Raw genomic sequence first — 72089 nt, forward strand, 5'->3', positions numbered from 1 at the left:
TAACCGTTCTTTTAATTTTAAAATACTGCTGGTATAAATAAAATTTAAAGAAAAATGTGTTTTTCTAAACTTATTTGGAAAATAATGCCTGAAAATTAGTGTGGGACTTGATCGACTAAGTTGACCACAGTTTCTAGGGTTTCATGATTTTCAAATTCACACTCTTCATAATCTCACCCCAATTCCTTCTTTTCTTCTTGTTTTGTCGGTTGGTTTTCTTCCGTTTTTAGGTTCTATATGGGCATTTTGATCGTTTTTCTTGGGTTTCGAACAACATTGAGGCCTCTTTCATATGATGGGGTCAGTTCCCGTAAAACTCCAAATCCAATTCCATGACAGGATACATGGTGGAAGTCGAAATGAGTGTCAGCAATGATGAAGGAAACGACATCGTTGGGGAATAGAAGAAGGGAAAGGGAGAATCCTCTGACCACACTAGGCTACCGATGAGAGGAAGGAAGTGGTTGAGAGAGAGAGAGCGCGCTTCAGAAACTGTCTGGGATAGTCGGTCTCTTGAAATCCTACCCTAATTTTCAGGCATTATTTTTCAAATAAGTTTCGAAAACCACATTTTTCTTTAAATTTTATTTATATCAACATTATTTTAAAAATACGTTTAAAAAGAAAACATTATTTTAAAAAAATCCCAAAGTTTTCTGATATATAATATATTTTATTTCTAAAAATTAGGGGGCAAACTAGATGAAAAGTACAGCTATTTTATATATGTATACAGATGCATATCATAATAAAATAAAGAAATAAATACATTTCTAATTTATAAAGTTCCATAAATTTCAAAATCTCACAATTTAAACCTTGAAGTCTTTGAAATAATTCAAAATATACAATTAATAGCCAACAAACAACAGTGACTATTTATTTTAAACCATTCGAGAAACTTCTGAATTTGAGCTCCAATAAGATGAGATATTTATCACTAAAGTGAAACCATCAGTACTCCAATACATAATTTGATTTACTTTTCTTCAGCCATACTCACACCTATTGAATAAGATTAATTTTCTTCACAAATATTCTACAATAATTTTCTAAGATAAACTGTGTTTGCTGTCTACATCTGACCTGATTCAGATTGCTTGCTCAAGTCCCTCAGCAGCTTTTCGGCATCCATGCGCTCGATAATACGGCGAGCTTCTTCTTCTGTTGCTGGAACGACGTTGCGAAGTCTGAACCCATTTCGGTTTGCTTTTGCCTCAGGGCGCACGGTAAAAGTGAAGTAGAATGTGTTTGAAACCTGCATTTGGCAAGTAAATCACAGATTCACAACCAATTAGCAAGTTAACAAGTTGCTAGAGATTGATTGCCAATGATTAACATAAACTACTAACATTAGAAACACATTTGACTTCATTTTTTATCGTAAATTTCCATTTTTGACAAAAGCAATTGTGAGGGTGGGGGAATTTTAAAACCTCCGTCGAATCGAATACTTTACGCTCTCTAGTTCTTTCCAGTTTGAATAATAGGCTATGAACATAATTGGATTTAAAAGTTTAAATAATATTTCATCGGAGACTTTTATACTTATTCAAATGTAGTCTTTATATTACTAAACCCAGTCTGATAACCATTTTGTTTTTTATTTTTTGCAACTGAAAATTTAAGTATGTGTTTTTGCTGTGTTATCTACTCTTTTTAAAAGATTTTTAAAATCTAAACAAAATTTTAAGAACTACAAATAGTAGTATAAATAAATAAATAAAAAAAAACTCTAAAGCCCTAAACCCATAGATTTATAGTATAGCCATACGCATACACGGGAACTTTACCTCGCTAGACCTAATCTCAGGCCTCGTAACATGGGCAACAACTTCAACATTGATCAATGGCTGATCTGGATTTTCGACTTCCGTGTAAAGAACGCATGATTTGAAGCGTAGAAAGTCTCCAACGTCCACCTGCACATTGGAACAGCCTACATTTATGCAATTGGAATATCTATTTCCTTTCCAATGGAAAAGGCAAAGATTACACCAAGGAAGTAACCATATTCCTATGTTAGAGTAGAAAAGAGAAGTGCACTCACAGGTTTTAAGAAATCAACATGATCAACTTCTAGAAAGTAAGGCACCATTCCAGCAAATACATAAGCTGTTGAGAAAGCCAATTCGAATGCCCGTTGCATCAGAAACCCCCCGAAAATCCGACCATGTATATTTCTTTGTTGTGGTTGACAAATCAATGAGTTCTCAAGGCCAGTATCCCTGAGAAGAATGCTGTCTCTGTCTGCCAAGGCTGGCATGTCACAGAAGATTCTTCCCTCTGCTAACAAGGCATCAAGTCTATTTATGTCCCCATTTTCTAACTCCCACATATCACCTCTGTTCTTCCTTTTCCTTAATTTACTTCTGGCTTCCGCTCCCTCGTAAAGTAATTTTTCTTCCTCAGTTTCTGGCAAAAGCCTGTTAACCAAAGCAGCTTTCCCAGTCTGGGAGTCACGAGCCACAAATATGAAGTTCGCTGTCAGAGCCACTGCATCTGAGGTGTTTGAGCATTCTGCAAAAAGAACAAAAAGTTTGATTTATGATAAGAAACACCATTACTCAACAATTTAGCAGTCAATAGCTAGGTGATTGGACCCAGAAACCAGGCAAAAGGATGTCCAACGCAAAATCTGCGTGAATTCTTGTCAAAACATAAAAAATTTCCTTAATCCATTTAACGTTCTGCACAAGTTTCATTTTAGCAGAAAAAAGAGATTCTCAAAATCTACCATGGTGATAAAATAACCTTTTGTTGCTCTTTGGAAGAAGGTTTTTTTACAATTTTCTTGTTTAAGAGTAGTTAAGAGTCTCCAGTTTCGCTTGGTTTTAGAAGCGGTTGCGGACATTCAAGATTGTTTGACAATAGTAGTCAGTAGTCAGTAGTATAGACATCTTTCAGAAAGATCAAGTCATAGATGTGGGAACCTGAAGAAAATGAAAATGCTTTATTATGGTAGATTATGGAAAAGTCTACAATAAAGTCGGTTGCCTTATCCCTTTGTCTGCTAGGCTGTCTTCACCCAGTTGGCTTTCTGAATGAAACTTCTGATCTGTTTCTCATAAAATAATAAAATAATAAAATAAATATCATGAAATAACAATGGAAATACAGGTCCGAATGGAGTTGGATTTTTGGATGCATTCTTCTATACATAGATATGCTGGAGTGTGATGGAGAAATGAACCTGATTCAGGCTGGTAATGTAATAGAGACAGAATAAGATTTTAGGAGTCGTACTCAAGGGAAAAAAAAAAGATTTTAGGAAGACAGATGGCTCGACTGCTGCCTTTTATGTCAGTTATTCTCCTTGCATCAGTAGGGGCAACGGAAAGACTCTTCAAGAATGCAGGGATGGAGTTTGAATGTCTGATAGAGAGCAGTCACAACAACAGAACTCCCCATGAGGCTAGAAGGTTTCAAATTTTAATCAAAATTCCAATCGTAAGTATTGGAGTTGAATCATGTAAATCAGCAGCACTCCAACTAATGCCACTATTAGCAAGCTGGAAGGACATCAAATTAAGTTGATTTGGACAGGAAAAGTCCCAACAGAATTGTATCTTACCAAAGTGAAAACACCCAAGATGCTGGGTGGGCAACTCTAGACCATTTGTTTAGTCATTGCAATTTTGTTAGAAGAAGCTGCAATTCTCTTTCACAAGTTTGGTTTAGCTTGGTGCTGTCTAATAGATACAAATCTTCTGCTTCCTGAAGTTTTATCAAGTTGGTGACTCTATGGAAAAGCTAGAGTTGTATGGAGAAATGTCCCAATAACCCTTCTTTGGTCTCTTTGAATTGAGAATTTGAGAGCATCATTAAAATTTTTAAGGATAATACAAGGAGTTCTTTAACTTTTTGGACAACACCAACACTAACCCATCGCACTAAACCATCACTAACCCATAGCACCAGGATCAAGTTCTAACGAATAAATTCAAGAAAAACTTTTCTCAACTCTCTTGACCTTTCTACCAAAATACCTCCATACAAACTCAAAGAGTCTTCTTCTATAAGCCTCTCTTACTCTCTCTGTTGCTCCCTTACTCTCTCTCATCTGAATTCTTCTGCTTCCATGCTTATAAACCTAGGATTTTTGTTCCCATCTTTCTTTCCATGTGGTTATTGTATTTTTTTGTCTATAGGAAACAAAGTTCAATAATCATAATGAGTTGGTCTAGAGGTAAGAAGATAAGTTGTAAATCTCAATGTCTATTATACATAGATCCAAGTCTTTGTGGTCATCTTCTCCGGATATTAGTATCCTACAAATGATATTGACACCCAAAATTATTAATAGGAAAATAAAGAAATAGAGTTCAATAAGTTTGTCGATGGGGAGAGGTATTTAATTCTAATATAATTGATCTAGGTTCTATTGTCCTGAAATATAAAAAATTGCAGTAATCATCGTTACATTAACGATAAAATACGTTTAAGAAAAAAGTAAGTTCCATAATTTTAATTTAAAATTTTGGAAGACAGTGGATGTCAAAAGCATACTTCATATTTAAAACTTTTGATGTCAAAAGATGAATGAAAAACACAGAAGAAACCCCAAATATACTAAGATCCAAGTGTTACAATTTCCGAAGATTTGTTCACTTTGCCATTCTTTTAGCGTTTTTATTTTTTATAAGAGACAGAAATATCAACAAAATGGCCATTCTTTTAGTGTTTCAATCATACTCTCAAAGTTTACAGTACATTATTGTTAGACAGAGGCCAAATTGAGGCAGAGAATTTTCATAATGGAATTCGCCCAAGAACCCAGTGAAAATTTGAAGTTCATTTCTAAAAAAAAATCAGAGAGAGAGAGAAAGAAGAGATTTTGGAACTTCAATTTTATAACAGATAGAATGGTCGTCGCATTGATTCACCACTTCATTAAACTATATTCCTAACTCCTAAGGGCCATACCTTCTGTAGACTGGATCATGTCTAACTGAACCTCAATTGATGATCGTCCAACCCATATGACTGAACCAACTATTTTCAGATCAGCATCAACACTAATTGACTTCTTCAAAACAATCCTGTCGACAGATGCAGTTACCACCAAAAGTGGCCGTGTAGTGCTATCAACATCAGAACAGTGCTGTCAAAGAGGAAACAAAACAAAATCTTAAGAAGGAAGAGAATCTGATAAATTCATAAGATGCAGAAACCCTTTACCAATTCATATTCAGCTAACTTTGAACTTAAACTCTTCGAAGTTAAAAACTAAAAAAGAAATGCAAAATTCAAACTAAAGAAGAAACGCTTAAGCTACTTTTATTCTTTAATTTCTATTAAATGTGAGAAATCATAACGGAAGAGAGCTTGAGAGATTATAAAGAAGTTCAAATCCTCTTCAAATCGTCGCGGAAATAAAGATTACAAAATGGGAAAAACAGCAGAATTAGCGCTAGTAAAGAGCTAGGGTTAGGAAATTGCATTTAAAAAGCCGCTATCAATTTGAAAAGGATGAAACGAAGGGGAGGCGGCATACTCTGACGGAGATGGTGCCAGCCAAGGCATCAAGATCTTCAAGCAGCTTTCCGATTCTGACCTCGTTCCATGGATCTCGATACTGCTCCCTGAGAATGAAATCAGAAGAGAATTTGTAGATAACGATGGTCCGACTCTGGGAGGGCGTCTTGGTGAGCAGTTCGCTCTGCGGCGGCGCGTCTTTGGGGGGATCGAGCAGCCTTTCGAAGATGCTGGACCTGGCTTCCCAAAGAGCGGTCGTCACCGGCGAATGGTGCATACCCGGCCAGAGGCTGATGGGTTTCCGCGACGAAGCGGGATTGCCGGAGCCATCGACGGCGTCGGCGGCCGGCGGCGGCAGAGGAATGGTGGAGAAAACGGAAATGGTCTTGGAAGGAGAAGAACTGAAATCCATGGCTGATTTCTTGTGGGCTACAACAACAGCTGCTCCAACATTCGAGGGCAACGCAGAGTTCAGAGATCGAAGAATTTGGACTTTCCTTCCCCACAGGAACAGGCTGCCAGGTCCCATCTGTAAACTAATTTATGAAGTTCTTTAGATCTTTTGGAATCTACCTTTTACCTCAAATAATTGAGGTATTATTGTTACTAATTATTATTTTTTAGTTAAACTTGCAGTAAATCGAATCATCCATCTTTGGTATGATAATGTCATTGTTGGAGGTAAAAAACAATTTTTCTACGTGTAGAATGGAGGAAGGTCGGAAGGTAAGATCCTAACTGTGAGAACCATCTCTAGAGAAGTCAACCTTCCATACTTAATCACAAATAATTTAAAGATATTCTCCTGCATTGAAGATATGATCCAAGACAGACCATAGGCATTCGACAAACTCGATCTTTGGCACGACACCAATAACCGCTTGTCAGATCCATATTCTATAAATATGGGGTCTCATTTCTACATCACGTATCACATTCTATCTCGGATCCCATATTAAGGTCGAGTTTAAACTGACTTGAACCTCTCAGAGTGTTTATCTCTCTTGTGCAAGTATTTCTTTGTCAAAGACACTCAAGCTCTCCAATTGTCATATATTGACCAAGTTTGACCTTAATGGCGTGTTTGAAAAAATAATTGGATTATTAACTTGTAGATACAAATCTTTGAGTATAGCTCAAACATCATCGCAAAGATTTTCGTTCAATCTCTCACTCTATCATTGTAAAAAACAAAACAAAAGTATACATAAAACCAACATAGTTCGATCATCGAAATTGAACGTTCCATCATCACTTATAGTTGTTGAAATAAAAACTATAGACGAAAGAATGGGTGAAACTGAATTTTGAATCTTAAAAGAGTTTTAGTATCCCATTTATGGCTTGGTACAAATCATGTGCTATCGAGAAAATCATAGTGGTTTGTGTTTGGTATTTGGTTTTCTTGAGCCTCTTTAATTCGGTTGTGACTCGCTTATGTTAATGTAACTTTTTTAAGCTCATTCGATTGTGTTATAAGACGATTTGTCTAGCAGCTTTCTAATCTTACCTAGATTAATTAAGCAATGATTTATTTGAGTTAGGTACTTCTCGTCCCATCTAAATCAGGTTACCAAGTAGTTACGACCATGTACGCTTCACACTAAATATTTTTATAGCTCCTCGATAGAAAATATTTAGATTAGATTGTGAGCTATCTGAATAGTTTGAAGTAACAATCCACGTCAATAATTACTTTTCTATTTTTAAAAAATCTCGCTCATACCATACCATTACGAATGTAGTTTTTTTTTGGTCAACTAACATCTTTAATAATCTAATATTTCATTGCTACAATACCAGTGAAACAAAAACATATTTAAATAATATGAATTTTGAATTGATATAAAATTATTTGAAGCAGTTGAATAATTTCAATTACTTCTTGTGTGTACTAAAATTTCCATTTTACCCGTTAACCGAATTTGATCATTTCCACTTTAGATCTAGATCGACGATTTTGCCCATCAATTATTTAATAATTTGATGTCACATTTTCTAATTTTCCAGCTTGGGTTGAGATTCCAACTTTGGCCATTTGTTTGGAGGATATATATATATATTTTTTGATCATTTGAATTATACATGTTTATGCAAAAATGTGCACAACGGTGTGTTCTTGATTGTAGCTCAAACTCGGCTTCCAGGCCGTCCTGGACACTTGGGCGGACCTGCACGAAAAGGTGAGCACTCCGACGATCAAGTCAGTAGAGGTCGGAGTCCAAGTTTAGTTCGAAGCCAGAGATCCCCGTACCTGATCGTGGAGTGAAGTCCTCTACTTATGGGTGGTAGTCCCGCTAATCTCGCGACGGTTACGTTCGGTAATCTCGGGACCGTCGGTTACACCCGGTAATCCCGGGACCGACGGTTACGCCCGATAATCACGCCGTAGACAGCCGCTCACATCGGCCCCTACCAAGCTCCCCGGTAGGTCGGACCTGGGCCAGGTTCACCTCGGCCCTCATACTTAGCATTTGTCGGCGTTGGTGGCGGCCATCTCGGCCATCCGAGCTGGAGATGACTCATGAGCCATCTTGGAGCACCAATAGGGGTCCTCCACGTGTCCAGGGTATTCCCTTCCCCAAACATTGGCCCCCTCTCTGTCTGGTCCGATCTCGACCTGGCAGAGAAGTTCATTCGACTTGCTTGGGACACGTGGCGACTTCCTATCCGTGGGAAAATACAACCGTCGCGGAAGATTTATCGTCGAAATATTCAAATATTCCGACGCTTCGGGTCTTCAGAGAGGATCCTAGCCGCTCGTTGATTACACGTGTACGGTGGGGAAATTCTTCCGACGGGCTATAAATGCCCCCAATCCTTCAGATCATACCTTACGTTCCTTGAATTCTTGGAGTTCGATCTGAAGGCAGCTCGAACCCTTGGTAGGTCGGTCTCTTCCCTCTCTCTTTCGAACATAACTGCCATGTCGTCCTCTATTAGCAGCAACCTAGGATCCGATTTAGCTCGTAGGTTAGAGTCCGAGCTCGAGGAGATAGAAAACTTTAGAATCTCCGATGACGGGGAGGATAGTGACGCCTCCACTTCAGGTCAGGGTTTGGAATACCCTTCTAGGATACCTGAGCACTACCTCAGATCCCTTCGTAGGGGGTTCGCTATCCCTGAGAACATCCTCCTCAGGCTTCCGGAGGAGGGGGAGAGAGCTGACAATCCTCCAGAGGGATGGGTCACTCTCTACTTCAAAATGTTTGAGTACAGCCTCAGACTTCCCATTCACCCTTTTGTCCAAGAATTTCTCTTCCGGACTGGGTTAGCTCCGGCTCAAGTGGCCCCCAATGGGTGGGGTGTCATTTTCGCTTTGGCCATCCTCTTTTGGCTACGAGCTCGGGATAGTGAGGAGGCCGAGCTGTTGGACGTAGATCAGCTCCTCGCGTGCTTCGAGGCGAAAATGATAGCTAAGAAGCCTGGTCGGTTCTATATGTGCGCAAGGAAAGGCGCAGGCGGTATAGTTAAGGGGCCGACCTCCATCAAGGGATGGGTGAGGAAGTGGTTCTACGCTTCCAGGGAATGGCTCGCGAAGGACGAGTCAGGTCGTTCCTTCTTTGACGTCCCCACTAGGTTTGGGAACCTAGGTACGGAGTAGTTCTTACTTTTCGTAATTTTCTTCTGTCATTCAGGTCTAACTCGGATTTTGTCTTCGTGCAGTTTCAATCCGACCAGTCCCCGAGCTTACGCAAGCCTCCTTCGATACGCTGAAATACTACAAGGAGCGCTTTCCGAGGGGTAGGAAGGTCGGAACCCTGGTGACTGACGAACTGCTGCTTGAGTCCGGGCTGCTAGATTACAACCCTGCAGTTCGTCTCATTGAATCCTCAAGGCCGAACTCTGAACTTGGTATGCCGAGCTTGCTTCCCCCTTTTTTCCTCTAACCTTGCGCTGACCCTTGTTTTTATTTCGCAGCCATGGTTTGCGGATTTGCAAGCGGCGTGAAGCGCAAGTCTAAGGGCCGAGCCCATGCTCTTGAGCCCGCCCAGAGTTCGAAACCTGCCACCCCTGCCGTGGCAGGGCCTGCCTCGGAAGATCCAGCCCCGGTGATCGAGCTGGAGTCTTCTGGGGGTCCCTCGAGGGAGAAGCGCCCCAGGGATCAGACCGAGGCGGTGGACGCCCCGCCTTTGGGCGAGGAGGCGAGGGAGGAAGCCCCTCTGAAGCGAAGAAGGAAGAAAAAGAAGGCGATCTCCCCCTCGGAGGTCGGGGCTTGCAGGGTCTTGCCTGCAAGTTTCGCAGATCGGGTGGACGATCCTGCGGCCAGGATGGGCGGGACGTCCGACGTGACGGCACGGTTCAGAATTGAGCCGTCAAGTTCCGGGGTGAGGGACCAGGTGTCCCGCATCTCAGCTGCAAGTTTGGACCGCTGCCTAAGGAGGGCGTCCAAATTTGTGAGCGACCCTGGGTCCGTTATGCAGAGGACCATCGACTACGCCGCCGAGGTAAAACTAGTACCCCATTTTTGCTTGATTTCGCCCAACTGGTAGTCCGATCTAACTTTTTCCTTGTACCATTTCTTAGGCGTTCGTGGCTTCCATTCAATCGGCTCTGGCTGTCAAGGCCGAGCTGGATGGAAGGGAAGTTCTGGCAGCAAGGGAGAAAGAGGAGTTCTCCGCTGCCTTGGAGGCTGCTTCCTCCACCATGAAGGATGAGCTGCTGAAGGCTCACTCTGAGGTGGAGGCTTTGAAGGCCGAGGTGGAGTCCCAGGCCGAGCTGCTGAAGAAGGAAGAGGACAGGCGCAAGACCCAACTCTGAGCTGCCCACGCTATTACCAGGGGCTTGGAGAGGGAGAAGTTCCAGCTCCTGAAGGAGAAAGACGACATGCTCCAGGCGCTTGAAGCGAAGGATAAGGAGCTGGAGCATGCGACTGCCGAGCTGGAGACGGCGAAAGAGCGCCTCAGCAATGGAGTCCTACTGGAGGAATCGTTTAGGCAACATCCTGACTTCGATGGATTTGCCAAAGATTTTTCCGACGCGGGCTTCAAGTTCCTCATGAAGGGCATTGCTTCCGACATGCCCGACCTTCAGATCGATCTCAGCGGTCTGAAAAGGAGGTATGCCGAGAAGTGGGCGTCTGGTCCTGGCGGCACCCCTGGCCCCCAAGCGTTGGTGGATCAGTATGTCAGAGATCTGGACTCCGACTACTCCGATCCCGAAAAGGACCAGGTCGGCCCCACTCAAGAGGGCGCTCCTCAAGCGGGCTCTTAGGCGACCACCCTTCACGAGGCTTTTCGCTAATCTTCCTCCCTTTTCTTTGGTCTTGTAAGCGTCAGGGCAGAGCTGCAAGGTCTATAAGCCTTGGCTCTGCTCTTCATTCAATAAAGAGACTCCCTTTTGCTTCTACTTTGTTGTTGGCAACCTCTTTTCTTTGCTTTTCCTTTGAACTGCAGCTAATGTCACCTCGCACCTCTTACTTTTGAGGTCGCGCCTTTAATTAAAATAATTTGAAAGTTTGAATTTGAATCTCTGTCTAGCATTCAATGCATTGCACCAACTCTGGATTTTTAACATTTCACACCTTAACTTAAAAAAGGTAAAGGCTAAAATCCTAAGTCCGTAGCTACTCTTCAGTCCGTAGCTATTCTTCATATCATTCCCCGTACCCCCAAGTTCGGAGGCTTGATCATTTTGAACTTTTCACATCGCCCCTTTGCCTTGAAGGTTTGAATTTTAAGTTCGTCAGTGGCTTTGGCATCGCACCTCGTACCCTTAGGCTTCGAGGGTTGAATTTGAACCAACTGCTGGAATGCGATCGCGTGGGAGTCCGTGGCCCCCATTTAATTTCTGGTCGAACTCGGAAGCATGAAATTAAATCATCACATTTATTCCGATCATAATTCTTTGGAACAGTCTTTACAGATGCATTGAAAATCCTTTTGTCATTTCAAGGATAATAACGCTTCAGGTGCTCCGCGTTCCACGGGTGCGCGAGGACGTCTCCTTTCAGATCGGCCAATATGTACGTCCCAGGTCGGACTATGCCCTTGATCTCAAACGGGCCCTCCCAGGCCGGATCAAGGGCACCCACATGCGTTTGGACCCTCCTTAAGACCAGATGTCCGACCTGAAAGGCCCGAGGTCGAACGCGGGCATTGTAATGTCTGGCCATTCTGCCCTGATTATCCGCCAGGCGTAGCTGGGCCATTGCTCTTCTTTCTTCCAACAAGTCGAGGTTGAGGAGCAACCCATCCTCATTCGTCGTAGGCTCGTAATGCTCTACTCTGTCAGATGGCATGCCGATCTCAACTGGGACTACAGCTTCGGAGCCGAAGGCCAGGGAGAACGGGGTCTCACCCGTCGACTCTCGTTGGGTGGTCCGGTACGACCATAGAACCTCTGGTAGCTCCTCGGCCCACTTGCCTTTCTTGGAGTCCAGTCTAAGTTTGATGTCGCGCTTGATGATCTTGTTGACTGCCTCCACCTGCCCATTTGCTTACGGATGTGCGGGGGACGAGCTGAGATGACTTATGCCAAGTTTGCTGCAAAAGTCTTTGAACTTGGCATTGTCAAACTGCTTCTCATTGTCTGTCACTATGGCCTGCGGTATACCAAAGCGACATATGATATTCGTCCATACGAAGGACGTGACCCTGGATTCCGTTATGTGGGAGAGCGCCTCGGCCTCGGCCCACTTGGTGAAGTAATCCACAGCAACCACAGCGAACTTGGTCTGGCCCTTGCCCAAAGGGAAAGGACCAATGATATTTACCCCCCACCGCGCGAATGGCCATGGGGCCGAGATGGGGGTGAGCAGCTCGGGAGGTTGGTGGATTATGGTTCCGTAGCGTTGGCAATTGTCGCAAGTTCTAACGAACTTCTTGGCGTCCTGGCTGAGGGTCGGCCAATAGTATCCTTGCCGGATCACTTTGGCTGACAGCGACCGGGCGCCTGAGTGATTGCCGCACACTTCTTCGTGGATCTCTCTGAGGACGTACAGGCCCTCTTCAGGGGTTAGGCATTTCAATAGAGGCAGGGAAAAGCCACGTCGGTACAATGCCCCATCTCGGACCACGAACCGAGCTGCCCGCCTTGCCAACTTTTTGCGCTCCTTGGGATCTTGTGGTGAATTGCCCCTAATGAAGTCTGTGATCGGGTCCATCCATGAGGATTCTGGAGCGCCGATCTCCATCAGATCTGGCTCTAAGATCGAGGGATTATCTAGGATCTCGACGGGGACGACCTGGCGAGGTCGGTCTCGTACGCCGATGCTAACTTGGCCAAGGCGTCAGCATTAGAATTTCTGCTCGCGGAATCCTGCTTACCTCGTAAGTTCGAAACTGGGCGAGGTATGATCTGACCTTGCCCAAATACTTCTCCATTCGGGTGTCTTTGGCTTGGTATTCGTCCTTGATCTGGCTCACAACCAGCTGGGAGTCACTGAAGACCTTAACACAAGAGGCCCCCAATGCTCGAGCGATTCGCAGGCCGGCAATAAATGCTTCATACTCAGCCTCGTTGTTAGAAGTCCGGAAGCTGAACCGCAAGGCATACTCAAATCGCTCACCCCTGGTCCGAGCAAGAGGACCCCGGCTCCGCACCCCTTCTCATTGGAGGATCCGTCGACATAGACTGTCCAAGGTAGGTCGGACTCGCTCAGCTCGGAAGGTGGTGTGAGCTCGGCTATGAAATCTGCCGCTGCTTGTCCTTTCAACGCAGTTCTGGGTTCGAACTGGATGTCGTACTCACTTAGCTCTATTGCCCACTTCATTAGGCGTCCGGAAGCTTCCGGCTTGTGGAAGATACTTTTAAGGGGCAAGTTAGTGAGCACCACCACCGTATGGGCTTGGAAGTATGGTCTAAGTCGTCGGGCCGAGGTGACCAAAGCGAGAGCCAACTTCTCCATCTGAGGGTATCTAGTCTCGGCTTCGGTCATAGCCTTGCTTGTGTAGTAGACCGGGTTTTGCCGCGCTTCCTCTTGCCTGATTAGGGCCGAGCTGACGGCACTGTCAGACACTGCTAGGTACAATTGGAGCTTGTCCCCCGGCATGGGTTGGCAAGCAAGGGTGCCGAACAGAGGTAGCTCTTCAATTGCTGAAACGCTTGCTCGCACTCCGCTGTCCATTCAAACGGCCCTTTCTTTCGTAAGACCTTGAAGAAAGGGAGGCACTTATCTGTCGACCTTGAAACAACCGGTTCAGGGCCGCAATCCTGCCATTGAGGCACTGAAGCTGTTTCAGCGTTTTAGGTGCCTCCATCTCGATCACGGCTTTAATCTTTTCGGGGTTGGCCTCGATTCCCCGGTTGTTTACCATGAAGCCAAGGAATTTTCCCGAGGAGACTCCAAAGGCACACTTAGCAGGGTTGAGCTTCATTTGATATGCCCTCAGAACCTCGAAGGCTTCGGCCAGGTCGGAGAGATGCGACTTAGACTGCTTGCTCTTGACAAGCATGTCGTCCACATACACTTCCATATTCCGGCCGATCTGCTTGGCGAACATTTTGTTCACCATTCTCTGGTAGGTTGCTCCTGCGTTCTTTAACCCGAAGGGCATGACCTTGTAGCAGTACAGACCTTGGTCTGTTATGAAAGCGGTATGACCCTCATCTGGGACATGCATCTTGATTTGGTTGTACCCAGAGTAGGCGTCCATGAAGGTGAGCAGTTCGTGCCCGGCTGTGGCGTCCACGAGCTGATCAATCCTCGGCAGTGGGAAGCAATCTTTCGGACATGCCTTATTTAAGTTCGTAAAATCTACGCACATTCTCCACTTGCCGTTAGATTTTTTAACTAATACAACATTGGAGAGCCACTCGGGATACGAAATTTCTCTTATGTATTCAGCTTTCAAAAGTTTGTTAACTTCCTCAACAATTACATCACTCCTCTCCTTGTTTATAGGTCTTCTCTTTTGTTTCACAGGTCGGAATGATGGATCTATGCTGAGGCGATGCGTCATAATTCGCGGGTCAATGCCAGGCATGTCCTCATGGGACCACGCAAAGACGTCCGAGTTGGATCTGAGGAAGTGGATTAGCTCCTCTCTGTCGGTGGCCCCCAGCTTGGTTCCTATGCTTACCTGCTTCTCGGGACTAAGCAGAGGAACAAGCTCGAGCTCCTCAGTGGGTGCGGCAAACTCCTTCCTCGGCAGGTCGGCCTCGAACTCGAGCGTCCCATCCCTGAGAGTTTCGATTGCGCAGACCGATGAGCCTTTGAGTGCGGCGGCATAGCACTCCCTCGAAGCGGTCTGTTCTCCTCGGACCGTGCCCACGCCATTGGGAGTGGAATACTTCAAAACTTGATGAAGTGTTGAGGGAATGGCCCGAAATGAGTGGATGATGGGTCTCCCAAAGATGGCGTTATAGGCCGATCTACCGTCAACTACCACGAACTCGGCCATTTGAGTGACCCGAGTTTGGTCCTGCCCCAGCGTGACCGGCAAGTCGATGCAACCCTCTGGGATGACCGATTCTCCAGAGAACCCAACCAGCGGCGTCGGGCTTCTCTTCAATTGCGACCTCGTCCAGCCCAAGGCGAGGTAGGTCGGTAAGGACAGGATGTTAGCGGATGCGCCCCCGTCTACCAGCACTCTCCTGACCACCACATGATCAATCAAGGGAGCAATCACAAGGGCATCATTGTGGGGCAGGTGGACCTCCTCCAAGTCTGCACCGTCGAAGGTGATTGGGCAGGTCGGCCCCTGCTCCCTGATGATGCACACCTCGCGCCTGGCTGCACGGGCTAACTCCTTTCTTTTATGTCCGGATTGACCCCCGCTTGGCCCTCCAAAAATGGTATTGATGACCGCAGGTCGGTCGGTGCGCCGAGGTGGCGTCCTTGAACGCTTTCGCTCTTCCTTTTTCTCTGCTGAGCTGGTCCTGGGCTTTCCCACAAACTTCTTGAAGTAGCCGTCTTGAATTAGATCCTCAATTTGGCGCTTCAATTCCCAGCAGTCCGACGTGTTGTGGCCGTGCTCCCGATGGAAGCGGCAATACTTGTCCTTGCTGCGCCTCTCCGGGGCTCCCCGAAGTTTCTCCGGACGCTTGAGTAGTTTTTCCATTCCAGAATCCTCGATGTTCGTTAGGATCTCGGAAATTGGAATCGTGGTTGGGGTGAAGCGCTCGTAAGGTCGGCTCCTGGTAGGTCCGTTCTCCGCCCTTCGATACTCAGCTCGGCCGCTGGAGAAGGATCCCTTGTCCTTGGACTTGGGATCTGCCCTTTCATCTTTTCCACTTCTGCCCCGGCCGATCTTTCGTTCAGGTCGGCCGGTTTTGGTTCGGAGGAGCTCCTGTCCATCGATGACTTTCTTCGCCTTCTGGAGCACCTCGGCGAAGCTGGCCGGGGCCTCCTCTCCAAGTTTCACCGTGAGGGCTTCGTCGGCTAGACCGGTGAGGAAATAGCACATGGCCGAGTCATCGGAGTAGTGTGCAACCTTCAACTGCTCCTCCTGGAATCTGGTGACATACTCCCGCAGCGTCTCGCCCTCCTTCTGCCTGATGGTGGCGAGATGGGTCGCTGTCTTTTTGTCATAGTGCCGAGAAGAGAACTGGGCGAGGAACTCCCTTCTCAGCTGAGAGTAGGTCGAGATCGACCCGGCTGGCAGTCTCCGGTACCACAATCGCGCGCTGCCAGTAAGCGCGATCTGAAAGGTGCGGCATTTGATTGCGTCTGATGCCGCTTGGAAGTCCATGAGGCCTTCAAAGACCTCAACATAGTCCTTGAGGTCCTTCGTCTCGTCATAAGGCTTCACGGTAGGAGCTTTGAACTTCGGAGGGATTGGTGCTTCCAAAACGTCCGAGGTGAAAGGCGATTCTCCCAAGTCGCCATCGTTCAGTGAATCGTCTTTCTGCTCACATTTGGCCTTTAAGGCCTCCACCTGAGCATCGAGCTCCCCCTCAGCTGGTCGAACTCCTCCCTTGTGATTATCCCTGCGGGATTGCGAGAGGATTCAGCCTGCTGGTTGAAGCTCCTGTGGGAGCGGGATGGTGACTGCCCTTTTCGGAGAGACGAGCCTCTCTTTCTGTTGAGATGCTCACGGAGGTCTCCCCTCTGGCGAGTGTACCCCTCACTCTCGTTGTCTTCGGGACGTTCTTCCTCGGCTGGGCCGAGGTGGGAACCCCTTTGCTCGCGTACGTCCATGCGCGTCACTCGATTTTCAGATCGGGACCCTGCGCCTGCAGCTAGCACCATTTCGTTATACATTGCCTCCATGGAGCGCATTTGTGTGCGCATTGCCTCCATCTCTCTCTGGAGCGCATCAAAGTTCTCGCTTGTTGGAGCCGGGGCTGGACCCCGGGCGCCCTTCTTAGAGGTCCCACCTCGGCCACGGGTGGCCTTGGACGTCCTCGGGTGCGCGGGCGGTAGGGCGGGCGCGGTGATCCGTGCCGACCTGCGGAAGGGTTCCGTTGGTAGGCCGTCGTGACCTTGCCCTTCTACCGCCGCTGCTCCGACCTCCCTCTGGTGGGCATTGCTGGCAGCTAGAGTCCTTCGATCTGTCGTATTGGTCGAATTCGCTGGTTGAGCCATGTTCGCTCGCGTGTTGGTTTAAAGGAATTGGGATGACTTAGATTGTCAGCGTTCCCACAGACGGCGCCAAATGTTTATGCAAAAATGTGCACAACGGTGTGTTTTTGATTGTAGCTCGAACTCGGCCTCCAGGCCATCCTGGACACTTGGGCGGACCTGCACGAAAAAGTGAGCACTCCGACGATCAAGTCAGTAGAGGTCGGAGTCCAAGTTTAGTTCGAAGCCAGAGATCCTCGTACCTGATCGTGGAGTGAAGTCCTCTACTTATGGGTGGTATTACCGCTAATCTCGCGACGGTTACGTTCGGTAATCTCGGGACCGTTGGTTACACCCGGTAATCCCGGGACCGACGGTTACGCCCGATAATCACGCCGTAGACAGCCGCTCACATCGGCCCCTACCAAGCTCCCCGGTAGGTCGGACCTGGGCCAGGTTCACCTCGGCCCTCATACTTAGCATTTGTCGGCGTTGGTGGCGGCCATCTCGGCCATCCGAGCTGGAGATGACTCATGAGCCATCTTGGAGCACCAATAGGGGTCCTCCACGTGTCCAGGGTATTCTCTTCCCCAAACAATACACATGTGGAGCTTTAGTAGTTACATATTTCTTATATTTTATATGTCAATATTCTCAATTTTCTTTAATATAAAATATTCTCAATTTTCCTTAACAATACAATTATATATAGATATATATATAAATATAATTGTATTTAACAATACAATTAATATGAATTATTTTAGTAATGGAACTCTAACTCTATTTTTACGATCCTTTTGTTATGTGAATATTAAGTGATGTAATTTGCTTATGTGTGGTTTTCCTTCTTACAGTTGATCAACTTAGGATTCATTAGCTTGTTTTAATTATGACAAAAGGTTAAAATTAGTAGACGTAGTACAAGTAGGTTCATGTCTTGATTTGAGCTGGGATGAATGTAAGTGCATAGACACATGTTTGTGTCTATTTGCTGGTAAACTTAGAAAAGTTGAGCTTGTTGATGCAGAAATTTGGCCTCCTGGAACACTAAATTTGCACTAATCTTCAAGAATAAAAGGCGATCGACGAAACCTTAAACCTTTAAAACCAAAAAGCACAGCCACACCGGCTCTGATGTTTAAGTTAGAATCAGAATAGTAGAATAGAAATAGTCAAGTATATATTATCTCCTGAATCTAGGAAAAATCTTAAGACTATCAACATATCTTCTCTTCTGAATTTCCAAAAATTAGAATTCTAGAAAATAGAGATTTTTTTATCCATACCAGAACTAATCACATGTCAAATCAGGCTTTCGTATATTTTAAAGTTTGAGAATTAGAAATAATTTTCGGGCATATATTTTGGGATTTTTCGTTAATTTGCAGTGTTACTAGCATAGTATAAACACTGAAACCTAAAAATAGTAGTGAAGTTTTGTAAATTCCAACATTTTGATCAATCGATTCTTGTCTTAATTATTGTCAAAATTTAGTTCGATATTTTTAATACGGTTAGAATTTAATTTCCTTGTGTCAAGCTTACATTTTGTTAAATTTAGACCACTTAATTGCGTTTATAGTTGTGACTAATATTAGTACTTGTTTGAGTCTCAATTTTATAGAATTTGCGGCCAAAGCGAGCATAGCTCAGCGATAATTGACATATATTTCTAACTAAGAGGTTGTGAATTCGATTACCCACCCCATATGTTGTATTAAAAAAAATTTACAAAATTTGAATTAATTAGTCCCGAAGGAATCACTTTGATTCACCTATTACTACCTTAGATTGTATAATATGCCTGCATAGTGAAATTTTGCTCATCACATGTTTTGTTATGAAAAAATTTTAGAAAATACCTTTAGTTGGCATGCCAAGTGTCACAACCATACTAGAATATAGTATGTTAGTGACTTCCACACAGTGGACAAGTGGTGGCGACCATGTATATGTCGCCCATCAGGCCATGTGAAGATCCGAGAAAGAAATATCTCTAAATAAGTAATGGCAATGTAGTAGTGTCGGTGACAAGTTTTGTGAGGGTCAAGTGGGGCTCCAGGCCACGACCCTAAAATTGCGGTTGCATTGAGAGTTTAGATGACTGGCTTTGGAATTAGATGCATATTATGTAGATATGCAGGCACACAATATTTCGTGTTAATCAGATATCAGATATGTGCTCTACGTTGGTGAGTGGCTCCTCGCCACTTATGACGTTCATGATGTCATACCAAGTACACCTCCCTAGGCCTTGTGGTCTAAGCGAGCTACCCCATTGCGCATGCATATATCATAGCGTGAGTGCGTGTCGCAATATAAGTGTTGTCTTAGATGTCTCCTTGGGAATGGAAATCTCGGGGATAGTATCGAGTGGCACAAGTGTGTGCTAGTATTGCGCCTCTTTCCATGAGTTGAGGTTGTGACATAGGGTCATTGTCCATATTGCACCTCTTCCCATGGGTTGATGTTATGACATAGGGTCATTGTCCAATATGGTATGCTCAAGTGAATTGGCATAGACCTGAAAGTCATCGTGCCAAGATAGTTCCCAAATGGATGAATGTTCAAGACGGCCTCGACATGAAATAAAAGGCTTATGGTCTAATTCTTGGGTGTGCATACAAGATGAGTTTAAATGTACAAAAAGGCAACATGTGTTATTGAGGGTAAGTTAAGTTGCCAACATTCTCTTAAGACTAAGTTAACAGGGACGAGAAGATGTTCATGTGTCAGTAGTTTGGGTGAATGTTCAACACAACATCGTGATGCAAGATTAAGGAGGAGAGAAGGAACCTCACCTATGGTCTTGATGGAGTTAAAAGCCACGTAAGATGAAAGTTGAGACTAGAGTTCCCCTTTAAACTAGTTATGATGAGTAAATTCACGGTGCCACAAGGTTGAAGATAGTACGAGTGTGACATACCCAATAGGTGAAATGGGACGTTCACTCTTTTTTGTTTTTAACTCTTTTCTTAGTTTTGATTTCTTATTTGATTTAATTCGTTTATGAGAAAAAGCAAGTATGATGGTTAATAACTATTTTATTTTTCCCAAAAAAACACTTGTCTTTTTACACACTAGATTAAATCTCATTTTGGTACCTAAACTTTTAAATTTGTCCCATTTTGGTTCTTAAAAGTTTAATTCATTTGATTATTTAAATTTTTAAAAAATAACCATTTTGGTCCATAAACTTTCATAATGTCTATTAGTTCCTAAAGTTGAAAAATAACCAATTTGATCCTTGTCATATTATTTTACTACCTAATATTCATTTATCTAATACTCCCTTCAACTGATGTGGTTTCAATATATGTTCACATTAACAAATTAATTGATATAATTACTCAAAGTCATATTATCAAATTATTTTTTTTACAATGTGGAGGTGAAGATTCGAACTCACAACCTCTTGATTAAAGATATATGTCAATTACCGTTGAGATAAGTCACAAATTTGTTAGAGAATAAAAAAAAGACTCTGAGAGTCATTTTTTAAAAATCCTATTGTACCAAACATATGTTTCACATAAAAATAGTTCTTTTTTTTTAATGATTCTTCAAACCATCGTCTATTAGAAGATAAAAACTACAACACTTACTCAAATTTAAGATAAAAATTGTCACGCTTTTTTTCGAGTTTAATATAGAGAATGCTGCATATATCCATTTGGTGTAATTTGATGAAATGAAAAGTTTTAAAGTAAAAGTCGATTAACTTGGCAGGTAAAAATATATTTTCTTTTCCCTCAAATTCTTATGCAAAATAAATGTTGCCATCAAAGGTATTAGACAACCAGATTTCTAGACGGGTAAGAACTCGTTTAGTAACATTCCTATTTTTCGTTTCAAACTTTTTAGAAAACAATCTTTTAGTAATTGTTTCTATTTCTAAGAAATATTTTCAAAATTGTGTAGAAATTTTGAAAACAACAAAATCAAGTTTATTGGTTCTTGTTATCATGTCCAATTTTTTTCTAAAACATAGATAAAAACATTATTTTATCATTTTTTACTCGTAAGTTGCACAATAAGTATCAAAAAATAAATATAACATTAAAATTTAAAATATTTTATTTTAAAAATTAATTTTCACATAAAACTTTAGAAACATAAAATAATTACACAAATATATTTTTGTTTTTTTTCAATAAAAAAACAAGAAACTAGAAACTAAGATATATTTACCAAATGAAATAATGTTTTTTTTTTGAAAAGAGGAAATGAAAAATAAGTAGCAGAAAACAAGAAGCACGTTATGAAACGAGAAACAAGAAACATAACATTATCAAATGAGAAACAAGAAATATAAACGTCATTAAACAGACCCAAAATATTGAACATCTACTCATGGACAGATATCTAAATTCTCTAAAACCAAACCACCCCTTAAAAAACACAGAAAGATAGACAAACTTTTTCATTTTTTTTTTCTATTCTTTGTTCTGCAAATTATTTTTAAAAGTTTTCCCACCAAATAAGTTCTCTGCACCAAAATATTTTTTATTTTAATAATAAAAAGATTAAAAAGGAAGGAAAAAAAAAGAACTTCCACGCAGACCTGGTAACTCATTCTTGAAACATTATTACGAAAAATACTGTCAATATAGTTATGTCTAAGATTAACATCGAATCTTTATTCATATGCTACATCAAAGTCAATTTATTTTCCAAAATAAATAAAAACGCGTAAAAATCAGTTATAATTTGTAAAGAAACTACAGAAGGGCCATTTTTTCAACTAAAAATTCACTAATTTTACTAATAAAACTAAAAGAAAACAAACCTCTCATGAATTAGATGGCTTGAACAGCTATACAGAGGTCCTTTGACAGCCAAGTTTTGTGCATCCTCCATGCATCTGTCTGCGACAATGGCATGTTCTAAAGAGAGAGAGGAAGAAAGAGAGTGAGAGAGAAATGAAATATTTTACAAATATGAATGCGGCCCAGATTAAATCGAAAATAATCACGTAAACTTCGCGAAATTCTCGGATTTATTTATGCACCACAATAATACTAGGAAACGGTAACATATTACTTCTTTTGGTTGCATCATCATCATGATCATCTCTCCCCTAACTATAGTACCTTTCGTGTCGACTTTTTCCTATACTTAACGAGCGACTATTAGTTCCTCGAGGCCACCGTCATGTTCGGTGTCTGTAGGCATCATTATCTCGTCTTCAGTAGTGAAGACGTACCCTTCCCCTATGGCTCTTAGAAGCTGATATACTTCAAACATGGTAGGTCTCTCCTTTGGGGTTGGCACGATGCAGCTCTGTGCAACTTTGAGAAACTGTAAAAGCTCGCCATCAATGTTCTTGCCAACCAAGGAAACGTCGAGCGCTTCCTGCACTTTGGAGCTATCAGATAACTTGGTGACCCATTCGACTAGATTCCCTTTGAAATCCTCGGGAGCTTTCGAGACATGTGTTGCTCTCTCCCCTGTTGCCAGCTCGAGAAGAACAACGCCGAAGCTATAAACATCGCCTTTCGGAGTTGCAAGTAGAGTTCGGGTATACTCAGGAGCTACATAGCCTAAATCTCCAAACTCCCCATTCACAAAAGTACTTAAATGGGTATCAATTGGATTCATGAGCCTTGCAAGACCAAAATCAGATATTTTTGGTTCAAAATTTTCGTCTAGTAAGATACATTTTGAGCTAATGTTTCGGTGGATGATCCGCGGATTGCAGTTGTGATGAAGCCAAGCTAATCCTTTGGCTGCCCTTATCCCAATTTTCAGCCTCAGAGACCATTCCATCGGTTCCCCACCGTCATCCACGGGATGTAGCTGATCATGGAGAGTTCCATTTGGCATATCCTTATAGACCAAAAGCCTCTCTCTTTTAGCCATACAGAAGCCTAGAAGCGGAACCAAGTTTGCATGTTTTACGCTGCCCAAGGTAGCCATCTCGGATAAGAACTCCTTCTCGGTGTGCTGAGATTCTTGCAACCTCTTAACCATCAATGAAGTTCCATTCTCAAAAACTGCTCTGTATATACATCCAGTTCTCCCAGAACCAATAATGTTGTTTTTGCTGAAGTTGTTTGTAGCTTTCATGAGGTCACTTAAACTCATTTTCGATACCGACTTCTCTATAACGGAAACCTGTATAGATATTAGCTAAACCTTAGAGAAACAGAACAAAAATAGAAAACAAAAAGAGAAAAACATATAAAAGTCGAGGAATTTAAAAAAAAAAGAAGGAATAAATGCTTGCCTTTATGGCTTTTTTTCCCTTTATGCTTTTTGCCCACTTATTTCCTTCAGGGTCATCGTCCCTCTTCCCCCTCTTCATCGAGGCATTACGGAAATAGAAGTACATACCAATACCGACCCCAATTGCAGCAATTGTAATGCCCCCTACAGCTGCTCCCGCAATGACTGCGGTATGAGGGCCATTCGAAGGTGGTGATGAGCAAGGACTCATCGAAGGACCCCCACACAGACCAGGATTATTAGCATACATATCAGCTCTATTTGTCAGATTAGGAAATCGAGGTACTGGTCCATTCAAAAGATTATTGGATACACTAAACGTTGTCAACCGACCAAGCAAGCCAAGCTCCGGAGGGATCTCACCAGACAACTGGTTGTGATCCAGCTTGAGAATATTCAGATAACTACAGTTGAAAAGGCTTTTGGGTATGGGACCTGTGAAATCATTCGACGAAAGATCCAGAGTAGTAGCAAATGAAACAATGCCTCCAATATCGGATGGAATCCGACCCGAAAGCTGGTTGTTCGAAAGGTCCAAACCAGTTAAGCTGGTGCAATTCTCAATCCCACGAGGGAATTGGCCCTTAAGCCCCATATCAGACAGAGAAATACTTAAAACCTTATTCTCATCAGGATGCCAACACAAGATTCCAGCAAATTTGCAGATAATTCCCTCAGAACGGTTGGTAAAATCCCATGTTATCAAGTAATTATTGGGATCCTGAAGCGAATTCTTTATACTTCTCAAGCAAAACAAATCAGTCTCAGTACCAGAGGTGAAACCATTACTACTCAGCAAAACCACAACAAAACCAGCAACTAAACAATCGATAACTCGATTACAAAGCATATCGTCCACGAACAAAACAATCAATCAATCAATCAATCAAATTCCAGCAAAACCGGATACCTCCCCAGTTCCTATTGCATCTCACAAACACATAATCCGACTGCTTCCACAAACAGCTATTCAAATTCAAAGTCAAACAAACAAACAAAAATACAAAAACCTAGCAATCAATTACGAGATTAAACCTCCAGAAACCCCCGAAACCATACTCGCCCGCACAATCTGCTGATTAAGCAACCGAAATCAACCAGAGATGGCAGAAACTGTAGGGGTTCTTGAATTCAGCGGGGAAAAACCTCGGAAAAACGAACCAGAAGCTCCAGTCCGGAAGAAGAAGAAGATGAAGTTGGATTCCAATGGCAGAATTATGGAGCTTATACGCCAAAAAGAAGAATTGGATTGTTGCAGAGAGAGAGAGAGATGGAAATCAATGTGAACAACAGAAAATTTGGAAAATGGAAACGGAAGAAGAAATTTCATGGAAGAAAACAAGAAATCGACTTTTCAATTCGGTCAATAAAACCAAAATTAAAAAAAAAAAAAAAAAAAAAAAGGTGTGTGATTAATGGTGAGAGGGGCCCACGCGTTCATTGTGTTGACTTGACTCGACTAGCTAACATCACTAAAAACTGTTTTTTCTTTTTTAAATTTATTTATTTCTTTTTAATTTTAATGATTAGTTGTTTCTTTTTTCCAAATTGTTTGAACAAATTCAAGTTGCAAGTTTCAAATGACAACTATTCAATTAGTTTTTGGTTACTATTTTTTTACTCTTTATTTATTTATTTTTCTTTTTTTGTTATTTGGAGGTACTAGATAGTTTTTTTATCAAAAAAAAAAAAGTCTAGTTTTATTAACCTGAAAAGTTTTGAGATGTTTCCTGGGTGGAACCTTTTAAAGGTAGATGTCCTATCGATACAGACACCAACCTTGAGTTGGAGGATAAAAGATAATAAACCGATATTTTTTCTTTGGACGTGTATTGCAATCTTAGGTCATTTGATTGAAAATGATTGAAGCTGATAAGTGAGGGTTGTTTTGTTAGGTTTGAATTTTTCATTGAGCCGTGAAGGTTGGGGAAAATAAAATGAAGATAAATATTAAAACTTTATTACAAAACGAAGATTATTTTGTTTGACAATGTTAAAAAAAAAACAAAAAACAAAACGAGACCTCCGTCTAGTTTCCTATCTGTGTTTGGTTGTATAATTAAAAGTTCATCTTAAAATTCTAAAAATATTCTAAATTTTTATAGTGTTCAGTTAGATAATCAAAAAGTTATTTTCAAAAATTCTAAAAAAACTTTAAAATGTTTCTAAAACTTTAATTGTGCTTATTCACAAAGTAAATATAGGAAAGTATTTTATTTAGAAGTATTACTATATCCAAAGTTATTATAAACTTCCTATTATTCCTATCTTAATGTTGGAGATTTGGAAGAATGATTGAGTGAGAAAAATGAAGGAAAAAAGAGAGAGAGAGAAAAGGAATGAAAAATACAATAACATGATTTTGAGGCATATGTGGTGGGACATTATCCTATTTGGTAGGTTTCAAACATTAATATAATAAATGGATTAGAAATTAAGGAAAAAAGTCCGACGAGAGTATCATACTCTCAGTTTGTTTACACAATATACATGGAAATAACAGACCTCACGTTAATTTTAGTATAGTGTTGAGCTAATTAACGTGGCAAGCGGTGAATGGAAAGGAGCATGACACTCCGTATTACTTAAAAATTTCCCTCGCGATAAGTTATGTATGAGATATTATCTAGTGGATTCCACACTAGCCAATATATTTAACGAGTTTAAACATATTGAAGTTCAATATACACTGTGTACTTTATTTTAAGTATAATATATGAGAGTGAAAATTTGAGCATCCGACATTTTGGTTTAGAATATATATCTTAACAAATACAGGTTATTTAAATATGCACTTTTGAAATATCATTAATAAAATTAACTATTTAGTTACCAAAAATTATATATATACACACATTGAAAACAAAATCTTATTAATTTGGGAAAATTGGGATAAGCCTCTGATCAAGATGTGATAGCATTTACGAGGGGAATATGGTTCTCCTGCCCTATTTTAGTAGTAAGTAATTTGTAATATGGTGCAATCACCTGACAAAGTTAATAGTCAAATTTGATCGTTTGCAAATAATTTTTGAGACAACATACTTAAAAAACTTCTTCGATAGTTACAAAAGTCAATTATCGTCATTAAACATGATAAGAAAATTGCTGGACAAAACTATTTGTGCGAAGCCAGCATTAAACGACTACTAACCGATTTATCTTATGTATTTTACCAAAATCTACTATTTTGAAAGGTATAGTTGAGAAAATATTTATCTATTCATTCGAAGCAACATTAGGCTAATAAACTAAAGTCAATTCTTTCCCGTGTATGATTTTAAAATTAGTATTTTAATTTTCCTGCTAATTAAAGATTAAAGAATTATTTTCAAAAAAATATGGAGATTCGTTTTTGAGTCATTGAAAGGTAAGATTAAGAACCTCTTTTTTATTTTTTTTTTGTTTCCTATTTCATATTTTTTGTTTCAAGAAAGAAAAACAAACTGACGTTGAGTGTTCCAAAATTTGTATGCAATTTGGATCGGAAAAATAAGGGAGGAAAAAAAAATGTTGCCAAACACTTCAATTTCTAAAAATTAAAATCAAGAAATGAAAAATAATTGTATCATCCCATGGAAAAGGAGAAAGGAAAAAAAAAAAAAAACAGGGGTCTTGCTATTACGATTGAGTGTAAATGGCTCCAAGGATCGTGGAGTTTACTCTAATTGATATTGATGAAAATTTCTTTGCAAAAATTTGTAATTATTCGTTCAAAGAATCTCTCTAATCTCTAACAAGTTGACTTTTAAGTCATCTCATATTATCATTTTAGTCCTTCATTCCCAAACTTTTTTTATTTTTACCCTCATACTTTTAAATATTTAAATATGATCTCTATACTTTCATTAACTTAAAAATAGTCTCTACCATTTGTTAATTTACCTTTAATAATGATAACACGAAAATACACATCACTTTGGACAAGATGTAAAGTAAATGTGGCCGAACGATAAGCACGCCCATTTTGAAATTATGTTCCCTATATATAAAAATAGAGACACTTCAAACAATCCGTCAAACTCTACGTCTGAGTGAACAACAAATTTACTCAAACTCATGTATCTCAAAAACCAATATGATGGGAGCGAACTCAACCACAGAATCACACTACCCATACAGATCTGCTATACAATTTAATGATAAATTTTGGTTAAAAAATGAATATAACCTACAAAATTTTAATATTCAATATAAAAAATTAATTGTCTAATTCTTTTTTTTTAATTTACAATTTTAAAGAACAAATAACCAAACATGTTTATGTTTCTTTTTTCAATAATAAAAAACATCACATATAACTTTTTTATTTATTAAAAATAATAATAATAAGAAACAAGAAAAATAACATGTTATTTTTTTATAACTTTTATGAACTTGGGCTATCCCCACCCTTCATGATACTCCCTTTCAAGAACCTTCCCTTTAAGATTATAATTCAAATGTATTTTCTTGGGAGAGACCCTACAAAAATTATGTGCAAGCTTAAAATTTACTCATGGACTATATATTTTCAATTGCTGGTTCTTTTTTTCTTTTTTTTATATAAGAACTTTCTTTTGAAGTTTTTTCTTTCTTTTTTTTTTCTTTTTTCTTTTCATTATTCCAATTCATGTAGGAATAGTCTTTATAAGGTCGGGAGGTCGAGGGGACCATCCTAAATTGAGCGTAGAAAACAATGGAATTGAAATGAGGTCTGAGTGAGAAAGAAAAAGTTTCTACCTTTTTTTTCGCTAGAAATAAATTTCTTTCCTTCACATTAATCCTTCCCTAACTTTGGATTTTTAAATTGTTAAATGTATATTTATTATTTTTTTCTATTGTATTATTAATAAAAAGATATTTTATATTTTCAAAAATTAATTATTCAAACTACTAAATCATATAAATATCAATCTTTTTCATTAAAAATATAATTTTGTTGTTTTTATTAACCCTGATAATAAACGCGTCATGCACATAAAATTGTATAGCATTTTGAAGTACAAAGGGTACTCAAGAGGAAAATATTGCTATATTTTTAAATATAACAATAGTTTGGAGATTTTGCAGCAAAATATTTGAAATATTATTTTCGGTTTTTTAGTTATTCTAATTTTACCCCTCTAGATTTTCAAGTATTTCAATAATATATCAAATAAATATATCGTTGGCATATCAAGACTCATAATCAAATATATTAGTGTTGTTGATTCTTCCAACAATATATGGATTCTGCAATATTATTGGTTAATATCAGCACTCATAATCAAATACATGTATATCAATAATATATCAATATTCATATTAGATATAGAAGACACACGTTTAGGTTATAAAAGACATGCATTTTATCTAAAATTTGTAAATAACACAACATAATTCAATAAGAAAAAAATTGAACATAATAAAGAGAAGTAATGTATTCGGTAAATCATTGATATATCTATCAATATTCATATCAAGTATATTAAGCATATCATTGATATATTAACACTCATAATTAGGAATATCAATAACATATCGAATCAAGTATATATATCAGGTATACTATTAGTATATCAAGTATATTGTTGTTTCGGTTCTGTATTCATTAAAGGTCATTAAGGATATATTGGAATTTTGTTTTCTTCTACGTGAGTTGGATCTCCATATTATATTATTTTTGTAAAATTGAAAACTCGCGGCTACTTTTGTAAATTCCTATTAATTTTTTTTTTGCTACTTTTGCAAGCACCCAAAATTAAATATCAATGATTAAAAAAAACTTTAAAAAACTATAATCTAATTGTACACTTTGAAGGCAAAATGTTCAAGTAAAGATCAGATAGGTCATTTTATAGGTAGTATTGACCCATCCCCATGTTTTTTGTTTCAACTCTTCAAACTGGATAATATGGGTCGGGAGATGGGGAGGCTAATAATTTTTAAAGTGCGAAAGAAAGTGGGAATTGAAATATTGATAAACAATTGAACATTACAAATTTAATATCTGGAAATTAAATTTGTAACTTTTAATTCACATATACGTTGTGAATTTTGTTCCATTTTGTTTATCAATTGTTTATTTATTTCTTTAGTTGTTACCTTTCTTCATTTTATTGAAATTGAAGTTGTATATTTAAATAAAGAGTTGTTTCTTAATTTTGTTAAAGTTACATTCGTAAAAAAAGGATTCGTAAAAAAAGGTTATATATGTGTTAAGTTACTAACTATATATAGTTGTTATTTTCTCATTTGAGATATCAAGTATTCTCATTTGACTTTCTCCTCATCTCAAACAATTCTCTCTTCTTTAGTTCTTGTTTGTGTTGAGAGAAAGTGTCTAAAAGTATTGTCAGATCCGAATAGTCTGAGGTTGCAGTTCTATCAAAGTTAGTCGTTGTATCCTGTTGAAACGATCGATGTAGTCTGCTAATTGTCTTTCAAATCAGTGCTATTGAAGCTTGTCTTGATTATATTTATCAAGTTTTGGTGTTCATCAAGTTGTCAAGATTTGTAATTGTTGGTAACCAGTTACGTTGTAAATTGTTTGTCAGTGTTATTCAGTTTACATATACAGCGATTATTTACCAACAATAACCGCATGATTGAGAGTGGAGAGTGCATATTCAGGAACCGTCTTATCATCATCCTTGTTTTTTAAAGATTTAGTTTGACACGAAGGATCCTTTTCTTTTCCATGTGTGAAGGAACATATTCTATAAAAGAAAAAAAAAAGGAAAAAGAAAAAGCAAGAAAGAAAAAGAAATTTTCAAATATTTTCCACGATTGACCACACCCTTGGGATATTTTCCAAAAGTTAGTTCTAAAATCTTATGATAAATTGATTACCAAATGCAAATAGGTAAGTACTTGTTAAAGTTGCTTTGTTGCCTTCTCATACAAGTCTAGAATTCTCCCTGTTTTTCCAAAACTTCTGTGAGTGGCAAGCTAATCGAGGGAAGTCTCCAAAGGTTTGAGGATTATCTCTGCTTAATCTTTAAACTTCAAGAAAGATACTATTATACTCGTATCATTTTTCAATTTTTGATTTAAATAAATTACATGTCATTTTATAATTTCGACATGTGGGATGGAGAATCGAACCTCTGACTTTTTAGTTTAGAATATACGTCTTAATCAGTTGAATTATGTTCAAGTTGGTAAGTATGAACTATTAATTTTCTATTCAACGAGATAAAAGTCTACCTATAATGAAAAGAAAAAACTTGTTAGACTATAAAAAAGGGACATTCTTTCCGATTAGAGCATAGTTCAGTTGATAAGACATCTATATTACTCTCTTATAAATGCAAAACCTTGATGGTTAGATCCCTACTTACACAACTTTTACATTTATCAACTCAAGTATAACTCAAAAGACAAGACACCCATAATAATTCTCAAAGTTGATGATTCAATCCCCCGTACCCTACAATTGTTGAACTAAAAAAATATATTTTTTTCTAACCATCGATCTTTAGCGTCGAGTTATGACCCTATCTTATTTCATTTTTCAATAAAAAGGCTAGACTCATATTAGCTATATATGAAATACTCAATACTATCCATCAAAATATTAACGAGACAAACTCATCAAAATAAAATCACACGGCATATTAGCACAAAAAAAAAGTCTGTTTAGAATATAATTTGCACATCTAATCATAAATTTTTTTAATCGATAAATTGACATATATCGCTCGCTGTGAGTTTGGAGCCGCATATTTCCGATTATTAGTTTAATCAAAGTGCTACCTCAATATTTTATGAACTCCAAAATTCATAAAAGATGAGCTTGAAACTGCCTTCAATCTATGCCAACGTGAAGAAGAGCAGAGAAGCTGGAAGAAAACAGAAAATAAACGGTAGATGAATCATGAAAGAGAGACCATTTCGGGGAAAGTCATTGCAGTTTCTTCCCAATCAGCTGTAATTGAAAGGCGCAACGAAAATGCTGGAATGGTTCTCTCTCTCTCTCTCACTCCCCATATCTGGATCATGTTTCCCCTTTCATGTCTCAAATTGCTCGCCATTTTATTTTTAGTTCCGCGGTCCTCCGGATTCTCAGCCTTCTTTGCCTCTTACTTGAAATCTCAAACAGTTTTCGTTCCACATTTCTTCCAAGAATTACCCCCTTTCGTAAGATTCCAGACTTTTCTTGACAACCCCTTTTCACTGTTGGTTCGATTCTGACGTGATTGTTTGTTGATTTTTGGAATTGGGTTTCAAATTGGCCGGAGGATGTTACGGTTCATTTCGGCGCTGGATTGAGGTGGCGACATTTTGGGAATAGAATAATTCGGTTGCTTTCTTTTGTAGTTTTGGTCAATTTTTTGTTCGAGGGATGTTTAATGGTTCTTGAGATTCCTATTTGATCCGAGTGAGAAATGGATTCGGCGAGGAGTTGGTTTAATAAGCTTCAACCAAGAGATAGGTTGAGGGGTTCTTCAAAGAAGAAGGATAGTATGGGAGGAAATGAGGATTCTACGGAACAGACAGATGAAGAGGCGCTCTCTAATATCACAAAGCAGAAGGTTGCTGCGGCGAAGCAGTATATCGAGAACCATTACAAGGAGCAAATGAAAAATCTGCAGGAGAGAAAGGAACGGTATGGTTGCTTCCTTTTTGTCTTTTGAAAATTAATTCATTATAGTGGGAGTGTAATCTGAAAACGTATATGAGAGACTTCACTGGAGAAATATTGTATTTAGCTAGATAGAAAGTATCAGCCCATCTCCAGTTTTCTCTCCTGAAAATTCTGGGTGCCATATGTGCCAAAGAGTAGCTTTAATTGGGTTGGACTGCAATATCTTGGCCCTCCATTTCAATTGATCCCCAACCAGTTGAGATTACGGTATAGGTTGAATGTCGTATGCAGATTGTACCAACATTTTGAACTATATTGGCGAGAGAAAAACAGATGCTCCTGCATTTCTTCCCAACACGATGTTACTTCAAAACTTTCCTAGGCAGTGGTCCTTTTTAATTTGTCCTTGTAACTTGAACAATTCGCACTAGAATCTACTAATGAATATCTTTTCAGATTTAACAACATTGACTAGGGAATCTCATACAAGCATACTACTTAACTAGCAATTGTGCAACTGAATGAGTTGTCTAGGAATGTTTCAGGGTGAGCAAGTGTAAGTCACCACTAAAACAGTATTCTTCCCATCAGATATTGGCAGCCCATCTATAAAATTCGTTGCAAGGGCAATTCAAAGATAGGGAGAAGTTGGAGCAAACTTACATGTGATATTGGCAAGTATTTGCAGCTTTGGTAGGCCTCACATTTGGCTACATAACCCTTTATAGTCGTCCATATCCCCTCTCAGTACAAATAGGTGTAACGTATACCATTGCTTAAGCTTTTAAGTTCCTTTGCATGGCTACTCATCAAGATACAGTGGTACTCTTTAAAAAGAGTTGGGATTGGTGGAGAACCTTTCTGACTCTCTTTATCAAGGAGAAAAAGAAGGAGATGCTCCATATACTTTAGGAAATCATGTTCTGTTGGAAAAATGAGAGCTATAGGAACTATTTCCTTCCAATATTGCAGCCTTAATTTTTAGATAGGAATGGATCTTCGCTTACTTGTTGATGTATTAGTGGTAGGAGCTCATATTGCACCACTAAGATTAATGCTAAGGTGACAGCCATGGGGAATCTTGATAAGCCATCAACGATTGTGTTTCCAACCTAGGTATGTAATGAATTTCAAAGTCATATCCTAATAATTTCGTGAGCCACATTTTATGCTCCAGTTACTCTAGAAGGTACCTTCAAGATTTTTATTAGTCATTGTTGTTCATAGATATACGGCCCGCCCAAGGGGTGTGGCCTTTACTTTTCCAATCAATTCTTTCACTTGGATTTTTGTCATACTCCTGATGATAACACTTGGCTAGAAATAAGCAATAGGTTGTGAATTTTGATTATGACCACCCTAAGACATATCTTGAAGTATCCATTTACTTATGATAATAGTTAGTTAGACCTAATTATCGTGGGTTGGTCTAATGGTCCAAGTGCTTGAAGAAATGGGTTCACACCATGATAGTCACCTATCTACGATTTAATATCTTATAGTTTTTGTGTAACTTGAGATTAGTTGAGATGTGCGCAAGCTAGCTTGGATACTCATGAATATTTATAAAACAGAATAGCAAGTCCTCAAGTTTTAGGGAACCATCATGGGTGGTTGATTGGTCCAAAGGGGCTAGGGTAAAGTGAGAGGGAATGGGTTTAAATTCTATGATGACCACTTTCCTTAGGAATTAATTCTTATGTGCTTCCAACACTAAATGTTAAAGGGTCAGGTGACTACCTCGTGAGATTAGTCAAGGTGTGCGTAAGCTGGTCCGGACACTCACAGATATCAACAACAAAAAAAAAAAAATCCTAAAGTTTTAGGGTGTTAGCCTAGTTAGCAAGGCTGAAATTTTGGTAGGATCAGCTGGTACCCCTCCCCTGGATTATGTGCCCAAGGTACTTCTACTTAGACTACCCAAAATAGAGCTTCTTTTTGTTGATATACTATCTTTCCAAATTCACGGGTTGTTTTCCCTTTTGTGGGTTCCCCTGTAATGCTGGTTGTGGTTGTCTCAATGTTCTCTCCGACTCCTATCTCTTGAAGAGTTGATTCACCCTTTCAACCAACAATGTGAAGCTTCTTTCCATAGATGGTGCGCCATTAGAACCTCTTCCGTCATTGCTCCATAGAACTATTCAACGGAGTCAATAATGTTAGTCCATCTTCTTTTTTCTTGGCATGTCCAAGTAAGTGCTTTCACAAAAATTGATAGAGCCTTTGAATATGCCAACTATATTTTGAATAGCCACCTCTTCTTGTTTTCTCTTTTTGTCAAGTACCTTGTTTGCCACTACTATTGAATCCACTATTTGTTTTCTCACAACAAATGCTTATCTATTTTCCTCCAAGAATCTTCATTTCAAACCCTTCCTTCATTGTTCCTGCTCAAAGAAGTATCCTTCTCTCAATTGATCTCCCTCCAAGACACACACTCACTCAAAAGCATCCTCTGTTTCACACCTTTTGATTCTTCTTTGAAGAAGTTTTCAGCTCATTCCTCCATTCACGTCTCATTCCTCTTGAGACGATAGGAACCAATTGTCGAGTCCTTTGACTTACATTGCTAAGTTTTATTCTTACTTCTTGAGATTAACTTGTCAATGTTAATGACTTTTGGGAGTGTGTTTAACAACTGTAGAGCATTGCAACTTAAGGTTTTCTGTTATTTACTTTTATTAAGAAACTATAGTTTCATGTAAATGCTTTATTAATCATTAAAGCCTGTATTATTTCTTCTAGACTTGACATCTTGTTATAAATCATAAAGCTTAAAAAGGTGTCAAGGTCTCCATGGTCTTGAAAGCAGAACTTGTAGCTTTTAAACCTAGATTTACAATATGATGCTTGCCTACAAAATATTTTTCACTTGTGAAATAGGGTGTTGACAGTTTGTTTTGCATAATAGTTTTCAAGAACTATTTTATAGACTTGTTGTCAGATAGCCACATCCACAAGCTTGTAATTTTTCAAGGAAAATTCATTTTTAGTTATTCTATAAAAAACAGGTCACTTTGAGAATGAACTAATGCGAAAACAACTTAAAAAGTAGTTACTTTAAACATTCGTTCACAAGTTTTTTGTTTTAAGAAATGAACAACTTTTGAGTTCAACTTTGAGAGAGTCTTATTTTTGTCATTTTTTCTTCATATTTAATTGAGTCATCCAGATATCTATGCTTACAAGTACCCATTTGGATTTTAATAGAGAAACTTTTTGCTAGCCTTGAAGAAAAGCTTGCCTATTCTGGAGTTCACTCATAATTTTCTCAAATTTTTAATTATCCATGTTCCTTAATGTGATAGAAATATTCTCAAAAGTCTTATTGAACAATTTTGTTCCTTTTCATTCCTTCACTGAAAAGTTCGTATCTTGTTAAAAAAAAAAAAAAAAATATTCTCAGGAGTCTGCATGAGTTTATTATGTTATTTTCCAAAGAAATTAGTAGTCGGGAGCCAAATCAAATGAAGACAAACAATTTGGAATAGTTAGTCAAGTTTTTTTTCTCTCATTATTTTATATTAATATAAAGTGTATAATTTGCACATAATTCATAAGAGTTGTTTTTGCACTTTCTACCCCTGATTTTTTAGAAACATGTAAAACAACCAAGTTGTAGCCTATAGGTTCTTATTTGAGTAAGTTCCTAATGGATTTAAGATTTTGTTTATAAATTTTATGGATGCAGACGAAATATATTGGAAAAGAAGTTGGCTGATGCTGATGTTTCTGAAGAAGATCAAACCAATTTACTTAAATTTTTAGAGAAGAAGGAAACTGAATACATGCGCCTCCAAAGGCACAAAATGGGTGTCGATGATTTTGATTTACTAACAATTATTGGGAAAGGTGCTTTTGGGGAGGTATATTTTACTTTTGTTACATATGATATGAATTTCCTTTCGCATCCCTCTTACCCCCCCCCCCCCCCCCCCCCCCCCCCCCCCCCCCATTTAATTGAAAGCATGTCTCTTGTGAATAGGTTTTTGCATAGTTTCTGGTTGACTTTATCTACCCTCCATGACCACTTTTGGGAACATATAAATAATCCTCGAGTTCAAGATTTTGAGTTAGATTTAACTAAATTCACCACTGGGTTTTGATTTCAAATGAAACAAGATCTAATGTTTGAATAACTAGAGAAACAAATGTGTCGTAAAAGTCAAGTTTTAAGGAACAACTTGAGCTTATTATGTTCATGAATCATGTGGAATGAACTAGAGGATTCTCTATCATGAAAATTTTATTTCTCAAAAAATTTCCTTTATTTTTTATTCTTTAAATTATCTTTAGGAAATAAAGATGAAATAAGAGATTCTAGGGGATAGGAAGTGTATGGGATGCGTGCATGCTTTTTTCACTCTCATAAATATACTCTTGTTGCCTCATAATAATTAAAAGGCAATAGCCAACCTCAAGGCCTTTAGATTCAAGTTTCAACCTAAAGGTTACCTGACAAGATCCTTCTAGGTGGGGACTCATTAGAGGTGCTATTTTGTTCATAATTCAAACAAGGGCCTTTCGTGTTTCTTTTTCATTTTTTAGAATGAATTCCAACAAGATTTTGAAAGTATTGAAAATGAGGAAATTAAAATTGTGCCATAAACGTTTGAAATCTTGAAGTGTATTTGATTTTACATTTTCTTTTTCAATTATGGTAATTTTTTTTCTATTTTATCTCCAAAAAAGTTTAATTATTTAAATATGGTTCTAGTCCTTGAATTTTTCCCCATTTTATTTTTTTAATCTGTGAACTTTTAAAATTTTTATTTTAGTCCCTAAACTTTTAAACATTTCATGTTTTTGCCTTTTTAATTTTTAAAATTTCATTATAATCTTCTAACGTTCGTTAAACTCATACAGTCGCTATGGTTATGACATATGGATAATAAATGACGTTTCGTCATATTTCCAGTAACTTAGAATAAAATTTTGGATTAAAATTGAGATTTTAGAAGTTAAAAGTACCACAGTAGGAGGTGGATAAAAATAAGGGACCAAAATAGAAGTTCTTAAAGTTTAAAGGACTAAAATGAACCACTAGGGGTTAGTCTAATAGTCATTGGGGTAAGAGAAAAATGTACAAGGATTTTGGGAGCATAAGTTCAAATCCCATCGTGGTGAGTGGCTACCCACACAGGTTATTAAATTTTTATGAGTTCCTGACAACCAAATATTGTAGAGTTAGATCAGTGATTTTGTGGGCTTAGTCAAGGCGTGCATAAACTGGCTAGGTGGTCATAAATTTAAAAATAGAAGAGAAATGAAAAATGAATTAAAGTTTAGAACCAAAACTGTTTTTAAACCAAGTTTGTTTGTGAAGTTGCTAGTTTGGGGTAACATCTTAAGTACACTATGATCCTGATCTTGTAGGTTCGTGTTTGTAGAGAGAAGACTTCAGGTCAGGTGTATGCCATGAAAAAGCTTAAAAAATCGGAGATGCTTCGGAGGGGCCAGGTAACTTGTGTGACCTGCCCTATTGATATCGTATTCCAGAACTCACTATTTGGCATGCTAAAGGGCACTTTTGAAATTCTCTCAGGTGGAGCATGTGAGAGCTGAAAGAAATCTGCTTGCTGAAGTTGATAGCAATTGCATCGTGAAACTCTATTGTTCTTTTCAAGATGATGAGTTTCTTTACCTTATTATGGAGTATCTACCTGGTGGAGATATGATGACTTTATTGATGAGAAAGGATACTTTGACTGAAGATGAAGCAAGGTTCTATGTTGGAGAGATAGTTTTGGCCATTGAATCTATTCATAAGCACAATTACATTCATAGGTCTGTGGATTTTTATGCACAGTGCACTAACTCTCTTAGACACTTATCATGAATTACCCTTTTCAGTTGTAGAATATAAGCTAATTCTGTTGTTCTGTATTACAGAGATATTAAGCCTGACAACTTGCTTCTTGATAAATTTGGGCACTTGAGACTCTCTGACTTTGGACTATGCAAGCCATTAGATTGCAGTACACTCCAAGAACAAGATTTTGATATGGCGAGTACCCGTAATGGGGCTGGACAGACTGATGAGCGCTCCGGAACTCCTGCACGCACTCAACAAGAGCAACTACAACATTGGCAGAAGAATCGGAGAATGCTTGTATGTTTTTTACTACCGAAGTTTGATTTCTCTTATCTGTCTTTTAGTTCACATATGTTGAAATGAACTTATGAAGGGATTTATTTCATGGGTTGACTGAATATTCAGTTGTTCACTTATTCTACTGCTGGTAGAAAATGTTTAGGAATTTTTTTTTGTTACAGAAGTTCAGTTTGAAAACGTAGCTGATTGTTTCGGTTCACAGGATTTATTCTTTTACCTTATGGTATGTTGGAATTTCAGGCTTATTCCACAGTTGGTACGCCAGATTATATTGCTCCAGAGGTTTTGTTGAAGAAAGGTTATGGAATGGAATGTGACTGGTAATTCTAAACTCTTATATGTCCATTTTGGGTGGATATAACAGTTTGATGATAATGACCTTTTAATGTCCCAACTGCAAAATAGATGAGGCTCTCTTGAGTGGCATCAATTTGTTTGCAACTGGATTTGCAGCATTGTACTTGCACAATGCTTTTTTACACTACCATAACCAAAACACTATGGAGCGAATTTTATAGATAGCCTTCTACGATTAATGATTTTTTCCAAATATTAGGTGGTCACTTGGAGCTATTATGTATGAAATGCTTGTCGGATACCCACCATTTTACTCCGATGATCCAATGTCAACGTGTCGGAAGGTAATTTTTCTCTCCAATTTTGAACTGTTACCAGCAATAATAATAACTTTAGAAGTTTATTCTTTTGAAGGAATGGGACAGAAGAGACTCTAAGGCTTCTTTCCTGTTACCTTTTTCTCCATCTCTAATTAAACCTAAACTTCCATTTATATCTTGTTAAACATTTTCTTATTTGTGCTTCTCGTTTCTAGTAATTTTGTTAGTAATATCTCTACTCTCTGAATTGGTACTTCCTAACTTATGACTGTTTTGATCTGCAATACACCTAAGTTTTTTTTTTTTTTGCAGTGCACCTAAGTTAATACACCAACCTTCCCTCAGAAATAAGACAAACTCTCCCTTATGCAATATTAGCCATCATATGCACTTTTTTGGATGTTTACAAGTGGGGGGACTGGCAAACGCCAAAATTTTTCTACATGAATGGACTGGGGGAGAGACACTTTTTTCCCATGCTGGTCTAGTCTATCAGCTTTCTTCCTGTAGGATGCCTTATTAAGATGACTTCACTTGGACCTGACTAGTGGGCAGCCGTATTTAAACTCTTTTTGCCTTATTTTATTTTATCTTTTATGCAATTGGAGGGCGATTGTGGTTGTTTAATGCTAAGAAAAAAAAACGAATTTTTATATACTCCTGTACGGTAGTCATAATGAATGTGTTGAAGGTGTCAGCATTTTAACAATTCAGTCGTAATCTCAACCAAAAAAAAAAAAGAATCAGTCGTGTCCCATAATATTGCTTGCTTGGTTGGCTTGTCAGTGTCGATGAAGTCCTATAAAACTCATCTGGTATCCTGATTCTTTTTGTCTTCCTTCTCCATGTTATAAATATATTGCAGTGTCATGTTTCTGAAAAAAAAGTTATGTTTGATAGACCTGAAGGTTGATATGACAGAGAAGAAATATAGGGTTTTTAAGTGTCTGTCTTTCCTGCCTCTGGGCTGTATAATAAAAGGCTTGGATATTAAAGGGTTTTTATTTTTACCCTTTATAGATAGTGAACTGGAGAACTCATTTGAAGTTTCCGGAGGAGGCAAAGCTATCTCCCATGGCAAAAGATGTCATCAGTAGACTACTATGCAATGTTAACCAAAGGCTAGGAACAAATGGCGCAGATGAAATTAAGGTGTTGTATGGTGTGTCCATTTCTTAGTTTCTTTTGGTTTAATTTTGAAATTTTAAAATAATCTAAAGGTTCCTGCCTGCCAATTCATCATCTAGGTTCATCCGTGGTTTGAAGGTATTGAATGGGAGAGGCTATACCAAATGGAAGCTGCATTTGTTCCCGAGGTTAAAGATGAGCTAGACACCCAAAATTTTGAGAAGTTTGAAGAGGTAGTAGCATGGTGTCCCTATATCTTTTGTTAATTTCTCAGAGCAACTTGCTTCGATCACGTGTCTCATTTACTTTTTCTTCGTGTTTCGAATCTTCAGTCTGACTCGCAAAGCTGTACTTCATCTAAATCTGGTCCATGGAGAAAGGTAACCCTCTAAGCTTGGGTTATTTGTATAGCATTTCTTATATTCACATTTGCCTTTAAGTTCACTATAGTTGAGATAATTAATGTTCATTCTGGTTAAACAACCATTGAACCCAAAAACTAATAGATTACTGAATATTTAATCATTTGTTCATATTTTGCAGGGTTGAAAGTTAACATAAGAATAGACAAGTCATTTTCTATATTAATTGGGGAGGAAATAACATTACAAGAGTTCGGACATAAGACATCTTGCTCTAGTAGTATGTCAAACCACCATTGACTCAAAAGTTTAAGCAGATAGATTACGGAACATCTATAGTGAACACTGAGCATTTTATGGTTTTGCCCTGCCCCCTCAGAACTTATGGTATTTAAAAAGTTGCGTGGGTGTAGAATTATCTTTTTCTCTATGCCCTGCATGTGTTCTGAATTCTCTTTATGCCATATTGATGCCCTTTGGAAGAGATTCTATAGCCCTTTATTGAGACGAAACATGTTTTATTGACCGTAATCAACTGTCAAAGCTCCCAAGTTTATGGAACTTGACAACATAACCATAAAACGAATTATGGTTGTCTTCCTAAGAAAACCGATACAAAGTAATCAGGGCTAGGGGTTTAAAGAACCTATTTATCTCTAAGAAAAATAGTTTTGAAGGACCCAAATAGATTGTTTTGCAGAAAGTGATGCAAAAAAAAAAAAAAAAAAGGTGGAAGAAGAAGAAAAAGGAAAAAAAAAAAGAAAAGAAAAGAAAATGAGAGAGTCACAAAGAGGTGTTAGCTTCTAAATAAACACTAAATTAAAAAATCCAACAATAGCAAAATTGAGATCTTAGATATCTCAAAATACACTAGATTATATACAAGATCAACTATTTGTTTTTTTAATCATAATATAATATTGTGTTGTTGATATGATCTTTTAAATCTACAACATGTGTTCTTATTGTTCCATTACCATAATACCCTTTCTGATTTGTTTTGTATAAGATGCTCTCATCCAAGGACATCAACTTCGTCGGATACACTTACAAGAACTTCGAAATTGTCAATGATTATCAATTGCCTGGGATGGGTACGTCCTCTAACATAAAGTTCAAAATATTTACCTTTTGTACTGACCAGCAGATTTTGGCAACTTATCATTTATGTTGATATTTTTGGGAGTTTTAGTGATCTTTTGACTCTTGAATTCTGGGTCAACGCTCTTGTTACTACATATATTCTAATTCTACTTTTGTCGTTTTACCCTCATAACAGCATGTGAATGCAGTGCTGCACAGCGTTCGAAACTTTAGTGTATTATCGGGATAGTAGGAGGATATGTTGGTCAAATTCTATTTATTCTGTGAATATTAGTTAGTTAGTGCCACACAGTATCTATTAGGAATTAGGAGGGTATGTTTCTTGTTAGAATGGATAGCTGTGAAGAGTGGTTATAAATACAATGAGTTGAGGCCAACCTGAACATAGTTCAATGGATTAAGGTATATATCCTCGATCAAAAGATCAATCGAATCATCGCCCCCACATATTGTTCAACTAAAAAATGGAATGACTCGAGGGTTTAGAGTATGCAAAATTTGGATAGTAGTTTCTCAGGAGAGTCCATGCCTCTCGTAGTACCTGGGATAATTTTCCCTTTATCATTTTAATACTATTTTCTATTATTTTCTATTTGGATTTTTGATTCCTATGACACATATTTCACTTAGACATCTTTTCTGTCCAACATGAAATTGTTGAAAGAAATCTCTCCATCTTTCGCGAAAAGGACTTGGAAACATTTTATAAGCTGCATATTTTCAATGAATCTTGAGCTTCCAACTGCAAGTTTACATATTCTGAAAAGGGAGATCACTCATGGAAATCGATCTTTTTTCTCTCTTATAGCTGAATTGAAGAAAAAATGCAGCAAACCAAAAAGACCGTCAATCAAGTCACTCTTTGGTATGCACCAACACTTTTCTTTTCCATTCCACTCACTGTTCACACAACTTATTACCCGATAGTCCCGTCTCTATCTCTATTGCCATTCCAATGCTACCTTACTGATTTGAATAACTGTTTCGAACAGATGGCGAGTCGGAGGCATCAGATGCAGATGCATCTGATGCATCTACTTGTAGTCAGCCCACCGAAGGTAGTAGCTTTTCGCACTCAATGACTTCTCAACTGGATGGATTTGAAAAGAGGAAAGAGTCGATGTAATGTGTTGCTGCTCTGCGTATCATTGGATGAAACAGCGGGAGTTCTGATTCATTAGCTAAATCTCAGTTGGAATTTTTGAGTAACATAGGTCCAATGTAGGACGATGTGTTCTGCATCAAAATTCTTTGAGCGAGTTCGGTTTAACAGAAAAATTAAGTTCAAGCAATGGAGGAGGAGGCGGAATTTTGGTACCTAACATACCTTGGAGTTGACCTGAGCTTTCGTCCGTGGCAGCATTGTTCGTAGTGAGGAGAATAACAGATCTGAAGAAGGTGAATAACAGATCTCAATAGTTATCATATCATTCTTCACCATTGAAGTTTAATATTCTTTTACTTGTCTTATTTTTTCCCACATCTAATTTGGTGGGGTTATATCAACAATCTGTTGTACAAAAAGACACCAAATCGATAGCATATACACCAATATTTCAGTGTATATAATACAAGGCAAAAGCAATTTGTTCCATACCAATTGATTGTTTCTTGTTCAATGAATTATTAGATTAATTTACTTGGTCTGTGTTCGGTTTCAATTTGAACCTTACGATTAGTTGAATCCCTTTAGACATTTTTATCGTTACTACATTTTAATATGGTGTATTTTGTTTAGACGTGTTAGAATTGACGTCTAAAGTATATTTGACAGAGATGGTTTAGGAGATTTAACCAAATCATAGGAACTAAATAGACACTTTTATAACTATGCATTTCATCCATTTCTAAACATGGGATTTGATCAAACTCTTGTTAGTGAATAAATATTCCAATCTCATGTTTTTTTCAGTTTGAATTTTCTATGTAATCTTGCCCAATTTTTTTACCGCATTGCTTTTAAGTTGTTTGATAATATGGAAAGAATCCTAATAGAAGTCACGAATGTTCCAAACTTGAAATAAAACGTAGATTCTTGGAGAACTAAGAAGCATACCTACTTCAATTTGGGTAACATATGTGTCTGACATGTGTCTAACGCTCGATCACTACGATACTTATTAGACACATATCAAATACTTATTTTCCCAATAAACGTGCATCGTACACTAGTTTTACAAAGTAAATATGAATTCGATACTTATTAGACACGTATCAAATTTGCGAGTGAAATACAACAAACTTAATTTTTCTAAGCACATAAAAGCATACGCATATTGACTTCGAATTTCCTTCTGGTATAATAATGATATACTTAAAATTTCTAAAACAGACGTGTAACCGTATTCGTCTCCGTACCTACCTTGATTTTATGGAGATTACATCTATATCAAATTTAGTAAAGCTCGCTAAAGCTATTCAATAGGTACAAAGCCAAAGCTAGATTATATTCAATGTTGATTCATACTATTTTAATGGGCAATAACTCCTTGACCTATCAAACACCAATGAGAGGCATGTACGAGTCATGAGGCTGCACAAAGAAAGAGGACTCATTAGACCTACGAGCATATTTTGAAGATTCTCAAGGGTCAACAAGAACCACCAAAGGCCAAGGGCGTAAGTGCACATGTGCGTATCAACGTCCAGCCCTATCGCACATGCCCTACCGCGCGTCCATGCCAACACCTTCCGTTGCACGCCCCTGCCTATGAGCACCACACATGCGCTTGCGCCCCTACCAAGCACCTATGCACGCCCCCAGCGCCAGTGTCACCTCCCCGCATCTGCCAACGCCCCTGCCGCTGAGCTGCTCGCGCCCCTTTTGCTTCCCGCCTAAGCCTTAGCCACCAACACTTTTAAGTAGAAAGCTTTTTTACTTTAAATGGAAGACCATGGATAATTTATCTTAGATTTTATTTTATTTTATTATTATTTTATTTTGCCTTTAGCTCTTATTTAAGAATTATTTTTTAGGAAAATATTTGGAGATTAGGGAAATATGTTTTAATATTTATTTTAGAGGGAATTACAAAAATAGTACAAAAAAATATGTATTTGTGTATATAGAATTAGGTTTAAAATTTTACAAAAATTGTAAACTTATACAATGTGCTGAGACCCATCAAAAGTCACCATTGTGACATTTTTGAAAAAAAAGAACAAAAAGTAATGATATTTTTATAAATACATATTTATTTTTCGCCATTTAGTATAATTTCTCTTTATTTAAATTTCTTTAGTTAAGATTTTATTTTGTCTTATTTTTTCCTTGTATTGGTCGTTGGTCTTGGCCTAGGCTCCCTTGCAGTCTTTTGGAGATAAGTTTGCTTTAAATAAAAGTTAAAGGTTTCTCTTCCTTTTGCTGAGGGCAAAACTCCTAGTCTATTCCTCTGCGTATGCAACTTTGGATGTATTACTAAGAAACATTTTTTTTTATTAGTCATCAAACTTGTGGATTGAGTATTCTGTCTACGCTCGCAATTTAACCATCTAAAGATAATTTATCTAACTTTTCACGTTTGAGTTGAACTACTTATTCGATAGACTCTAATACTTAGTTATTTGATTGTCCATACACTTAGTTAGATTGTTGCGTATCATTTGATTATTGGTGCATAAATTTGGTTTAATGGAATTGTCAAATTCACATCACACTTCTTAGAATTAAAGGATTTGACTAAACCTATAAAACAAAGTAGATTGTCGAGGTGTGGTGAAACTTTGTAGTAATAATTATGGTTTTTTTTGTAGTGTACCTTGACTATGAGTTCGGTACATTAGGATATCTTCTATATTTAAACTCCTTAGATCTTAAGATATCGAATTTGACCACTTGGTTAATCGATGATTGAGATCTCAAGATTTCGAATTTGACCACTTGTTAATCGATGATTGAGAGAATCATCAAACTCGAGGCGTCCTCGGACTGTCTAGTCGAACCTTGGTCTAGTCGGCTTAAAGTGGGTCATGACCCTAAGTCGACCAAGCCAGTCATGGGTAGGTTGGCCCACAATCTAGTCAACCTAAGACCTAATTGACTCACTTCACTGGCCGTGGCCTTTGGTCCTTGGCTGGTCTATTCAAAGAGTTTAATTCTTCATGGTTCGATCCATCAATTTGTATTTCTAGTCTTGATTCGTATGTCTTAATTTCACCCGTAACAATGATTACACAAAGAATGTATAATCTACTAGGGTGAAACATTCCAAAAATCTTAACCCGTACAAAATTTCTTCTTCATCATTATCATCCTCGTTAACATGTATATTGACACAAGACCGCTAAATACTCAAGAGAGACTAAACAATTGATTTTTCGAATTTTTGTCAAAAATAGGACAAAATTAGAGAGGTTGAAGCGTTTTGAGACAAACTTATTCAAAAGACGATTAGAACTTTTTAGACGTGAATTTACATGATTATCCCTAAACTTAAAAGGCTTCAAAAAGGAAAAAAAATATATATATATTAAGCTCTATTGTCCCTTGAAAAAAGGTATGTCATAAATTAGTAAATTTTGTCCAAATCAAGGCCAAAGAAATAAAATAAGATACGTTGATTTACTATGATAAAATAAGAACTTAAAAAAAGATCATATTATTTGTCTTTTGAGTTCAACAAATTATAGGAGTGGAAGTGGAAGATGGAACAATCGACTTTTAACAATAATAATAATATGTGTCTTTAAGAATAATAATATGTGTCTTATTTACTAATTTATGCTCGAATTGACATCATGTTCTTAGTTTTAAATTGTGTAAAAGTCATAAAAGTGTAACTTAGCCAATGACTTTATTGTTTTGTTGGGAGAAATTAATTGTTACCCAAAACTTTTTTGTTGTTCAATAGTTGATGTTAATTTCGAGGTCGAACTCATGTGGACATATGAAAATGTCGACTTGTCTCTAATTCCTTGATCACACTTCAATATTTCTTTTTATGCTTGAAAGTCGAAGCTACGAGTTGATCTATTTATAGAAAAATAAGAAGAGAAAAAAGAGAATAATAAGAGACTACAAAGTAGTTCATGAACGTTGATGGTGATATCTATTTAGTTTTTGAATTTGTAAAAAATAAATAAATTATAGCTCTAGATGTTTATAAGTGAAGTAATAATAATGATTCAGTATGTAGCATGAAGGAGTAGACTAATAAAATTAGTATTTTACTATCTTTTAAGTTTAAAATTCTTATTATTAATAATATTATGTGTATTGATGATATTTTCTAGTATAACGTTAATTTTTGTGACAATGAAAATATCGATTCACCCTTACGATATATTGAACCTATAAATATATGAAAATGTTGATGAAAATTTAATACCCTCCTGACTACAAGTTTGAACCTAAGGATCCTACCCTTCAAGCCATTCACTCAATTTTCACACACCACAGCATTATGAACCAAACAAAAACTACATAAATTTAAGCTTCTATGTAATTGAATACATAAAACACAAATCCGAACTTCTAATATGTCAACCGAAGTATAATTCAGTTTGTTAAAGTATATATCCTTAATGAAAAGATTGTGAATTCGAATCCTTACCACCTCAACCATTACAATAATCAACCCCACAAAAAAAGAAAAAAAATCAACTATAAGAAGACCTATAACTAATCACAAATCTTAAAGAAACTTAGAGACTAAATTGTTACTTTAATGAAAGTACAGGGACTAAATCGTTACAAACTAAAGTTTGGAAACTAAATTGTTACTTTAGTAAAAGTACAGGGACCAAATGTGTTTTTTAACCGAGAGAGAGAAACTTGTCTAATCGAGGGTCTCAATCGAACTCTATTTATTCAGGTGTAAAGTTTAAATGGACAAAACTGGCAGTTTAAGGTTAAAATTGACTGACTAAGTACAGGGGTAAAAAGTAACATTTTCCTAAATTCGATTATATGCAAAAAGTACTCCAGTGTTAGCAACCCAACTTTCGAGTTTCCACGAGATAATAAACAAGAGGAGATGATAACAAACAGAATGGCTTTAATGTTTTGATAACTGAACAAGTAAGCCTGTAGGAGATTGCACAGTTCGGAGGTTACCAGAGCCAATCAAATCTCGAATATGAAATCTCATATCGAGTGAAGAAAAACGAAGGCGCTTCTTCTGCAGAGAACTCATCATCATTTCTTTATATCTGCTACGTCTCAGCAAAGAAATGAGTTCCTTTCTACCCTGAATTAACAAAAAGAAAACAAAACAATACACACATCAGTAACTCAGTATTCTCATGGAATTTTAGGCCGTGTATGATAACTGTTTTATTTTAATTTTCTGCCATTAGAAGTTGTACGTGCTTTCTCATAGTTTCTTGGATGTATTTTTCACCGATCCTTAAAACTCATTTGAATCGTTAGTCACATTTCAAAAACAATAGAAGTTCTTACAAACTATTTAATCAAGTTAAATTGCAAGTTTAGTAACTCAACTTTTAATAATAGGTTATTGTCTAAAGTTCAAGAGTGTCTAATAGGTCCTTGTTACATTCATCATTTTGTAAAATTCACGGACCTATTAAGAATAGAAAGTCCGTTCACATCTCTTGGACTTTTGATGCTGACGTTCCAAGAAATATCCACCAGCTTCTGTGCGGGCCGCAGCTAAGCCCTCAAGTTTGGCTTTCATGGGTCAATGGCATCGAAGCTATTCTTTCGGAACTATGGTTTGAAAGGAATAAAATGATTTTTTAAGGCATAAGCAAGTCCCCTTTGGATTGCTTCAGTTTAACTAAGTTCAAAGCATCCCATTGGTGTCCCTCTAAGACTTATTCTCTAATTATACTCCTAGTTGATTTGTAAGAATTGAGAGGCATTTATAACTCCCCTTAGTTTTATCTCGTCTTGTCTTTCTCTCTCATCTCCCTCGGGAGTTTTTATTTTTGAACATTTTCTATTCATTTGATTAATCTGATTAATTACGAGGGAGTCATGCAAAACATTTACACATTAATAGGCCTGCAGTCCTCTAGAAAATTTCTCACTTCCAAAGGCAACTCGTTAACACGGGTAGCTGTCAATTTTTGCTCATTTAATGCACTTGCAAACTTTTAACTTTTCAAACAAGATCTCTCCGTTTGCCTCAATCATCTGCTTTTCATTTGAGTTACAATCAATCGCCAACTTTTCAAAGGAAAACTCAATATTTTTCCTTATGCAACTGCTCGAAATTAAAAACTAACCCCTCTGCCAACTTATCAGATTGCATAACCAAACTCTTTGTTCGGAGTGAAGACTTTTTAAGCCCGACATTAATGCTAGCTTCCCTCAATTATTTTAAGAGGCTTTGTCTGAAGAGAAAGACCTTTCATTCGTTTGAAAATTGAAAGAACTTGTCAAACAAATAGCTCGTCTTTTTAAAGGTTCACTATAAGAGGCTTTGGAGAAATGTTAGGGATATTCATCTCTATCAAGGTTTTATTAATTTAAAAAATGATGGCATTATCAAAGGGGCTTTAGCAGATGAGTTATCAAATTTTAGTGAGGATTAGGAAGTCAGCATTAGTAGCATTGATTCTTATTTGGATCATTACGAAGATTGAGTGGTTTTAGGTTGTTTCTTCTTTCTTTACGTCATTCTTCCACTCTAAAAGAAAAGAAGCTGAAATTGACTTTTTAGACGTTATTGAAGATCTTTCTCTTCTTTACAGCTCTACATATGTTTGAATGTCTAGCAAGTGGTTGCTTTTGGTAGCTTATTGGTTATAATAGCAAGCGGTTTTTATGGGGAGGTCAATTATTTTTGGCGTCTATTTCTAGAGCAAGACTTGGGAGGACTTTCTTCTCATCTTTTTTGATTCATCGTTTCATATTTGAACAAGACTTGGGAGGACTTTCTTCTCATCTTTGTTGATTCATCGTTTCATATTTGGACGCATGCGCTTCTTTATATGTTTTTTAAGGACGCATGCGCTTCTTTATATGTTTTTTAAGGCCTTGGGTTTGAAAGATATGCAATCTTTCCAAAGCTTTGTATTTTCTTTTCTTTTCGGTTTTTCACTCCTTTCAGAGGTTTATTTCCTTTGAACATTTGTTGTTTCTTTTTATTTTATCAATAAGTTTGTATCTTGTTTAAAAATAATAAATTCTCTGATACCTGAGAGATGCCTTTCAATACTGAACCAATACTTGGAATTGCAAACCAATACATGTTTGGATCAATAAGTTGGCGATTCTGAAAAGGACAACATATGTGTATATCATAACCAAACTCATCTAACATTTTTGAAAAATACTTGGAAGAATAAAGCGATGACCTTTCATTAAATATTCTCTTTTAGCAATTGAAAAGAGACCAGTTGGATCTATGTACAAATGGCCATAACAAAACCACAAATGGAAAGGAACTCTAATTCTTAAAAGAGTCCTTAAAAACAAAGAACTCCTGTGGTAGTTATCACCACATTTTCAAAATCTAGGTAAAGTTTTGAAAACTAAAAAAAAAAAAAAAAAAAAAAGGAGTATCAAACCCTTGTTTTTATTTTTTAAATTGGCTAAAAATTCAAATATGTTTTCAAAGAGATGAAAAATTTACAAATGAAATTGTACAAGAACAAGCATAATTTTTAAAAACAGAAAACTAAAAACAAAATAGTCATCCAATGGTAAAAACAAAATAGTCATCCAATGGTACCTAAATGACCTGTTATCTCAATTCTAAAACTACGCCTGCTGTTTTCCAAATTAATGGCAGTTATCACAAAGAAAGTAATTTGGAAATTGAGATGGTGGAAATTTGAAATAACCAGAAGCGTTGATGAGAATCTCAAGATTACTTACTAAGAGTCCAGCGTTCATCAAGAGGGAGATATCTTCATCTTTTACCTTTCCCCCAAGAGATAAGAGAGTGCACTGCAGCAAGAAAATATCCAGTTAAGTTTCCTTTCTAGCCATGTAATATTTTGAGCCCTTGAGTTCAAACAATTTAACAGGATTTACAGGTCAAGCACATTGCTCTGCAGAATGAAAATGAAGTTACCCTTTCTTAGAAGTAGAAGAATAGAAGAAAATGTCTGCCTTTCAAAGAAAAATCACAATGGATATACAAACGATTCATTGTTTCCTCATTTTTCTTATGGAGTCACATTTGAGGAGATACGCAAAGGTGATGGCTTTCTAATCTTATCTTGCATATTTAAGCTCTAGTGAGGTAAGGACTATAGGAAAATTTAACTTTCTAGGTAGTCTTTCTGAACCAGATAAGCTTGATAAGTGAAAAAAATTCCTGGAAGACAACTTCCAGAATGATTAAAAAAAATAACTAAATGGAGGAAATGAGGAAGAATTTAGGAAGACAGCTCAACAGAAGACAGAATCGCCATGGGGGAGAGCGCGAGAGTTATCATTAGGTGAAATTTGATTATTTATGTTAGCTACAAATGGCTTGGGGTCATCGAGTTATGCCAGCCTCTGAGAAAGAAGTCATCCAATCATTAGTAATAAAGAACTGATCAATGTTGATATTGACAAAGAGTTCTCTCAAATTGAAGGTAAAGAAAACCATTCCTCATAGGGAATCAAGGATATCAACCAAACTACAGTACTCAATGAAGTAACCCAACACCTTTATACTTCTGGTTCTGCTGTCCTACTAAACTTTTCATTCTACACCCAACAAATAATATTGTAATCTCCATCAAAGCCCCACTACTGCTGCAGAGACCCAAGCAGTCTCGAAGCTCCATCCATTAAACTCCTCCATACGGTTATGGGAAGCTGGCCTGTACAGCATAGTTCAGTATATGAACTCCACATTTTTGTCTCTAATTGTCATAACTCTGTAGCTCCAAATCCTTACACACGTAACTAAAATAAATGAAGGTATATTGCATGTCCTTTCAAGTGTCCATGCCTTAATGTTATAGCAATGACATGTCAGCCTGTCCATATCAAGTCAAGAATTTATGGTGCTTAACTTAGTAAATCATCATCAACCAGCATTAATTTGATTTCCATTCTGAAACAAGCTCTAGAAACAGCCAAAAGAGTATAAAGAGTCCATAGGAAGTATACATTTACTCACAAGCTCCTGATGTCCAATACTAGGTTCCAATTTGCAATCGATAACATGTGTCTTAAACCACTGAAAAACTTCAATGCCGCATTGCATCCTTTCTTCGAATCTTGATATCACATGGTCTATCTGTAAATAAATATAGAAGGGAAAAGAAAAAAAAACGAGAAAAATAAAGACAACTTGACAACCATGACAGTAATAAATGCCACGTTGAATACAAAATAAATCCACATGCTGAGTCATAGAAATAAAATAAAATAAGGGACTAATCCATCAAATACCTAATGGATAAAAAATATTTTATCAAAAGAATGTGGAAAGTACAAAACCTGAAGGGGAAGTTAATATATCCATCCTGCATCCTCATCCAAAGGCAATTAGAGAAGGAACTCCAATTGACAATTATCACAAAGAAGAATAATTATCGGGGCTGTCTTTTTGTAGGGCCTTCTTGTTCTTTTTGTATCTCTTTTCATTTTTCTCAATTAAGGCGTAGTTTCTTATCAAGGAAAAAAAAAAACAAGAAGAAGAAGAATAATTGCAGGACATTTTAGACATGACAAATCCAATTAGTCCTTAACTGTAATCTTTCGTTAAGAAATTCTACAATTACTTTTTCAACAATTGTTCCCAACAGAAAGCTTTCACTGAGCAAACTGGCATTCAACGATTGAGGAAAGCGAGAAGGCTGCAACATTTGGACCAAAACCAAGGAAACCCCAAGGGCCAATCAACCCCTTAAATTTCCACATAAAAATTACAAGTAAAGAAGATGTCCATGGAGAAATACCAGGTTTTGGGTTATGATAACAAAACCTTAAATAATCACATATGTCACTAAACATTAAATAAAACCAACCTGCTTCAGATAGTCATCCAGAAACATTATTGCATGATCATCTTGCCCAGTATTTAGTTTGAAAACGCGCACTACTTTTTCTCGTTTTAAACACTGCATAAAAGACAAGCTATGAACAAAGACCACCATAAACCAAATTTGAAATTTTTTAAAAAATGATAAAATTGAGGTAAGAAAATAAAAAAAAGAGAATAATATTTGAGAAAGCAATCCTAGACAGCAATATAATCAGTCAAGATCACAATTTAATGAGACAATTTGCTCTAATATGTTCGCATCTTTAGCACAAACTTGCGTTACTTTGTTTTCCAATGATTAGAAATGAGTTACTAATTAACTAACTTAAACCTTTAGCTACTTCTTTCATTCCTTCGGCAGACATGCAAAAAAGATCTTATCGAAGTGCCAAAACCCTAAAGCAAGCAAGATACAGCTGAAAACTTTTAGATGCCAGATTTTGTTCACTAATGAGGCTTCTGGAAACTCTAAAACTCAAATGTAAAAGATCATAATTGAAAAATAAATAAATAACGCAAAATTTCTCCAGAAAAATTAAAAATCACATTCTCAAGGATATTGCACCTTAAAACTACATGATGTTTGCGTCTAAACAATGCAGCATTATGCTAGTGGGAAGAAATCAGCTCCTTAAAAAATAAACTTCAAGCTTTGCAAAAGTCCGTAGGAGACTAATATTTTATCAAAATGCATAACTTGTACAGGATAAGTATTTTGTTTTCTCTTTATTTTAGATCTAATTCCTAGGAAACTCATATTTTCTGATGTGTAATTCCATATGATTAATAGTTGACTTTGTAAAGTGTGTTGCTCAAATATTGCCTCAAAAGTCACATACACTGAAAACTAATCTTCCCCTTACAGCCTTGCAAAATTTTTGGAGAAGAACTTGAAAACCTAGAAATTATGGAGCAAGAGAGAAGGAAAACAGTACAGACCTCCAATTCCCTATCTACTTCTGTTCTGTCTTTCAAACTACTATACAGCTGCGACTGCAAAATAAATGGCTGAACTGAAACCTGAAAACAAGGAAAAGTAAATGAACACTGAGAGTAATGAGCAATTTATAATCTATGAGCTTGAGTAGGATCGGCATCTTTTACAACAAAAGGCAAACTAAGGTGTAAAAGCTTCATAGAACGCAAAAGCAAGGCAGAAGAGAAGGCACCAATCTAATTTGTGAGGGCGGACTAATAAATAACTAGTGACTTACAGTATGTGCTGCACAATGAAATTAACTTTTCTTTCTTATACGTTACAGATAAAACATGCAAATTACTGTGGCCATATATGATTACATTTTCAATTTTTATCCTTGGGTGGTTACATGAGAGGAGAGTTCATTAGTATAGAAAAGATGTAAAATGAGCTCAAAGGAATAAGTCGTAAAGAACGTTACAAGTATGGTAGCTAACACATGGTACGGAACCTTCTTTTACAACTTTGCTCAACCTTCAAATTTTCATTCAAAACAATGCATTATCCAACCATTCAAACTTACCTTCAAAGTTTCTTTCAAAATGTGAAAGAGAGACGGCTATTTACCACTTTTTTTTTATGAGAAACCAACCTTTCATTGAGAGAAAATGAAAGGATATACAAAAAGCATACATAAAACAAGTCCGACAAAAGGAGATCCACCTAAACAAACCCCAATCCAAAAGAATGACACCTAACTAATAATTACAAAAAGCCTTAGACCCTGAGACTCGAAGAGAGATAATAAATCTAACCGTTTCCCAAACCTCCTCACAAAACCTCTCAACTTCCTTAAAAATTCTATTATTGCTTTCCAGCCAAACACCTTACAAGATGGCAAAAACAAGTCTGCCATAAGAAAAGCCCTTTATCCCGAAGAGGCGGAAAAAACAGCACATCCTCCAACGAAGCCCTACAATATCTATTACCTACCCAAGAAACCCCAAAAACCTCTAGAAACCGATTCCAAATAAGCTTAGCAAATTGACAATTCCACAGAATATGATTAAGGTCCTTAGAAGCATTTTTGCAAAGTACACACCACTGAGGCCTCAACAAGGAAGAATGTCCTTGGATACAATCCAAGGTATTAACTTTTCTATGTAGAACTTGCCAGACAAAGAACTTAACCTTCTTCGGAATTTGTACCTTCCAGAAGGGTGAAAAATCGAGGTGTTAAGGGGAAGCAAGGGGGCATTTTGAAGCTGAAAAAAGGAACTACAAGTGAAGCCCAAAGACGGGTGGCCCAAGACCTAGTCTTTCCTCCCCTACATGAGAAGAACATCTCCTAACAAAGCAAGCAGAGCAGTAGCATCCTGCGCTCCCCTATCCGTCATTCCAAAGAAATAGAGGGAGGATTTCCCCAAGACCCCAAAAACAAAGGCCACCGAATGCAACCTCGTTCCTTAAGGTGGTGAAAAATAAGAGCTCCATAAAGAAGCCTGAATTTGATGATCTCTCCCAGGCCTATCCTGAAACAATCTAAAGCTATCTTCCTTGCACACCTGAATGTCATATATAACATCACAATCTCCCAGAACCCTTGCCTTCTTGAAAGGATGTCCACAAATAAATGGAACCAAACACATTCTAGAAGATTCTAAGAAGCACTATACATCAAACATCTTATGCCCCATTTGAGAATTAAGTATACACACTTCACATGAGCAATAATAATAACAATTATAAACATAAAAAAATAAAAATAAAAATAACAACAGCAGAGAAACAAAGAGAAAAAAATTGCACCAAAGATTTATACATGGTCACCTCACCATTAACTGAGTTATATTCTGCCTTCTACAACCCTATAGGTTTGATCATGAAGATGAAGATTGCAATAAGAAGAAGAATAGAGAACACTCAGCACTATTGCAAGAATATATTTCATCTTTGTAGAAGTTACTCAAAGGATTTTTCTCTCTACTATCTCCCACTAAAGTCCCAGAGCTCTTGCAAATTGCAAACAACTCACCCTTCCCCAATGTGTGTAATTTCCCATAGGTTGTTCCCAAAACTGATTTGAAAATAAATTGATTATAGGGTGGTTGTCATGTTAGTGACACAGCACATGGTCTCATTACACTACAACGCAATGTCTTCCAGCCATACAAAGGAGTCTTCACTAGCTCGCACCGAAGGACATGCATCTTCAACCATGCCATGTTGCACTTGCACATCTATGCTCATGCGTCTTCAGAGATGCCTTTCGCGTGGTCTTCAACTAGGCTTTAAATAGAGCTGAGACCAAGTTTAATTGATGATCAAGCACCAAAATCTTAACGGTCTCTCACCTAGGGACTAATCAGCAATTTTCAACTCCTGCTGCATCAACAACTCCCACAACTTGACCCTTACTATGGGCTTATCTTCCAAGCATGAAAATATACCCATCAATACTTGTTCCAGCTAGAGAGCAGGATGTATCAGCATTCCCTTTGTCTGCCCATTGCGACCTCTGGAAAATGAAATTTGTGTCAGATATTTGATTTTTGTGCTCAAGCATGTAGCCAAAGTTGACTCACTCTCGGACACCTACACTACATTGTTTAACTCAAACCATTCACAATATTACGCCTGGATTGTGAGGTCTGGATTCAAAATGCAAACTTGTCATTACGCAACTACATCAATCTTGTAACACGTCTAACAACTAAGGCTATATCGGACTACTTCCATATTTTCACAATGGTTCTTCCACTTAGACCAATGGCTTAGAATCTAACTGTCCTCTGACTGCTAGATTTCTCTGTATCTGTTAAAGAAACATCAACAAGCCTATTGAAATACACACTGTGTAAGACTTATGACCTTCAAAACTTTCATGTTTCATCTATGCAAGTTCATGTTTCTTCCACTTGGACTTGAATTGAGTTTGTTTGATGATTAAACTCCATAATCCTAACAAGCACCACAATCCACAGAAAATCCTTTGTTCTCTCTGTCCAGTAGGTCCATAGAAAAACCGAAAGAATTTCCCACATAAAATTCCTCCGCAACTGGAAACCTCCATGGCCATGGAACATACCCGTGTCACTCATCTCCGATACATCGAATTCTCTGGCAGTAAATGACCCACTAAATATAATTATGAATTAGTCCTTTGAATAAGTTGAACATCCTCACGTACATATACTTTGACTCTCATCGTCATACTCGTCTAAAATTAAGAAACCTAAATGTGGGTACACAAATAGAAGTAGATTAAAGAACCAGAACCTTATCAATGTGGGGAAACTGAGCTCGCATCATGCGAAGCGCCGCCAAAGTATCGCTGAATGTAAGACAGTCCTCTGCATTCAAAGTAAACATGACATCTTTTATTAATCAATTAGGCCAATAAAATCATAGAAAATGGTCGGACGGTACCTAGGGAGATAGTTTCACTGTCATTTTCCTCGCCGTCCACTTCGATTTCGGCCTCTCGTCGGCGTTTCCTTGCTTTAGATGATTCTGAAATATTACTCATCGCTGCGGGAGGGAAACCGGCCACGCAGCAGATTGTTTGTTCCGCCTCAATTGAAATGGTGGAAGGAATCCTCTTTTTCCGAGTTTTGTGGACTCGGAAGCTTGTTTATCATATGGTTATGGCCGATTCCGGTTAGCCAAAATTCGGAATTGGCTCTCGCTCTGACCGCAAAGCCACTGCTGCGTCTACTCCCAACGAATTTCTCGTTTTTTAATATTCTTGTAAACGAAACTTATTTTAAAATATAGTTGTTTAATTAAAAATATTAAAAATATCGTAGATTTTGAAACTTATTTTAAAAATATTGTAGTTTTAAAAAACTGGAAAGTTGGTCGTCTCTTAAGAGACGACCATTAATTTTTTTTTTAAATTTCGAACCTAGGACAGATGAGATATAGAGCGACAGTACATCCACTACACCACTCAAGAATCTTTTAAGTAAAAGCTACTAAATAATATATAATATAAAACATTATATTTTTTTTTTAGAAATAAACTGACCGGGTGGTCGTCTCTTGAAGAGACGACCAACATTCAAATTTTAAAAAAAATTTATGTGGCGCCCGATGGTCGTCTCTACCCTTCACTTTTTTAAAACTACTATATTTTTAAAAAAAGTTTCAAAACATACCATATTTTAAACATTTTTAATTAAAATACAATATTTTTAAAATAACTTTTATTATTAACATTATTAATAAAAAACACCCGAATTTCTCCTTCACAATATTTGAGTTTTCTTTACAAGGATCGAACTACAGCCTCTTCCTCGGAAAATTGGACGGAATAGCGTTCTCAATAAATTTTATGCTTTTTAATCGGGGTTTTTTTAATATTATTATATATTAAACTTATTTTAAAAATATTGTTATTTAATTAAAAATATTCGAAATACGGTAGTTTTTGAAACTTTTTTTAAAAATATGGTTGTTTTAAAAAACCAAAGGATGGTCGTCTCTATCCCTCGTGGTCGTCTCTTCAACGTGGCGCCAACCATGCAACGTGGCGCCTGGCACCACGTTGCATGGTTTATTAAATTTTGACGATTTTGAACGTGGTCGTCTCTTGTTAGTTGGTTTGTTTTTTTTGTTTGTTGTTTTGTAATCTATTTTATTTATTCTTTTTGTTAGATTTGGGACCACTCCATTCCTTTCTTTCTGGAATTACAAAGGATAAAAGATATTTTTTCTTTGTTTTCTTTTATTATTATTATTCAATTTTATTTATTTATTTGTATTTTGTGCTATATTTAATTAGTGAATGTATCTAATTTATTTGTTTAATTCGTACATATATTTTAATTCGTTTCTTTATTGGATGAATTTAGGCAATTATAAAATCATATATTTATTTTGTGTTAGAATGAAACTTAGTTTAGTTAGATTTAATTGTTTTTAATTGTTAATTAATATATTATTTATTTGTTTAAATAGTATATATTTATGTAATTTATTTATTTTATTGATTTGCATTTTTATTTAATACATGTGGGTAATGTTTAATAAATTTAGGTTATTTATTTGATTGGTGTAGTTAAATTTAATTAGTACCTTAATTAAATATATCATTTTCCAATTTAGGATTGAAATGGTAGCTAAATGTTTGGCGATTGTACTGTATATGAATAGAGGTACTGTTGATAGTGTAAATGAAATTGACTACGATGGACCGTCAAGTGGAGCTTTTACTGTGTACAGTGGTATTGAATTTGAACATTTTGTTCAAATGGTTGGGGTGTCACTGAAGTTAGATATGGGGAGGAATAAATTAGAACTTGTTTATAGACACCCTAATCAAACATCATCAGGTTCCATTAAATATATTCCTATTCCATTAGAGAACCAGAATGCATTGGATTTAATGTTCTCTATTGCACCGCCATGTCCACAATTAGTGGAATTATATGTGAATGTTAGAAATATGACGAATATCCCATTTGACCTCGATGGTGAACATGATATCCCTCTTGAATCATTGGATCTCGAGGGACCCAGCCAATGTCTTGACCATAGTCAATGTCTTGATCCCGAACCTGAGTTAGTTGTACCTCCAACGACTAATTTAGATGAAGATACAGACTTAACTGCTGATAATAGGTTTATAGAACTCAGGACAGCGACAGATGATGAGTTTGATGAATTGGAACTCAAGGGTGAACATGAGATCCCTTCTCAAACATTTGACATGGACAGTGTTAACAGTATTGCAGAACACGAGTCCATGTTGCGACCAGTGACAGTTGAAAATGATATGTTGTACAAGGGGTTCATGTGTAATGATAAAAGAACTATGCAACATATCGTTAAACGTTTTGCTGTAAAGAGTCACCATCCTTACGAAGTTGTAGAGTCGACACCGTCTATATGGGCAGTTAGATGTAAGAAGTGGCAAGATGGATGCAATTAGCGACTTCGTGCGATTCTTAAGAAAAGTATTAACTTATGGGAGATTACAAAGTACGTGGACGAACATTCTTGCGTATATTCATAATTTAATCAAAGTCATTGTCAATTGGATTCAAATATGATAAGTAGAGAATTTTGTGATGCAATGAGAGCTAATCCTTCTACGAGTATTGCGACACTTCAAGATCTGATCAAGGAAAAATTTGGATATCATGTTCCTTATGGGAGGGTCTGGGAAGGAAAAACAAAAGTTTTGGCTCGTATTTTTGGTAACTGGGATGAGTCATATCAACTTTTGTCAAAGTGGATGTACATGCTGAACACACTAATCCAGGAACAATCGTTGAATGGAAAATTAGGAACTATGGACAACCGGGTCATGACATTCTTCATTCTGTATTTTAGTCATTCGATCATTGCATTGCAGCCTTTCAAAAGTTTCGCCCCGTGCTTCAAATAGATGGTACTCACCTTTACGGAAAGTATAAGGAGAAGCTATTGATTGCATCATCAGTCGATTCAAATGGACATTTGTTACCTCTTGTGTTTGCCATTGTAGACGAAGAGAGTAGTCAGACCTGGGGATGGTTTTTAAAAAACCTAAGAAAAGTTGTTACGCATGAAGAGATATGTTTAATTTCATATCGATATGGTGGTATTATCTCTGCGGTTAATAATCCAGATAATGGTTGGACCGGACCTAAATCGCATCACAGATTCTGTCTACGACATGTTTCTAGCAACTTCAACCATAAATACAAGTGTAACGAGTTGAAAGATTCGGTACAATTCCAAATTCGAAAGTATAACAAGGAGGTGAAAAATATTAAATTACTGAATAGTTCTTGTATGAATTTCTTCCGCAACATTGGGATTGAGAAGTGGACCCTATCACATGATGGTGGATATAAATATGGGTGGGCGACAACCAATCTTTCCAAATGCATTAATGGGGTGCTGAAAGGAGCTCGGATGTTACCTATCATTGCCTTGGTAGAACTTACATTCTACCGATGCGTAAAATATTTCGAGAAGCGGAGGGAGGAGACAAGAGATTCTTTAAGTAGAAACGAAAAATACACCAGGTATTTTTTAATGCGTTGTTTACTATCCTTGCATTATGTCAATGTTGTTAACTTACATTATCAAGCTTAATAGGTATGCTTACGATAAGCTTGTTAGATGGGCCGCGAGATCCACCAAACACACTATAGTCAATTAATAATAAAACTTATTTTAAAAATATAGTTAATAATATATTTGAGGGGATTTTTTTTTAATATAGTTAATAATAACTAGAGATTAAAGTGAATTTTTAGCTAATAAATTAATAAATATACCCAATCATTTGTATTTTAATTAAAATATTAAAAATAAGGTATGTTTTGAAAACGCTATTGAACACTTATTCACTCAAAAAAATAAAAAAAATTAATAAAATATAATAACAAAAATTAATGTGGTCGTCTCTTTAAGAGACGATCACGATTAATAAAAAAAAATGAGATGGTCGTCTCTGACCATCTCCCAAATTTAAAAGAAATTTACGTGGCGCCACGTTGCATGGTCGTCTCTTCAAGAGACCACCATGTGGGATGGTCGACCACGCTTCACTTTTTTAAAACAACTATATTTAAAAAAAAAAAGTTTCAAAACATACCGTATTTTAAATATTTTTAATTAAAATACAATATTTTTAAAATAAGTTTTATTATTAACTATATTAATAAAAAAAAACCCCTTTTTAATCACCCATCTCAAAATCCTATGTTTATGACATCACTCCATTCCTAATTCCACTCATTTTTTATATTTCTCTTTTATTCTCTCTCTTTCTTTTTTCATAATATTTTTTTTCTTCTCTCATTTTTCATTAATTTTTTCTTCTATCATTTTCCATTAATCCATTCTTTTTCTCTTCCGTCACAGATTTTTCCTCCCATTCTCTCTAAAATTTTCTTACGTTACTCGCTCACTTCTTCTTTATTCTAAAAAAATCCTAAATCTCTCGACCTTCTCTCTTTTTTTTCTTTTCTTTTTAACGAGCAGCCTCCATGATATACTGGTGACCTTCAATAATTACCAGCGACGGGTGCATCAAAATTGACGAGGGAGGTCGTTTGTCGAAGAAGGAAGCTCATGGAAGGAGAAAGTTCGGCCTAACCATGGGGATGGTGATGGGGAAGGAGATAAAGAAAGAGAGTTGAGCGAGAGAGAGGGAGAAAGTTGAGCTAGAGAGAGAAAGTTGAGCGAGAGAGAAAGTTGAGCAAGTGAGAGAAAGTTGAGATAAAATGTTATCTAAATAATAATAATAAAAAAAAATTTAGTTAATTTAAATGAAATCCTAATCTAATTAAATCGATCATAACTAAACAAATAAATTTCGAAACACTTTAATTAAATTCAAATTTAAAATGAATTAACAAATAATTAGAGATTAAAGATAGTTTTAATTAAAAATTTGAAAATTTAAAGATTCTTTTAATTAAAAATTTGGAAATTGGAATTGAAAGAAACAGAATCTCAATCTCTCCTCAATCTCCTTAATTTTAGTCATTTGGTATTTAAATTTAAAATTTAATCTAAATTTGTTTCCTTAAAATTCTACTAATCTCCTTAAATCTCATTTAATCTCTCCTAGTTTTAATTATAATTGAATTTCAAATTTAAAATTTAATTCACATGGTATCTTCCCTATCATTACATGAGAGAAAAAAAACAATGGCCAGAGCGGGAGAGAGTGGGAGAGAGCGAGAGCGAGAGAGAGAGCGAGAGTGAGAGAGCGAGAGAGAGTGGGATTGCTTCTGAAGCGATAGAAGATTTGAAATAGGTGTTTTTTTTTCGTAAAATCGAAGTAAAAAAAAATAGAAGTTCGAAAGATTTGAAAGGGGTGTATTTTTTCGTAAAACTCAAGCGAAAAAAGATAATAAGATGGAAGATTATGTATAACCCAAACAAAAATGATGAGAGGTGTTTTGTAACACCCAAGCGAGAAAAGAAAAAAAAAGATGGTGTATAGAAAAAAAATGGGAGGATAAAAGGGAGAGATGAGAGAGAGGACGGAGAGAGACACCATTGTATAAGTGGAGGGGTAGTGAAAGTAAATTGGCAATTAGGTGATGTCAGCAAACGTTTAGAAAAAATGGGTTTTGAAAATGGTAATTAAAAAATATAAAAGGTATGGGAGAACGCCTATTCCGTCCAATTTCCCTTCTTCTTCTTAGTTGAAGATCTAAGTCAATTATCGTTGAACTAGCTAGCTTTGGCAATTTAGAGTTTTGTTAATCTCAGATTCCTAGTTATGTAATTTTATTGATTTTAGTGGCGGTATTTTGAATGAAAATGGTTCTTAGGCTTATATCAAGTATTTTGGGCTGAATAGTCACTTTAAAAGGCGAGTATTGTTTTCTAATCACCATTTTTAAAATCTATGTTTTCGAGGCGTCTGCTGTTGCCAAATGACCGTCATGCCCCTCCTTTTATCTTTCTCTCTTCGTCCTCTCTCTCATCCCTCCCCTTTTTCTCCTCCCGTTTTTTATATCCACCATCTCCCTTATTCTTCTCTTTTCATACCAGGGATTTTTGGGCTGAATAGGCACTTTAAAAGGAGAGTATTGTTTTTTAATTCACCATTTTAAAATCTACGTTTTCTAGGCGTTTGTTGTTGCCAAATGACTATCATGCCCCTCATTTTATCTTTCTCTCTCCGTCCTCTCTCTTATCCCTCCCTTTTTCTCCTCCCATTTTTTCTCTCCACCATCTCCCTTATTCTTCTCTTTTTTCGTTTGGATTATATAGAATCTTCTACTTTCTTCTCGCTTTGAGTTTTTCCTTTCATTTTTTTGGTTTGGGTCATACATAACTTCCACCTTCTTCTCTTTTCTCGCTTGAATTTCTCCTTCCCTCCCACTTCCTTGATTTTTTCTATTATCTTTTTCCCAAAATCCCAGTTGAGAAAAACTACCCAAGGGAAGTTTAGATTTTTCAAAATATTTAGCAAATCCCGAAGAAGACGGTGACGGGTGAGGAGACGTTGCTAGCGCAGACGTGAGACCCACCATCGAAGAAGAATGTCACCGGAAAACACCTGGAAGACAGAGGGAGAGAGCGAGAGATGAGGGAGAAATGGAAACGGGCGAGAGGGAAAAACGGGAGAGAGCGAGAGATGAGTAGGGATGGCAAAAATATCTGCGGGACCCAATCCCCGCGGGTACCCGACCCGATCGGGTCGGGGATTCCTCGATTTGACAAGGGATGGGGTCCAATCGGGGATCCCAATCGAGTTCCCCGACGGGGACGGGGATCGGATCCAACATTATTTCTTCAAGTTAGTTCCAACATTATTTGTATTCAATTTTGGCAAATAACATGTATGAAATTTATGATCAATTTTGCCACAATCATTAGACAATAATTTCTTCTTAACAAAATTATTTTGCACAATATTTTTCTTAAATAAATTTTTCTTTGGAGAATTTTTCAATTTGAAACAATTTGGTCTAATATGACCTTTAACTCCACAAAAATGACATGTAAGTACAAATTTGACATTATGCATATAATTTGATTTTCCATGAACATGCTTAGGTACAAATTTAGCATTAGGCATACAACTAATTTTACCACAAGCATGATTAGGCACAAGGTTTGATTTTACATGCATATTTCTATCATTTCCATGTTTATGCATAAATTTAACATTTCCTTTGACATTTAAAGCACTAGATTTAGACAAATAACAAGAATAAGTTTTATGTCCATATTTGTCATATGATGAATAATTAACATTATGCAATGAATTAGCTTTTGCAATAAATTTATGCACTCTACTTTTCTTTGAGAAATTTTCTTTTGGAGCATTGTGAGACTTTGCTCTTTGAGAAAATTTTCTTTTAGGAAAAGTATTTTGTGCATATTTCAATTTAAAGCACTTAGGTCTAATATGACCTTCAATACCACAATGATGACTATAGGCACCAAATTAGTTTTAGCATTCTTAGAAACAACATTAGACATATTAAGCTTAGGCACAATAGGTGATGCTTTAACAAAGATAGTTTTAGAACTTGAAGGAATAGAACATTCATCTATATAGCCTAAACCTCTCTTATCACCAAAAGGTTTGCCTACTTCAATTATTTTATCTAATCTTTGAGTGTACCTATTGTCAACTTCTTAATAGACTCTTTTGCAATTTCAAGCTCTTTACTAATTCTTTTTCCTTAAGCACATGCAAAAGATCATTTTTCTCACAAATATCAAGCTCAAGAAATTTAATTTTGTCAATAAATGAAATTTTCTCTTTCTCCAAAGATGTATTGCTAGTTTCCAACATAACAATTTCACTTTTCAAGCTAGCAATTTTATCCTTTAATTCCAAAGAAAAATATTCCATTTTCTCATTCTTATTTCTCAAATCATTCAAATCAATTTTTAATTCGCATGCTAGAGATTTGAGATCCTCATTTTCTTTTTCAACAAATTTAATCCTATCATTCAAAACATACTTTTCATCACAACCATCATCATGCAATACATAATCATTTGTGGCTTTATTTTTCAAACAAGTATTTTCATCTATCAAAGATTTATTTTCAATGGACAATGTTTTGTACTTCTTTGATAGTCTAACATATTTAGAGCTAACTTTTTAAGGTCATTTTGCATGTTCTCAAATGCATCAAATAATTCATCATAAGTTGGGGGCTTAAGAATTACTTCGTCCTCATCGCTTTCGATATCGCTCCCATTATTTGAATGAGCCATCAAGCACAAGGAGGATCGATCATATTTTTCTTTTTCCACTTCATGGAATTTTTTTTGATTTTGAGAATTATAATTCTCCTTCACATCAAATAAATCATTAGTAGTACAAGGAGAATTTTCAATACTATAAGCATCATCAAGAAAATTCCAAATATCATATGCATATGTTAAATGTGAAATTTTATCACATATATTTTTATCTAAAGCACAACATATGATATTTATAGCTTGGATGTTAAAAGAAATCATTTCATCACTTAATTTGAATTTTGATAAATCATTTTCACAAACATACAACATATCAAAATCAATAGCAAGCAAAAAAGTTTTCATTCTATGTCTCCAAATATCATACTTTTTACCATCAAAGAAAGGAGGTCTATCAATGTAATAACTTTCCAAAAAATCTAAAGTTGTCATAGCTCTAGTTATTAAGCTTTTCAAATAATTTTTCAAAAATTAACAAGATACTTAATATCAAGGTAAATTTGAAAAATAATTTATGTAGAAGAGCGAAACCGAGCTCTGATACCAATTGTTGGATTGGTATGACAACCCTAGAGGGGGGTGAATAGGGTTTAATTAAACTTTATAAACTTTTTACTACGGTGGGCCCAAATTTAAACAAGTAAACTTTTTTAGGAACAATTAATTTTATCACAAATTAAACAATAAATTAGAAATACAAACACCCTAATTAATTTCACCACCCAAATAATTCAAATATAAACATTGAGCATAAATATGAATAACAAATTCGAACAATTAATTTTATGCAATTTGTAATAATGAAAATTAATTGCAAAAATTAAATAGAGTAGGGTTAGACAAAATGACACCGGAAATTTTATAGTGGTTCGGCAACAACCGGCCTACTCCACTCCCCAAGCGCCTCTTGGGTATTCGATTAAGAAACTTTGACTCTTTCCACGGTAGGAGTCAAACCGGTATAAAACCTTCTTTTTCCGAGAGCAAGAAGAAACCCGATCCTTTCCACGGTTCAGGATCAAACCGTTACAAATGCTCTTTTTAGGGCTTAAGAGCAACCCTTACAAAGGATATGAAATTTGAGAACGAACTTACAAACTCTCTCAAAGAGTGGGTATACAAATATTTGCTCACAAATTTGTAAGAAAAAATTCTTACAAATAAAAGCCCTCAAATTGGCTAAAAGAAATAAAATTGGAAGCACAAATATCTCTCAAATAAAAAAATCTCCCTCAAGAATATAGAACAAAAATTAAAGCTTTGAAGAGAGATTAACAATGTAGAAATTTGGAGAGAAAATTGGGAGAGAATGAGTTGTATGAAATGTTGAAGGAAGTGGGGTTTAAATAGATGAGGAAAAGTTGAAAATAAATTTGAAATCGAAATTGAATTTGAACCATTAGATCTTTAATGATTGAAAATCAAAGGTTGAGATTTAATTGAATAAAATAATAATTGATTTTGAAAATATAATAAAATAATAATAACAAATATATATATTTTTCTTTCTCTCTAACGGCTCTTCAACGTCTTTTTTTCTTTTTTTCTTTCCTTCTTTCTTTCTTTCTTTCTTTCTTTCTTTCTTTCTTTTTTTTTAAGTCACCGTTGTAACTTATTTTTTTTTAATTCTTTTCTTCTCCTTTTCTTTTCTCTTTTCATTCTTTCTATAAACTAAAAAAATTTCTTCTTTTCTTCTTTTCATATTCATTTGTAAACTAAGATTTTTGACTCGCCACACGTCCTCCTCTATTCATCCATGTAGGATTTAATTGCCACGTCATTCACTTCGGGAATTTATCCTTTCAACTTGATTCGACAATAACTTATTCGTTTGAGCTCCGATTTGGGTAATTCAAAAACTGTTGAAATCCTTATTTCGAGCTCTACACTGTAGATACTTCAAAACAATAAAATTGTCAAATAATAAAATTAAGTTTGTTATCATCAAAATATTAATTAATTAATTAATTAAAATTAATTAATTTGAGATTAAGGGCCAAAAAGCAACAGCTCTCTCTCAAAATCTCGATCCAGTCGATCTCAATTAGATCCTCTCAGTCACGATCTCGCTCAAGGTCTCGATCAGACCCGACTAGTGTGCGGAGGCGAGAAAGCCAGGATTTTAAAGACAGAGAGGTGTGAGGAAGAGGAAGAGAAAAAATCGCTCGATTTTTTAGAAGGGGTGTGAGGAAAAGAGAGTGAAAGAGGCACTAGAGAAGGGGTGTGAAAGAAGAGAGAGAAAGATTAGGTGTGGAGTAAGGGGGTGTGAGGAAGAGAGATGGAGGAGAGAGGGAAAAGAGAGAGAGATGTAGGCGTGGAGCGAGAGGTGTGAGGAAGAGAGAGGAAACTCTATTTTTAGAGAGAGAGAGAAAGAGGGTGTGAGAAAGAGAGAGAAAAATTAATTTTTATGGTTAAACAAATCTAGAAGACTATGGAAAGACAAAATAATAATATTTACAAAAGAGAGAGAAATGGTGAATGATTCGAGGAAGGGTAAAAAGAGAGAGGGAGATAGAGAGAGAAATATTAAAAATGAATGGAGAGGTAGTGACAGTAATTTGATATCCAGAGTGATGTCAGCAAAGATTAGAAAACACAAGTTTTGAAAAAAGTGGGTAAAAAACAATGGGTTTTGGGGCTGTATAGCCTTTTTCCAAAGAGAGGATTGATTTTAACCCACTTTTTTCAAAACTTAAGTTTTCTAGACTTTGTTGGCATCACCCTAGATATCAAATGACCATTATTGCCTCTCCCCTAATCGCATGTGATTATATGCAAATTCCACTTGTGCAAGAGTAAGGTCCCACTGTTTTGGTTTATTGCCACCAAACAGCAGATAAGGTTGCCTAAAGTTTGATTGTAACTTTCGTCTGACTATCTGTTTGAGGGTGGTTAGTGAGCTAAATTTCAGCTCTGTATCAAATTTTTTTCAAAGTGTTCTCCATAAATGGCTAAAAAATTTGACATCCCTGTCGAATACAATTGTCTTTTGGATGCCATGTAAACCGACAACTTCTCAAAAAATAAGTTAGCAATATAAATGGCATTCAAGGTCTTTTTACATGGTAAAAAATGAGACATCTTATTGAATTTATCTACTACAACCAAAACCGAATCATGTCCTCGTTGAGTTTTGGAAAGTTCAAAGAATGAAATCCATAGATAGATCTTCCTAAATGGATTGAGAAATTGGAGGGGGAGTATAGATCCCGATGCCTAAGTGGCCCGCCAAGCCCCCACTGTGCAAATCTTTAATCAATAATTCACGTAGGGACGTGTGCGGTATGCATAATCTGTCACCCTTGAAAAGGTAACCATCAAGGATATGAAAATCTTGGTGGTTAACATGATTGTGACATTGTGCCCAAATGTCATGGAAGTCATTGTCATTTTCATAGGTAGTGCTGGTAGGTGATCAAAAGCAATAACTTGACCTGATATAATAGTTAAGAGATTAACCTTTCTACTTAGAGCATCAACCACTTTGTTAGTAGTACCAATCTTATACTTAATGACAAAATCAAATTTATGAATAAAGGCAATCCAACGGGCATGCATTCGATTTATAGTTTTTTTAGTGTGAATATTTAAGGGAAAAATGATCAGTAAAAAGGATAAATTTTTTACTAATAAGGTAGTGTTCCCATTGTTTTAGGGCCCTAATTAAAGCATATAACTCTTGTTCACGGTGCACTACTTTTGCCTGGATGGGGTGAATTTTTCACTAAAGTATTCAATAGGGTGGCCTTTTTTAGACAAGACATCTCCTATTCCTACACCTGATGCGTCTACATCAACCTCGAATGGTTGAGAAAAATTTGATAGGGCCAAAACAGGGGTAGAGCTCAATATGTCCTTTAGTGTTTGAAAGCTAGCGTTTTGATCCTTGTCCCAATAAAATTTGCCCTTTTTTAAACAATATGTTAAAGGTGTAGCAATGGAGCTAAAGTTTTTAATTAATTTCTTATAAAAAGATGCTAATCCTAGAAAACATTGGACATCCCTTACAGAGGTAGGAGTAAGCCACTATTGGATTGCAGAAACCTTAGAAGGATCAACGAAAATGCCAAATGTTGTAATATAAAATCCAAGAAAAACTATTTCAGTTGTGAGAAAAGAACAAGTTAATGTGTAGTCGGTGCTCTTCTAAGGCCTGAAACAGTGTGCGGAGGTGTACTAAGTGTTCGTCAATAGTCTTACTATAGACAAGTATACCATCAAAGTAAACTACAATAAAATTATTGAGGTAAGGGTGTAAAATCTTGTTCATGAGGCACGTAAAAATGCTGGGGGCATTAGACAATCCAAATGGCATAACAAGCCACTCAAACAGTCCCTCATTTGTTTTGAAAGTCGCTTTCCATTCGTCTCCAGGTCGGATTCTAATATGGTGATAACCACTCTTGAAATCGACCTTAGAAAATAGTTGAGCCCCACTTAGTTGATCCAAAAGTTTGGATAACTGTGGTATAGGAAACCGATATTTGATGGTAATTTTGTTTATTTCACAGCTGTCGATACACATTCGCTAAAACCCATCTTTCTTAGGTGCCAACAAACCTGGGACAACACAAAGGCTTAGACTTGGTCGAACGTGTCCTTTTAGAAGAAGATCATTGATTGTTCATGCAGAATTTGATATTCCTTAGGACTCATGCGGTAATGTGGAAGATGAGGTAAAGAAGCACCAGGGACAAGATCAATACAACGTTGTATATCCCTTAGCGATGGCAAACCAATAGGATCTTTGGTGAGTGCTTGAAAATCTTGTAGTAATTGGTGAATTTTCGGATGAGTTGTGGGAACCAAAGGTGGAGGTGAATCTTTTTTAACCACCAAAGTCCATACCATAAATCATCCTTCTGTAAAAATACTTTGCACTGATGAGGGAAAATAGTTGTTTTGATGGGGTGGCAGTTTCTTTTCGTTGTTTGAAATCCAAAGTAGATGAGAGAAGAACAATCTTCTTGCCCATCCAATTAAATTTATATGTATTATCATGACCTTTATGTATTGCTTGAAGATCGAACTGCCAAGGACGCCCCAGTAGAATATGGCAAGCATCTATATCCAGCACAATAGCACATCACATACAACCTGATCTTTGTACTAATTTTCGATAGAAAGGGGTATTGTGTAGACCAGATTAGTTTGTGCCTAACCACCCTTGTGGATACAAGAAACCATATAAAGATTAGGATGGGGATCCACTTTCAGGTTAAGGGCAATCACTAATCGCTGAGAAATCATATTCTCACTACTGTCACTGTCTATTATGACATTGCATATCTTTCCATTAATTGTGCAACTAGTTCGAAAAAGAGAGTGACGTTGATTACTGGTTTCCACCTTTGGAGCAAGAAGTACTTTTTGGAGAACACAATTAATTGGTTCGTCATCATGAGGCTTCACATAATCAGTCTCATCTTTTAAAGGAATTTCCATGTCTAGATCATACTGATCCTCTCGTCTTCAACCAAAGCTAAGGCCTGCCATTGAGGAAATTCATTTGATAGGTTTACCAGTCTGTCCACAATAGAAGCACTTCCTTAGAGTAGGTATAGCATATTGGTTAGTGCTCTGTTAAGTTGTAGTGCCTGCAGGTTTAGTAGGAGGCAGAGTCTTGGTAACATCATCGGTGTTTAGTTGTCGTAGAGATAGAGGTGCCACTGGGTGTTATGTGTTTCCCTGCATCACTGGTTGAAAATTTGGAACTTACCGGTTTATCCCAAGTTGTACGGCGAACGGAAAGCTTTAATGTTTCTTGTCAATCTTGTCGTCGATCTTGGTAGCCATGGAAATGGCATCAGTAAGCAAACCAATGGGCTGGATATCTAGTTAATCCTGATTATCCTCCCGAAGGTCGTCAATTAATCGAGTAATCTTATAATCCTGAGTTTTAGCCAAATTAGTTTGGACTCCTAGATGATGAAACTCCTCCGTATAGTCAGCGATAGATTTCGCTCCCTGACGACATTGTGATACTGTTAATAAAGTAATTGTTCAAAATTAGCTGGCAAGAATCGTTCACGCATAAGGTGAAGCATACGTGGCCAGTTGCGGATGGGTCGTTTGCCCAGACGGTGTCGATTAATCTCCAACTGATCCCACCATGCTGAAGCACCAGACTGTAGTTTTGAACGCGACTAACCTGACCTTCTTGTCCTCTGGCGTATTGGTGTAGTAAAAACTTTTTTTTTTGACGTTCTTGACCCAATCTAAAATGCTTCAAAGTTCATTTTACCGTTGAAGGTGGACAAATCAATCTTCATTCGAAAATCGATATGGGTACCACCTCTATTATGATGTTTTTCACGATCAAATCGAGGATTGGCCCGAAAAATTCATCTTCATCATTTGAAGAAACAGATTCTTGAACTTGCAAGTGCAGTTCTTGGTTTCTTCGCCCGCGGCCTCCCAAATTTTTATAAGTTTCGATGTGCGGGATCGATTTCGTGGTCGTTCTTGGTGTTGTCCTCAATGATTTGCATCACCTTGATTTCCCATATCCATCTTAAGTGTTTCTTGTTCAACTGTAATATGTTCCAACTGTCTCGCTAAATTCTCCAATAGCCCATGAATGTTCTGAACGCTCGTATGCACATCCCTAAGAGAATCTTCCCCCAACAGCAAATATTTTATTAGTATATTTTATATATTAATAAAAATATAATGATATATCAAATACATTAATTAGAGTATAACCAAATAATATAGGTTAATATTTCATATATGAAAATTTTATATTATTTGAATCTCATTCAAATAAATATTTTATTAGAATATTTTATACATTAATAAAGTACAAATTCTCGTATCAAATATATTCATTATTTTTTTATTATTTAATGTAGTTAAATGCATTAAATATGAATTTGAACTTTTCAAATTCAATTTTCTTTCAAAATAATTGATTGAATAATGTTTTTATGAGCTAAGACCTTATGAACCTACACATTATAAGCTCCAATGATACAAATTTTTTTAATTAAACTCATTAATTAATTAATTTCCATTCATTAACCCAATATTACTCCATTATAAACATGAAGTTGCACTCTTATGCATTATATTATAGGACATGTTATGTTTATGGGATATAATCACTACATGCAAGTCTACCATTCACGAGTTGTTCGAAATTACAGCTGGGTCAAAAATATGTTTTACTCATGTAATTATATCTTATATCTTAAGTATCCTTGATCTTCTAATGAACAATCCGTTTATGATTCAACCATAAATTAAGTCTCTTACAAAGTAGTGAGAAGGTGAGGCCCTATTATTAAAGTCCTGTGATCAACACTTTAAGAGAACTACTCATCTACTTATTCTATAGTATGAATGAGTGAATTTCAACTTGTGAGGTTATGTTACCAACTCTTCTTTTGGTCACGTCTTCAAAATAGTAGGCTTATTGAATCGGTTATAAAAGTTATTTTCACCCATGTAAATCAAAAAGACATGCTCTCATAAGCAAGAGTTTGTAAATTCATTCAGGATTAAGATCGAGTCATATATGATTATCCTGTGAAATACTATTGAGCTT

General features: G+C 36.8%; 4 protein-coding genes across 7 annotated transcripts; 1 reads left to right on the forward strand and 3 right to left on the reverse strand.

The window, feature by feature from the left end:
- Positions 1 to 909: 909 nt before the first annotated feature.
- Positions 910 to 6010, reverse strand: LOC111013446 (acyl-coenzyme A thioesterase 2, chloroplastic). Its single transcript, XM_022287893.2, is given in 6 exon segments — positions 910 to 1120; positions 1123 to 1258; positions 1794 to 1922; positions 2051 to 2520; positions 4927 to 5104; positions 5498 to 6010. Coding segments are annotated over 6 exon segments (1452 nt in total). The 5' UTR covers positions 6008 to 6010; the 3' UTR covers positions 910 to 1091.
- A 15829-nt stretch (positions 6011 to 21839) lies between these two features.
- BIR1 (BAK1-interacting receptor-like kinase 1) lies at positions 21840 to 24481 on the reverse strand. The gene is made up of 2 exons (XM_022300909.2): positions 23157 to 24481; positions 21840 to 23044 (listed from the first exon to the last, which is right to left on the reverse strand). The coding sequence occupies exons 1-2, from the start codon at positions 24003 to 24005 to the stop codon at positions 22046 to 22048; spliced, it is 1848 nt and encodes a 615-aa protein (XP_022156601.1). The 5' UTR covers positions 24006 to 24481; the 3' UTR covers positions 21840 to 22045.
- A 6352-nt stretch (positions 24482 to 30833) lies between these two features.
- LOC111023469 (uncharacterized) lies at positions 30834 to 42632 on the forward strand. Of its 3 annotated transcripts, none has more exons than XM_022300903.2 (13): positions 30835 to 31727; positions 35398 to 35572; positions 37083 to 37166; positions 37252 to 37493; positions 37599 to 37818; positions 38062 to 38141; positions 38378 to 38462; positions 39459 to 39590; positions 39686 to 39799; positions 39899 to 39946; positions 40938 to 41022; positions 41841 to 41897; positions 42025 to 42632. In XM_022300903.2, exons 1-13 carry the CDS (start codon positions 31507 to 31509, stop codon positions 42156 to 42158), a joined length of 1677 nt encoding a protein of 558 aa, XP_022156595.1. In that variant the 5' UTR covers positions 30835 to 31506; the 3' UTR covers positions 42159 to 42632. The 3 variants fall into 3 exon arrangements, with proteins under 3 accessions (XP_087973055.1, XP_022156595.1, XP_022156596.1); XM_022300904.2 differs by having other exon boundaries at positions 30836 to 31081; XM_088116929.1 differs by lacking the exons at positions 40938 to 41022; positions 41841 to 41897; positions 42025 to 42632 and adding an exon at positions 40110 to 40920 and having other exon boundaries at positions 30834 to 31727.
- Positions 42633 to 46805: 4173 nt separating this feature from the next.
- LOC111023478 (Serine/Threonine-kinase) lies at positions 46806 to 56580 on the reverse strand. 2 transcript variants are annotated; one of them, XM_022300926.2, is made up of 8 exons: positions 56282 to 56580; positions 56132 to 56205; positions 52873 to 52953; positions 51917 to 52009; positions 51064 to 51183; positions 49821 to 49892; positions 49138 to 49215; positions 46806 to 47220 (listed from the first exon to the last, which is right to left on the reverse strand). In XM_022300926.2, exons 1-8 carry the CDS (start codon positions 56379 to 56381, stop codon positions 47029 to 47031), a joined length of 810 nt encoding a protein of 269 aa, XP_022156618.1. In that variant the 5' UTR covers positions 56382 to 56580; the 3' UTR covers positions 46806 to 47028. The 2 variants fall into 2 exon arrangements, with proteins under 2 accessions (XP_022156618.1, XP_087973056.1); XM_088116930.1 differs by lacking the exons at positions 56132 to 56205; positions 56282 to 56580 and adding an exon at positions 54888 to 55200.
- Between the last annotated feature and the right edge of the window lie 15509 nt (positions 56581 to 72089).

Source organism: Momordica charantia (genome assembly GCF_013281855.1).
Source record: "Momordica charantia cultivar OHB3-1 chromosome 9 unlocalized genomic scaffold, Mcharantia_2.0 BLBB01000009.1, whole genome shotgun sequence".
Classification (NCBI taxonomy): Eukaryota; Viridiplantae; Streptophyta; class Magnoliopsida; order Cucurbitales; family Cucurbitaceae; genus Momordica; species Momordica charantia.

Bases quoted from the DNA above. Each gene is read 5' to 3' on its own strand.
- LOC111023478 (XM_022300926.2), bottom strand. From the start codon at position 56,381: ATGAGTAATATTTCAGAATCATCTAAAGCAAGGAAACGCCGACGAGAG. The intron at 52,010-52,872 runs GTCTGTACTGTT...TCTTTTATGCAG, and splicing joins AAGTAGATAGGGAATTGGAG to TGTTTAAAACGAGAAAAAGT. The intron at 47,221-49,137 runs GTATCAGAGAAT...TTGTTAATTCAG, and splicing joins TATTGAAAGGCATCTCTCAG to GGTAGAAAGGAACTCATTTC.
- LOC111023469 (XM_022300903.2), top strand. From the start codon at position 31,507: ATGGATTCGGCGAGGAGTTGGTTTAATAAGCTTCAACCAAGAGATAGG. The intron at 38,463-39,458 runs GTAATTTTTCTC...TACCCTTTATAG, and splicing joins CAATGTCAACGTGTCGGAAG to ATAGTGAACTGGAGAACTCA. The intron at 41,023-41,840 runs GTACGTCCTCTA...TCTCTCTTATAG, and splicing joins TTATCAATTGCCTGGGATGG to CTGAATTGAAGAAAAAATGC.
- BIR1 (XM_022300909.2), bottom strand. From the start codon at position 24,005: ATGCTTTGTAATCGAGTTATCGATTGTTTAGTTGCTGGTTTTGTTGTG. The intron at 23,045-23,156 runs GCAAGCATTTAT...ATATCTATACAG, and splicing joins AGGGAAAAAAAGCCATAAAG to GTTTCCGTTATAGAGAAGTC.